Below are 72,089 nucleotides of genomic sequence, written 5' to 3'. Positions count from 1 at the left end.
CATTTCAGTCTTGAAGTTCTCTCAGAACATCAGCTCTAAGGGTCTTGAATATATTTAGATTTCTCTTGGGTACTCCATAGCTGTTTTATTAATAGTGTCTTTAAAAGTATGCTAATCCAAATGTCTAATATGTTTTAAGCCTATTGTGAGTGGAATTGTTTCCCTGATTTCTTTCTCAGTTTGTTTGTCATTGGTATACAGGAAGGCCACTGACTATTTTGCATTCTTCCACTTCTATGAATGTATTTATCAGCCTTAAGGGATTTCTAATAAATTATTAGTTTTATTTGTTTAGAATCCTATCATCTGCAATAAGGGCATTTTGAATTGCCTCTTTTCCATTGGTATCCTCTTTATCTACCTCAGTTGTCTTATTGCTCTAGCTAAGTGTTCAAGTACTGTATTGAATAGGGGTAGAAAGAGAGAATAACCATTTCTTGTTCCTGAATTTTTTGAAATTGTTTTGAGTTTTTTTCTATTTACCATGATGCTGCCATGGGCTTGTTGTACAATGACTTTTTTATGTTGAAATGTATTCTCTATATTCCTAGATTCTCCAGGACTTTCATCATGAATGGAGGTTGGACTTCTACAAAGGCCCCTTTTTTTAATACTCTGATGGTCATGTAGTTTCTGTCTTTTATTCCTTTTATGTGGTGGAATAAATATGTTGATTTATGTATGTTGAATTTTCCTTGCAGGTCTGGGGTGAAGATGATTTGATCATGATGGGTGATTATTCTTTGATGTGATCCTGAACTTGATTTGCAGGTATTCTATTGAGAATTTGTGTGTATTTGTTCATCATCATAATTGTTCTGTAATTCTATCTACCCATCCATCTGTCTATCCATTATCTATCTATCTATCTATCTATCTATCTATCTATCTATCTATCTATCATTCTACCTATCTATTTATTTACATTCTTACCTATCTATGTTTCTATCTGTCTCCTTCCCTCAACATCAGTGTGTTCCTGGCACAAAGAAGAATTTGGACGAGATCCTTCATTTTTTATTTTATTGGATAATTTGAGGAGTTTAAGTTGTGCTTTAAATGTCTGGTCAAATTCCACACTGATTTTGTCCTGCAATAGTCTTCTTTTAGTTAGGCAATTTTTAATTACTGTTTCTATATCATTAATTAGTAAGGGACTATTTAAATTATTCATGTTATCTTGATATAACTTTGGTGGATCACAGACATCTAGAAATTCATCAATATTTTAAAACGCTTTTTCCAATTTGGTAGAATGAATATTCTTAAGGATTGAATCCCCCTCCGTGTCTCCTTTTTCCTCCTGTGTTTTATTATTTTCATCCTCCTCTTCCTATTGGTTAATTTGGCTAAAGGTGTGCCCATCTTGTTAGTGTTTTCAAAGAATCGACTCTTTGTTTCACTGTATCTTTATATTTTTCTGTTTATTTCACTGGTTTCAGCCGTATTTAATGGGACATCTGTATCATACCCTTTCCACAAGGCTCAAAGACCATCATGAAAGATGAGGCAGAGAGATTGTAGGAGCCAGAGGTCATAGAAGACTAGAGCAAACAGTGTCTTCTGGCCATGACAGGACCACTGCACTCATGACCCACAGCACCTGTGGTCACTTATACAACATCAAGCCAGTCAACTTTCAAGCATAAAGTGGGAAGGGTGCTTGAACCCCTACTCCTGACTGATGACCTACAGATGAACAACTGCTTCTGGGAGAAGGAGAGTCAGATTTCTTCAATAGTCGGCCACTGGAGTTATTAAAACATAATTTAATAATAAAAACACAAAGTTGGGCATCACAGATGTGGGGGCAGATTTGAGGTGAATTACTTGGAGTTGGCGGGTGAATATGATCAAAATGCAGTCTATGCAATTCTCAAAGAATAAGTAAAAATACACTGAAGTATATTCATTAAATTATTAATGTAAAGAATGTATTATTATATAGGGATCTTTTATTAAATAACTGTAATGAATTCTGTGAACTCCATTGTGATTCTCCACTTGTGGGTTCACCCAGGGAGCATTATCTATTCTGCTACTAATAGTGTTTTATTCCAAATGGCAGCCTACAAAATTGATAAAGGATTTTTTGTTTTATTTTTATTTTATTTTATTTAATTTTTTTTTGGTTTTTCAAGACAGGGTTTCTCTGTGTAGCTTTGTGCCTTTCCTGGAACTCACTTGGTAGCCCATGCTGGCCTCGAACTCACAGAGATATTTTATTTTTTGAGACAGGGTTTCTCTGTGTAGTTTTGGAGCATGTCCTGGATCTTGCTCTGTAGACCAGGCTGGCCTCAAACTCACAGATTTCCGCCTAGCTCTGACTCACTAGTGCTGGGATTAAGGCATACACCACTATCACAAGGCTGGGAAAGGGATTTTTTTCAAATACATATATAATAGAAGGCTAATATCTAAAATATGTAAAGAGCTTAAAAAAAAAACCCGGAAATCAGGAAAATGAATGACACAATTAAACTTGAGTTACAGAAAAAACAGAGAATTTTCAGTAGAGGAAATTCTTGTGTCTGGGAAACAGTTTTAAAAAATGTTAAGTATCCTTAGTCATCAGGGCAACACAAATGAAAACTGTTGAGACTTCACATTACATGAGGCAGAAGAGAGGAGATTAATAAAATAAATGACATCTAATGTTGCCAGGATGTGGAGTATGGAAAACCCTCATCCATTGCCGGTGGAAATGCACACTTGGACAGCCACTATGGAAATAGGTGTAGCTGTTTCTTAGGAAGCTAGGAATCGATCAAGACCCAGCTCTGCCACTCTTGGTGTAAACCTAAAGGATGCTTCACCTACCACAGAGACACTTACTTGCTCAACCATGTTCATTGCTGCTGTATTTATAATAGCCAGAAAGTGGAGACATCCTAGGTGTCCCTCAACACATGAATGTCTAAAGAAAATGTGGTTCACTTACAGAGATGGGCTATTACTAAGCAGTTAAAAAGGAAGAAGAAAACCATGAAATTTGCAGGTAAATGGATGAAGCTAGAAAAAGTCATCCTGAGTGAGATAACCCAGACACAGAAAGACAAATAAGGTAGGTTTTCACTTAAATATGGATGTTAGCTGTTGAGTCAAAGATAAATAAGTTACAATCTGTATATGCCAGGTTAGGTATGTAATAAGGGACTTAGTGGGAGGGAAAGATCTCCACCTAGGGGAATAGAATAGATTGTTATAGATGGATGAAGGACAGAGTCTGGAACAGGATGGTCAAATGAGGGGGGAGAGGGAAGAGGGGGCTGTGAAGAAATATAAGGAGGGAGAGGTAAAATTAAGGGCCATGTGAGGGATCTTATGCAAGTCTAATAGAGTAGAACCACTCTAATATATATATATTAGATGTATATATATATGAGGAATGTAGATGGAACAGCCAAAAAGAAAAAAACAAAAAATCAGGAAGACAGAACCCCAAATGAATATGTCTTGTCACCAAATGAAGCTTCCAATATTGGCGCTGGGTTACATTTAGTCAATTTGTTGGCCTAATGAGACCAGTTGGACCTCATAAAACCCAAGGTATTGTAAGGCTATTGGTTGCTCTCCATAAACTGACAGGAAGGTGCTATTCTTGAAGATGACACCATCACAACTCATTGAACATAGATCAGTCAAGCTGATGCCTCCTTAAATCCCTCACCACATAAGGACTAGATTTCATGGCAGTGGAAGGGACTCTGCTCATGATCAAAGAGAAAAGTAACACCAACCCAGCTACAATGGTGACTGCATCCAAGATATGGTGGTGCTGTAGTAACAAACTAGTCTGAGAAAGCAACCAATATCTGACTTGAATAAGGCCCACTCCATGAGATGGACTCATACCAAGCACTGTGTGCATCAACAAGACCTGAGACTGGATAGGCCAGGATCCACAGGGAAAACCAAATACTACTGTTCTGCTTAAGGAACATAGCAATAAAATGACTCCTAACAATATTCTGCTATACTCATAGATAATGCCTTTCTCAGCTCTCATCAGAGCAGCTTCCTCCTACGGCAGATGGGAACAAATACAGAGACTCTCAGCTAGAGCATATGCAGAGAGAAAGAGATCTTGGAACACTAAACCCTAAACAGGACATCTCCACTCAATTCTTTCCCTCAGGACATAGGGAATCCTGTGGAAGAAAAGGTAGAAAGAGTGCCACAGAATACTGCAGATGGCAGGGCCATGGTCCATCTACTGAGGGTAAGCACAGATGTGGAGTGGAGCCAGACTAATCCTGAGAAGAGCTGCACTGCATGTGTTTCACAGGGCAGAGCTGGAGAGGGAGGAATGCCCCATCCATTTGGATTCCAGAAGATCACATGAGTACCAGATGCTGGACATTGGGCTGTAGGATTTGAATTAATAAGACGCATTTTGGTATTCTTCCCATCTGAAAATTTCTGTGCTCCAGCTCTTCTCTTGTGGAATAAGAAAATATCTAATTTTTTATTTTGTTTTACCAGATCCAACTAATAGACTTTTGTTTTGTTTTGTTTTTTAGAGAACTTGGACTTTTGAAGTGTTGTAATTTTAAAGATTGTGGAATTTTAAAAACTCACACTGTGTTTTATATTATGATATTAACATAAGAAATTGGGGAACAAGAAATAAATGGTTGTGGCATTCGGGTGATGTGTGTGTGTGTGTGTGTGTGTGTGTGTGTGTGTGTGTGTGTGTGTGTCATGCTGACAAGGAATAGAAACTACTAGCTAAGTTTATCTCTCAACTTGAAGCAGCATAGCAACAATGGAAATGAGAATCTCAGTATAGTACCTGCATGGATCAGAAGGCACATTAATCACAGAGAAATTTTCCTTCATAGTTTTACATTATTATACTGGGTCTTGGGTGAAACTGATTCTCAATTTTCTGAGAAAGCGCCATATTGATTTCCAAAGTGGTTGTCCAAGCTTGCATTCCCACCAGCAGTGGAGGAGAGTTCCCCTAGCTCCACATCCTCTACCAGCATAAGCTGTCTTCAGTGTTTTTGATCTTAACCATTCTGACAGGTGCAAGATGGTATCTCAGAGTCGTTTTGATTTACATTTCCCTGATGATTAGGGATGTTGAGCAATTCCTTAAATGTCTTTCAGCCATTTGAGCTTCCTCAGTTGAGAATTCTCTGTTTAGTTCTATAGCCCATTTCTTAATTGGAATGTTGGGCATTTTGATGTCTAATTTCTTGAGTTCTTTATATATTCTGGATATCAGCCCTCTGTCAGATGTGGGGTTGGTGAAGACCTTTTCCCATTCTGTAGGCTGTCGCTTTGCCTTGTTGACTGTATCCTTTGCTCTACAAAAGCTTCTCAGTTTCAAGAGGTCCGTCCCACTGATTGATTGTTTCTCTCAGTGTCTGAGCTACTGGTGTTATATTTAGGAAGTGATCTCCTATGCCAATGCGTTCAAGATTACTTCCTACTTTCTCTTCTATCAGGTTCAGAGTAGCTGGATTTATGTTGAGGTCTTTGATCCACTTGACTTAAGTTTTGTGCACTGTGACAGATATGGATCTATTTGCAGCATCTACATGTTGATATCCAGTTATGCCAGCACCATTTGTTGAAGATGCTTTATTTTTTCCATTGTTCATTTTTGGCTTCTTTGTCAAAAATGATATGTTCATAGGTGTGCGGATTAATGTCAGGGTCTTCAATTCGATTCCATTGATCCACATGTCAGTTTTTATGCCAGTACCAAGCTAGATTTTATTACTGTAACTCTATAGTAGAGCTTGAGGTCAGGGATTTTGATGCCTCCAGAGGTTGTTTTATTATACAGGATTCTTTTGGCTATCCTGGGTTTTTTGTTTTTCCATATGAAGTTGAGTATTATTCTTTCCAGGTCTGTGAAGAATTGTGTTGGTATTTTGATGGGGATTGCATTGAATCTGTAGATTGCTTTTGGTAAGATTGCCATTTTTACTATGTTAATCCTGCCTATCCATGAGCATGGGAGATCTTTCCATTTTCTGACATCTTCTTCAATTTCTTTTTTCAGGGACTTAAAGTTCTTGTCATATAGGTCCTTCACTTGCTTAGTTATTGTTACCCCAAGGTATTTTGTATCATTTGTGGCTATTGTAAAGGGTGATGTATCTCTGATTTCCTTCTCAGCCTGTTTGTCAATTGTATATTGGAGGGCTACTGGTTTTTTTTTGGTTGCTCTTGTACCCTGCTATGTTGCTGAAGATGTTTATAAGCTGTATCAGTTCCTTGGTTGAATCTTTGGGGTCACTCAAGTATACTATCATGTCATCTGCAAATAGGGAAAGCTTGACTTCTTCCTTTCCAAATCGTATCTCCTTAATCTCCTGATGTTGTCTTATTGCTCTGGCTAGAACTTCAAGTACTATTTGAATAAGTATGGGGAGAGTAGACAGCCTTGCCTCGTTCCTGATTTTAGTGGAATCGCTTTGAGTTTCTCTCCATTTAATTTGATGTTTGCTGTTGGCTTGCTGTAAATTGCCTTTATTATGTTTAGGTATGTTCCCTGTATTCCTGATTGCTCCAAGACCTTTATCATGAAGGGGTGTTGGATTTTGTCAAATGTCTTTTCTGCATGTAGTGAGATGATCATGTGGTTTTTTTTTCTTTGAGTTTGTTTATATGGTGTATTACATTGACGGACGTTCGTATGTTGAACCACACTTGCATCCCTGGAATGAAGCCTACTTGATCATGGTGGATAATTGTTTTGATGTGTTCTTGGAGTCTGTTTGCCAGTATTTTATTGAGTATTTTTGCATCAATGTTCATGAGGGAGATTGGTCTGTAGTTCTCTTTCTTTGTTGCATCTTTGTTTGGTTTAGGAATCAGGGTAATTGTAGCCTCATAGGAGTTTAGTAATGTTCCTTCTGTTTCTACTGTGTGGAACAATTTAAAAAGTATTGGCATTAACTCTTCTTTGAAGATCTGGTAGAATTCTGCGCTGAAACCATCTGGTCCTGTCCTTTTTTTGGTTGGAAGACTTTTAATAGAATCATTTATTCTGTTTCCTTAGGTGTTATTGGATTATTTAAATAGTTTACCTGGTCTTGATTTAACTTAGGTATGTGGTACCTATCCAGACAATTATCCATTTCTTTTAGATTTTCCAGTTTTGTGGAGCAGAGGTTTTTGAAGTATGACCTGATGATTCACTGGATTTCCTCATTGTCTCTTGTTATGTCCCCCTTTTCATTTCTGATTATGTTAATTTGGATGCTCTCTCTCTCTGCCTTTGGTTAGTTTCGATAAGGGCTTGTCTATCTTATTGATTTTCTCAAAGAACCAGCTCTTTGTTTCATTAATTTTTTTGTGTTATTCTCTTTGTTTCTATTTTATTGATTTCAGCTCTCAATTTGATAATTTCCTGGCATCTATTCTTCCTGGGTGACTTTGCTTCTTCTTGTTCTAGAGCTTTCAGGTGTGCTGTTAAGTTACTAGTGTGAGATTTCTCCAACTTCTTTATGTGGGCCTTTAGTGCTATGAATTTCCCTCTTAGCAGTGCTTTTATAGTGTCCCGTAAGTTTGGGTATGTGGTATCTTCATTTTCATTGATCTCTAGGAAGTCTTTAATTTCTTTCTTAATTTCTTCCTTAACCCATTGGTGATTTAGTTGAACATTATTCAGTTTCCATGGGTTTGTAGGTTTTCTGTAGTTTTTGTTGTTGTTGAAATCTACCTTTACACCATGGTGTTCTGATAGAATGCAGGAGGTTATTCCAATTGTGTTGTATCTGTTGAGATTTGCTTTATGGCCAATTATGTGGTCGATTTTAGAGAAGGTTCCATTGGTTGCTGAGAAGAAGGTATATTCTTTTTTGTTAGGATGGAATGTTCTGTAGATATCGATTAAGTCCATTTGAGTCATAACATCAGTGAAGTCTTTTATTTCTCTGTTAAGTTTCAATTTGGCTGATCTGTCCAGTGGTGAAAGTGGGGTGTTGAAGTCTCCCACTATTAATGTGTGGGGTTTTATATGTGGTTTAAGCTTTAGTAATGTTTCTTGTACATATGTGGGTACCCTTGTGTTTGGGGCATAAATGTTCAGAATTGAAACTTCATCTTGGTGGATCTTTCCTGTGATGAGTATGTAATGCCCTTCTGGATCTCTTTTGATTGATTTTAGTTTGAAGTCTATTTTGCTGCATATCAGGATGGCTACATCTGCTTGCTTCTTAAGATCATTTGATTAGAATGTCTTTTCCCAGCCTTTTATTCTGAGGCGGTGTCTGTCTTTGAATTTGAGGTGTGTTTCTTGTATGAAGCAGAAAGATGGGTCTTTAAAGCAAAATTAGTGTAACTCAAGGAGGTGGTCAGCTTCATTGACTGTCTCAATCCATTATCAAGGGTCAACTTCAGAAGTAAATCATTTATTTAAATTTAAACAGCATTAAATTAAGATTAATAATTAATGTGAAGTTAATTGTAGTCCATCGAAATTTGTCTTAGAATAACATGATATATGAAAATGAGCAAGGGAGAGGAAAGTTGTATACTTTCAAATGTTTGTTAATCTATCAATCCAGATAATTTATTACAATGATTGTTTGTTGTTATTGCATATCAAACAAGTTGGCTCTTTTGCTGTGGATGATGAGACTTCCTGACTAAGGGGAAAATATAACAAATAAATTTATTTTTGTATTTTCAAAGGAAAACATCTTGTGAATATAATGGTATATTATCGATTGTGGCAATTGTACATGAATTATTTCCAACGGTTTTAGAACAAATTATTGGCACAGGGTAGACCTTTTAACATTCCCGGTCAGAGATATCTTCTATTGATATCTCTTAAAAAGCTAAGAATTATTATAAGTACATACCATGGAGGCAAACTTTTCCCTATCCTTTTCTTGTAGAGGTATAGTGAAGGAACAGTTTTTTAAGACAATAGTATAACAGGCCATTCTTTAGGTAACAGAGAAGGCAAAGGCATTCCAGGCTGTAGAGAGCCCATTGATTGAATTATTTTATTTATGGCTCTCAGATGTGTCAGCATTCTCCATTTTCAATAACAAATACAGGAGAATTACAAGGACTGAATTCCCACACCACCTCACAGGTTACAGTCCATCATCAAAGGAAGCCACGGCAAGATCACAAGGCACGGGCTTGAAACCACAGAGGAACATTGCCCATTGCTCTGGTCAGCTACCTTTCCTCTATGGCCTAGGCTCTCTTGTCTAGGGATAGACCTACCCAGAGGGCTGAGCCTTCCAAAATCAAATAGCAATCAAGAAAATGTCAAAAAAGCATGCTGCAAGCCATTCTGATGCTGTAAGTTCCTGAACTACATGTCAAGTAGACTTCCAATAGTAGCCATCATAGCAAGCCATAAAGGAGAAAACATAAGCCTCAGTTTGCTGCAAAAAAACTTGATCATTGATGAATAAAATTCTATGTCCAAAGTTAAACTGCAATTGTAGAAAGAAAATTTAAAAGGATTTATGTCAGAAAATGAAATATTTAAAATATTGAGTGAACATAAGCCCGAGCCACAAAGGAAAAGTTGATAAATTTGACTATTGAAATCCCTTCTGGAGGCTGCAGGATGAACATGGGGAGGGGATGTTGGCTGACGAGACCTTTGTCCATCCTCACAGTGTTTTGATGGAAGATTGAGAAGCCCTAACCCTTACTGCAGAGACCAGGTCCCAAATACAAGCCCGAATCATCAACTGGATGCCAGAGCTTATGTTCTAGAGAAATGGAGGAGTCCATTCTGCTTGATGACTTGGGGAAGGCTGCATCTCATTTTCAGATCTGTAGATGTTGCAATCTTCTGAAGCAGCACAAGGAACATTGTCTAAAGCCAGTATTCTTGGGGACACACACTGCAGTGCCCTTGCTCAAAATGGCAGTGTCAATGGGAGCTCTGCAATAAGATTTAGCTCTGGACTATTATGTGGTTCCTGGTGCTGCTGCTTCCAGATCCTGCCTCTTTGATCACCAGTAAACTTCAAATCCTAATAAATCATTGTTTTCTTTGAAAGCAACTGGAGTCTTCTAGCTGTTGTATAGAATGAAGACTCCACAGAAGTCTTTTCTGGCCCTCTTGTGTTAAGAGGGAATTTTGGCTTTTTGTGGTTTTTTTTTTTCATTTCTCTTTCCTTTTCAGGATGAATGGAGTGAGCAAGAATGTGTCTGGAGGATTTAAAGTCCAAAACACGTGCCCTAGTAACCCCACTCTTTCTGAATGCTGCAGTGTGTTTGCTGTGTTGGGCCTTTCTTCCTCTTTCTAAAGAAGACACATTTCTCACTCCTAGGCCCCTTTCCACCACAGTTACTAAAAGGGACATCATACTTATTTCAATGTCTAATCTCCTATTGTATAGAAACTGGATTTCCAGCTGATCCCTTGTTCCCAAGTACTAGAGATGGGTGTTTAGTCCTATTTCAGCCATGCATGGCCATAAGGAGCCAATAAAGTCATCATGACCAAGGGATCTACAGCTGAACCAGATGTAACTTATGATTATTGTCACTCCTTCCTTTCACTCTCTAAGGGAGCCATTTGCTCAAGAATATTAGTGTAGAGGGAAATACAACCATGATGGCTATTCTTGGTTGTCCATGAGAATACATATGATAATAACCAAAATCAAAATATATAGAGCACATCTATTGGAGATTTCATTTGAAGTAGGAGGATCTGCTTCTAGTCCTGCTCTTTGAGATAGGAAGTCACACCTTTAATTCAGACTTTACCCCAGATGTAATCTGGACCACTCCTTCTGCTGGAAGGTTGTATAATGAAATGGAAGAAGGAAGATTTACTCTTTCTCTGCTTGCTCTTGCCTTGTGAGCACATCCATTCCTTCACTGGAGTTAGAACCTACTTCTTTAAGATTACATCATAGACTGCAGAAAACTAAGACTTCTTGTCTTGTGGATTGAGCAGCTACTGGATTCCTAGACTTTCCATCATAGCCATCCTTGTATAGTCTGGACCACAGCCTGGAAGTCATTCTAACATATTGCTTTTCTAGATATAGAGAGATTCAGTTTATAACTTCTATTACTCGAGAGAGCCCTGACTAATACACCAGGCATATAGAGAAGACATCCTAGAGCAGTTTGTGTCTCAGCGATGTCACAGATTCCCAATGGCCACCTTCCCTTAACCATTCTTCTGGTGATGCTTTGGTGTTGGCCTTCTTTTCTCCTATAACATCTCAGTAATGAGAGTAAAATAGCAAAAATTCCACTTCTCTCAAATGGAATGCAGAGTAATACAATTAAATGAGTGCCTCAGATGGAGAGATTCAAGGATAAGTGAGGAATGGACACAAATCCCCATGTCTTAGCTTTTGTGGGCCATGACCAGGCTCCCGACCCACATGAAGATCAGAGGACAATTTGTCAGAGGTTTGTTGTCTCCTTCAATCATGTGGGTCCCAGGGAAGGAACTGAGGCCCATAAGCCTGGCAGCAAGTGATTTTGCCCACTGAGCCAATTGTCCAGCTGAACACATCATCCATGGAATTGAATGAGCTTTATATATATATATATATATTGATGCTCTGTGTGTATATATGTTCTTTATTCATGAAGAGTAGATTATTTCTACCCTTGTTTGACAGCACCATTTTGGGACTCCACAGGATTATTTCCTCCACACATTAACTCTCTGATTCAGTCTCAAACGTCAGATAAGGTTCAGGGGAGCTTCACAAGAATACAGCACACATCTGGAAAAAACTCTTCATCAGTACACAGTGGGATCAGTTGTGGGAAAAGAGCAGCATCAAACATCCCTCTCCCTTCCTAGCCTTGCACAGGCGTGCTCTCCATCAGAGGCACATGGCTTTTCTGCAGGCTTCATCCCCTCTGGCTCTTCTGAAGCTTCCTCCCAACACTTAGCTGGAGTGTCAAGAGGGACTCCTAGCCACTCCTGCACCACCAGGATGTCTTCTCATTTCTGCATTTCATCAGATGACCCTAATCTTTATTGTCATCCAATGTGAGATGTGAGAGATCTGCTCCAACGCTGACAATAAGTGATGCTGGAGCAGGATCCTGAACCCATGAACACCTTGCATGGATGCATGGCATCCTAAGACAATTACCACCATGCCTACATCATATATTTGTCCCTACAGAACGCCTGAACTTTCTCTTTGGTTTGTGCTGATTCATTCCAACTAATACAGCACATGTGGCTAGAAAGAAAAAAGCCAAGTGTAGGAGCTGAAGAGATGGCTCCTTTACTTTGAGTAATTGTTTCTTTCCCAAAGAAAAAACAGAGCAGCTAAAAAGCATCCTCCAGTTTCAAAAGGAATTTGATGCCCTCTTCTGGTCTCTGGTGGAATTGCATGCATGTAGTGTACAGCCCTTCAGCAGGCATAAGGCCAATACATGTAAATAAAACAAAGAAATCTGAAAAAAAGATTGCAGTAATGCACCATTAAGGCCTACAGCAGCAAAAAAAGAAAAAGATCACTTATCTTTGTATTCAATATGTCTATTATTTGGTTATCACACAAGCTATATTTCAAGAAAATCAGAGGCAGATAGCTCTGGTTTTTTAATTTGTTATTTTTTAATGTTTTATTGATTCTCTCTTGGTTTCACATCATGCATCTCAATCCCACTCTTCCAACTACCTGTTCCCTTGCATCTGTGCTGTGCCCTTGGTATCTCCAATCTAAAATAAAATAATATAAAGAAAAATGCAAAATCCAAAACCAAAAGAAAACAAACAACAATCTTGCTGAGGAATATGTAGTGTGATCCAGTGAGTCACACAGTACATCTTTTAGTCTATACATCTTTTCTTGTAAGTGTTCTGGCCTCTGACTTCTCCTATACTGTCAATAATCCTCCCTCACTGGGACTCCTCTTTTATAGAATTGCTGTCTGTGTCATGGAGATCCTGCAGCTCTGATCTGCAGATCTGGGCCTTTCACATGCTCCTGCAGTTCATAGATGAAGAGGGTGTTAGGGTGGGATGACTTGTAGCCCTTGTTCTGAACCTGGGTGGTAGCTGGGTTAGTGATCCCACCGCTTTCCCTCATCTTCACCACCTGAGCAAGCTCTCCAACTCTGCCCCAGCTAATTCACCAAATGCAGCAGGCAGAAGGAACAGAGCCCAATTCTCCTCCTTTTATGCCCTCACATCTGGGTCACGCACACTCAGACCACAAAAACCAGCTCTGCTGTTTGAACTGGTAAGATGCTGGACCAATTTTCCCAATTGTTGCAGATGGTCAGGGACAGACCCAGCTCTTCTGTTCTCAGGCCCCAGAGGCCAACTCTCCCACCAGCTTCAGATAGCATGTGCTCAGGTGGGGCAGGCATCTTTCCCTCTCCCTTGATAACACAGGTCAGAAGAAGGGGAGCAGAGTCAGCTCTTCTGCTCTCACACCCTTAGGGCCAGCTCTCCTGCACCACTACTAACAAGGACAGCTCTACATGCTGCTCAGTCCAGGTGCAGGATCCACTCTCCAGTGCTGCAGTTGGTGAGGGGCAGATCCAGTTCTCCCTAGTTCTGCAGCCCGTGAGGGGCAGGGTTAACTCTTTGAATCCCTATCCTGTCTTCAGTGGTAACAGAGCCACTGACACCAACATAAACTGAAGCTGTGGCAGGGTACAGGTTCCAGACATGGCCCTTAGCAGCAGTCTAGGCCTAGAGGACACCATGGCCCCTGGTGGCAGCACAGGCCACTGAGAGCTCTATGGCCCTGGAAGAAGTACAGCCCTAGAACATTAACATGATCTTAAGTGGCTACTCACACACTAACTACTTCTGTGTATCTCTTGGTTGACAACACAGGCCATGGAAATGAACATAGAACCAGGTTGCATTTGCAACATGGACCTAGACATGATCCTAGGCTGCATCCTGAGTCTGCATGTCTCCATGGCCCTGGTTGGCAATGCAGGTCACTCAGAACAGCATGGACTGATCAGCAGGCCCCAGATATGACCATGTGGCTGCCAAGATTCCAGGAATTTGCAATGTCTTTGATGGCATTAGGAGCCTGGGACATCAATGCAGACCTGGTTTCAGCAGAGACAAGGACTCAGATGTGGCCCTTGGCAAGCTTCCTGGCACAGATGTCACTATGGTCCTGTGTGGCAGCACAGTCCTCTAAAACACGCACACTGCCCCTGTGGGATCATATCCTTTGACAGTACCATAGTCACAGGTGGTGCCCAGACTGAAGGTGGCTGCAGAGCCCTCAGTGGTAACAGGAGTCACAGATATCAACACAGAGGCTCACAGCTGTGTCAGGGCCATGGACAAAATATGGTCCTTGGATGCCCAGGCAGGGACATCACCATGGCCCGGATGGCAAGGAGGACTTGGAGTTTTTGCATACTCCCTTAGTAAATGTTTGGATTTCCTGAGAGGCATTAGAGCAGTATTGTTGTGTTTCTCAATAATATGGTTCACAGGATCATGTCATAAAATGTGTATACAGAATACTATAGTTTAGGGATAGCTAAAGTTATGTCCAGAAAGAACAGTATGGATACTTTTTCTATCACGCAATGGGTATACACAGAGTTGGAAACACCATCCACATCCAAAGCCCTGTGTATCCCTGGCTTGGCTGGGAACTCACTATGTAAGCCAAGCTGGGCACACTGAAGTTCTGAAGTTACAGATGGTTCTGGAGCTATAAGAGTGAAACATCACACATGACCTAGAAGCTGATATTAAGAGTGAAGAGTTGGAAACTGTGTGTTTAGAACAACTTGACATCAAGATAGTCTTCCGTGATGGATTTCCCACCACATGAGGAGGGCTAAGGACTCAGTGAGCTTGCCAAATCATGGACATTAAACTGACAGAAAAAGTCTTGCTCACCAACATCTCTACCCTTCACATTATTGTATCCTTTACAAGGAACACATTCTGTTGAATGTCAGGGTTCTCAGTAACTCTTGTCTCAGGTTTTCTGTGTCTCAAGCTCATTCATGATGCTTTCTTTTCTTCAGGAGTACTGAGTCAACAGACCATGGATGTGATGGGGCTGGACCACCTGGAGGTCAGCTGGTGTCTGTCTCACTGGTGAGATCACAGCTGAAAGGGGTGTCTTCATCTGAGGGGGCCTTGACCCTAGGGTGGAGAATGTTGCACAATCAAGCTGACTGCGGCTTCTATGGCTTCCTCTGTTGTCCCTCAAGAGCTGCTGTCAGTGTAGGAAAGGCTATCATACCTAAAGCAGTTTGGCTGGGACACAGCTAGATAAACTTTGAGCCCAGAGCAATACTGACCAGAGAAATCAGTCTTAAGAGTTCAGAATGGGAAATCACATTTTTATTTACAAAAAAAATTACAGTCATTTTACTCAATAGTGCCTTAAAAGGAGCACAATATAAACAGTAAACAGCCTTATCAAAATACCAAACAACAAGAACAAAAGAAAGAACAAATGAATTCAAAACCTCAAACCATAACAAAGAAAACCAAAAACCCAAACCAAACAAAACCCAAACAAAACAATCAAACAAAATAAGTTAAGCTATGCAGCTTGCTTAATTAAAATAATAAGATTAGGTTAATCATGCAACAGACTTTGAAGCACAGACCAACAGCCTGGGGCTGGCCTTGGAAACATGGTAGGAAGGCAGTCACAATTGTAAAAAGCATTTTCAAAGCAAATATAGCCATTCTTCCTTGGAATCTCATAGGATGTCTTCTTCTGAGGAGGCTTCGGTCCAAGGGTGGAGAACACCATGGGTTCAAGTTGTCTGTGCCTTCTTTGGCCTCCTCAGTTCTCTCATAGCTGCTGTGAGAGAAGGAAAGGCAATCAGTCCCAGAAGCAGCCTGCCTGGGCCACAGGCTAGACAAAATCAGGGTCTATTCACACTGGAAGCCAATGTCAAGAGCCCCCAGTCCCCATGAATGCCATGGTTGCAGGGGTTGGAATGCAGTGGTGGCTCACTTGCCTGTGATACTTCCTGCTCCTGCTCCAGCAGCTCTGTCTGCAGGAGGCTCTCATCCTGGGCTGTGACATGTTCCAGCTTGTGGTGCAGATTTTCTGACCTAGAGGAGGAAGGCAGTTAGGGACAGGCCTGGTGGGGACCTGTTATCTCAGCTGTTGAGCCTCTACCAGCTCTAGTCAGCTGGACCGTCCAGCATGATCTTTCAGCTGAGGGCATTCCCTGCATTTCCTAGCAGAGAAATGTCAGCTTATACCTGGGTCTGGGTTTTATTCTCAGCTAAAACCTACTAGAAAATGAACTGAGAACTACACTGTTCTGGGCAAGAAATTCAGCATGTTTTTCCAGTTCTCTAGATACATTGTTGTGAGAAAAAATACCAGTGTCTGATAAACAGTTCAGGGCAGATGTACATGGCCCTGATTAGATACCAGGTGAATGAGCAACCTGGGAAACTGAATGTAGACCCTCTAGAGAGCCTACAAAATAAAAGCAGTGAAGGTTCTGATAAATCCGACAGCACAGAAACCTGCCTGAGTTCAATACCTCAACCCCTAAATAATCTTATGTCCAGTAAAATCTTTTCACAGGAGACAGATGCACAGTGCAGAGAGCCTGTAATCAGCAAGAGTGTGCTGCATGCAGATCTGTCCAAAATAGGAACTTTTCTGTAAAGGTGATGTTCTAAAAGGAAAATAAAGTGACAGGAACACACCCTGTCCTCCAGAAGTATCCCGCCTCTTGCTAGACTGAGGACTACCATAGCGAGATTTATGTGGCGACACAGGGGACACTGAGAAGATACCAGAGAGCTCAGGAGGGAATAAGGGGTACACATTCCCCAGAAACATTAAAGATCAAACATAGTGTTTCCTGGAGAAGTTCTTGTGAACTGGGCTAGCACAATACCCTGAGGTGGTCTTTCCGTGGCTGTGGCTGAGAGCCATCCAGATGGGGAGAATCCCAAAAGGACAGAGATCCAGGGACAGGTGACCTACATCGTTCTAACCACTCCTCCCGGCCTGGACTCCCACCTCATCTCAGAGACACTGAAGTGATGTTGCAGCTTTTCTGCCAAGACCCTTTGCTGGGTGACCAGCTCCTTCTGCTTCAGCAGGTCCTTCAGTCTTTCCTCCAGGTTTTCCTGCTCCTGTGCATTAGAAGATTGTGTTCTCAGTGGACTTTTGCTCACTCACATGGACACATATAAAGTCATGAAAGCACACAAGTACATGTAAGCACACATACAAGCACACTGTAATGCACTAACATGTTTAGTTTCCCAGCTAATACTAATATAAAGAGCAATCACCAGAAATACTATTGAGAAGAAGATTAACTTTTGTTGGATGAGAAACAAACACAGTGAGTATGAGAGATAGGCAGTTCAGACACTGAATTGCCTGTCCTGTAACCTAATGCACAGGCAGGTAGACCTCCGGGGTCCTGGCCCATTAGCCAACCCTGCTTAGGAAGTTCCCCAAGCTGTACAGTATAGGAATTAACCCCAGCACAGAACCACTGCATGGTGGTGGACCAGACCACTGGTCTTGTTCAGTGCTTCCCAGTTGCCCTCAAGGTGAGCAAATTGCTCCAAGAGAAGCTCCCTTTACCACAGACTGCCTCACTTCAGACCCAAAGCAATGAGCTCAGGAAACTAGAAAATCTCCACAACCAGGATGCAAAAGGAACAGTTCCTCCCTGTAAGGTGATCATTTTAGAAGTTTGTATGAGTAACAAAAGGCTGACTAAATCAGAGTCAAATGATATTCCATGGAAGCGCTCAACCACACTGTACTACACTCTTCCAATAATGGACATCTAGATAGTTTCTACTAGAGGCTACTCTGAGGAACACTGCTAAAACTCTGCTGCCCTGTAGCTTCTCTAGAGACATCTACTTCATGTTCTGGATCACTGTGTCACCTGGGGATTGCAGTTCAACCTTCTGAAGAATTGTTTGTGGCTTCTCACTGCGCTATATCATTTTATATGACCAGCAATGTCTGAGGGTTCTCATTTCTCCCAGCCCTCATGAGGCGGATTTTAACTCAGAATGAAGAACTCTGAAGAAAAGCAGTTACTGAGTGCTGCAGGCACAGCACATGGTGACTGCTTCAGACCATCATGACGCTAAGTTGGGTGTGCTGAGACAGCCCCCTTCTCACACCTCAGCATGGCTAGGGGACTTCTGCTGGACTTGGATGCAGAAAGATGCACACTGCAAGTCAGACTCTCTCAACCAATAACATCCAGTCCAAGCTCCACAGCCAAGGTAAACTGAGCCAAGGTTAGGCAAAAGTGGAAAGAAAGTGGTAGCAGGCAATGTGGATGAGGACAAGACAGGGCACAGAGAAGACAAAGTAAGCCACAGACCATTGAGTATGCAGTCACCATTCACTCTGGGCAGAGAAGGGACACAAACTCCCAGCCAGCCAATCCTGCCTCAAAGACACAATGGCCTCAATTTCCTGTACCAAGTTCCTTTGGTTTGCTCCAAGGATTTCCTTGCAGATAAAAGTTTTTGACTCTACATATACTGAAAACCACTGAATTACAGCAGATTTTCTATCCTTTCATTCTAGAGAGCTAGGTGGACATGTAGAAAGATGGGCAAAAGAACACAGAATTTGATAGATGCCAAGTGTGTGGGCACAGTACATTCTCAATAATGTTGGGTCTCCATCATCATTAAAGATGCTTCATGAATAAGTTTGGAGAAATACACACACACACACACACACACACACACACACAAGTTTACACATTCACACACAGAAGCACATACTTGCACTCATAAGCACCCATACTCCCAACACACACAAGCACTTACCCCTACACATACAGGAAACATGGGCACAGAAACACCCATTAACCCACACAAGGTCATAAACACAAACATAAAGGAACACTACTGTAGAAAGAACAGCCAGAATTCACACACACACAGAGGTTCACCCTCTCAGTTGGACAGAAATGCAAACACAGATACACACACACACACACACACACACACACACACTTTCCTGAACATATGGCCAAGAGAGGACTGCTGCCTTGTAGCAGCTTTGCTGCTCTGGGGGAGGTCATGGGTCTTCCCTGCTGTGTACAAGGCTCTTAGATTCAGCCAGCCTCTGCTACCCTGGCCTGCACTCTTTTCCTTCCATAAACTTTATACATCCCAAGACTCATTGATCCAACAGGTTGCAAGTTAATCCATCATAATCTCTTCACTAAACTTACCCTAGCTCCTCCAAGAAGACCTGGATAGCTCAAGTGAAAGAGAGTGACCCATGGTCAACACCCAGGAGGTTGTCAACAGACGACAGTGCATATGATATGAATTCAGCCCAATATCAGTCAGAAAGAGGCCAGTGACATCACCTGCAGTACTTTTCAGGAACACAGCACTCCACACAGCAATGAGAGGGAATCTGTTCTAAGACACAGCCATGCACATGATATAGTCAGCAACACAATGTCAGCAAAGAGATGCACTGTGGGATGCCGTGGTGTGAAGTCAATGAGAGAATCCAGACATTTCCTGTTGTGTTAGGTTTGTGTAGTGACAAGGAAGAAGTCTAATTTTATATTTAAAATACCTGTATTGTTTGATTTTTTTATTTATTAAAAAACACATGTATACCAAAGCAATAAAAGTATATAAACACAACAGAAAGCAATTTAAACTTACTACAATTACATGAGACAAGACAAAAGGTCCCCCTAGGGAAGAAGGGAGACAGAGTGCTGGCCAGCCAGAATGGCCCAAACAGAAATTTTTAGGTTCATTGAATGACCTGGGCTCAAGGGAACAAGGGAGTGAGCAACAGATGACAACATAGGATTTCATTATGTAGCCTCTGAACACACACATATGCACACATTTACACATGCCTGCATAGATCACACACCGACCACAGAAATCAAAAGTGAGCAGAAAACGAGGAAGGGTACATAGTATTGAGTGAACAACTGAATTTAGACTATGCACATCACATGTTTCAGCAGAGACTTACAACACAGCTATCTGTCACTTGGGAACTAAAAATTCCTAGAGAGAGCACACAGCTTAGTCAAACTATGTTGAAGTGATTGGAGAAAATGTTCTCTTGAAGCCTCAAATCAGTCACTCCAACCCTCAGGCTGTCAAAGTCCTCCCACATCTATGGTCATTCAGTCAGCTCCAGACTGGAAACTCCAGGAGGGGAGAACTGTCCAGCAACACCCACAAAAAACAGGCTGACAAGCTGATACTCAGGCCTCTGACAGTATGAACCAAGAGTTAAGCTAAGGGAAGAGAGCACATTGGGATGTAGGAAGAAAGGAGAAGACCACATGCCACCCCAAAATTGACCCCAAAATGAGAACTACTCACTTTGCACTGGCCCTGGGCTCTAATTCTTACAAGCTGTTTCCTACCTGTGATCTCACATGACATCTGCAAAGCAAATGAGCCACAGGCCACTGACCTAATCAATGAGAGCTCTGTGATATTCTCCAAGTAGCTCTCTGCATAGCAGACTGGTAACATAATAACATGTAGGTGTGTTAGAGCTGACTGACCCATCTCTCTGAATGTACTGTAGGTTCTAGTAGAGCAGGAGGGTTTGTTTGCCAATCATCCAGTATCTTGAAAGAGGCTAACTCTACAGAGAGACTTGTGAATGATCACAGAAATGAACAATTGGATGGTATGGAGTTGGGATTCTGGATGGGTGGGTGGACGGTTACATGGGAGTCTCTATGTCTATGGTTGGACAGTTGGGCAGCCTGCCCCTAGTGCCTCAGCCTACCTGCTGCTGCTCAGCACAGGGGTCACAGATCTTCTCATGGGCCTCCTTCAAGAGCTTCTTCACCTCCTCACAGGTCTTTTGCAGTTCAATCTGCTCTTTCCACAGCTGTATGTTCTGGATCCTCAACACACGAACACTCTTCTTTAGGTGATTGCACTCTCGTAGGAACCGGCCATGCAGGTAACTGAACCACCAAAGAAAGAAATGCTGAGCTTCAGAGAGGCTGCATTTGCCATCTCTACTTCTAATGCCACTAACCCTGAAAAGTCGGAGGCCCCGGACAGCCCAAGAATGGAGCTCTCAGTAGCCAAGTCAGCCTTACTCAGAGGCAGGCCAAATCCAGAGAATAACCAAATTCCCGATAGATTCAAAGTACTTCTGAAAACCCTGGTACCAAAAGGGATCCTGTGCCTCTGAGAACAGGGTGCAGCCCACACCTGTGCTTAACTGTTCATGGTCTTGGGAAAGCATCAGCAGGTAGAGGGCAAACACTCTCTGAAGGAGGGCAGAAGTCCCAACCAGAATAAATTCTCTCTACAGAGCCCAGGCAAACCAGATCTGTGAAGCTCCAACTAGAGCCCTGGAGGCCCTGGGCTTCAGGACATCCCCTTCATGATGCAAAGGATATTCCTATCTAAGGGCTCCCAGGGCTGAACAATGATGGGAGGGCCTCAATGTTTTTCCACACTTAGCAAAACGGAGTCCAAGAGGCAGAAATCCAAGGGTCACAAAAAAGGATGCTGGCTAAGAGGCACACAGGCTAGAACCAGAGCCTTCACTTTGAGTCAAGGACCAAGAAAGGCAGAAACAGTCCCTCCCAAGCTAGTAGGCACTTACCTAAAGTATTCAGTCTCCTCAATCAGCCCCTTGCACTTGTTCAAGGCATCACTAATCTCCATGGGCAATTTCTGGAGAGCTGACATCACCTGCTTGTGTTCCATTTCAAGCATCTCGAGTTCAAAATTTAGCCTGTGGTAGGGCATGGACCCAGGAGGGAAAATCCCATGAACACAGGCCAAAAAGAACACATGAAAGAAGCTGTGCCATGGACTACCCCAGTCCAGTGAATGCCAAAGCTTGGCACTTAAACAGTGGGACCTCCTGGTGCTTATTAAACATCCTATCCTGTCCCCAGGACAGAACAGCCAGGAGGTCTAAGGGGAGGAATCCAATGATGCATGAGCACCCACAGTGGGCTTGGAACTATAGATAAGCGCTCTAAGACGTTCCCAGGAGTCTGTGTCACATATGTGGACTCACCAGAAACCTATGGAGACATTCTCCTGTCTTAAGAACAAGGATTCTCATTCCTGGGTGTCTATTGCTACATAGAGGACCAGAGCACACAATCAGTATTTCCAGGAGGGAGCCCCAACTTCAGGATGGTTTTGTAAACTTCACATGTGATTCGAATGTTCTACCAAGGTGAGCACAGAGCTCAAAGTGGGATTCCCTGGCCTCAGCAGTGTCATCATCTGGAAGCTATGTTAAATCTTCAGACCATGCCCTCAGACTCTCAGGAACACACACACACACACACACACACACACACACACACACACACACACACCCCACATGAAATCAGGATGCCCAAGAAATATTGGCATGTGGCATTGTCACAAAGTATAAGAAGACCAGAGGGGAGCAGTGATGAGCTCCAGGCCTTCCAGCCACACCCTGAGGTGGATGAATGGACCAGGCCCCTCCAGCTGCTGCCAGGAGCTTTCAGCACACGGTCATCTGCTGGTCAAGCACAGAGACTCAACACAAACTCACCACACCTAGCATCACCCACAAGCCACACCTGTCAAGACCTCTTGAAATGCATGATGAGAGCTCACACACTACTGTCCCTATCCTCAGATTGTGATTCAAGCCACAGGCTCTGCTTTTCATTTGGAGGAAGCAGACAAGCCTGCGTCCCCATCTCACTCCTACCCAGGCTCCAAGTTCTGCGTTTCAAAAAAACTCATGAAAATTAGTTTAGGCAACAGGACACCATGGTGTTTCACCCTCCTGTTCCTCAGGAATCCTGGGCTTGATACTGTGGTGTCATGATGGCCAGCAGAGAACTGGGAATAAAACTACCTGTTGTTCAAATCCTTGTTTGTGTAATTGGCCAGGATTCCACGCAGCTCATTTCTCTCACATTCCATATCATGTAGACGAATGGTGAGTTTCTCTAGTTTTTTCATTTCCTGCACCTGCTCCTGCTCCTGCTCAGTGAAGGTGGAGAGTTGGGATGGTGCTTCCCGAGTAGTCCCTGCAGGTAGACAAAGACAAATGAACTTGTATTCTAGAATGGCATAGGACCAGGAGAGTCCATGCTGAGTCCCAAGATGAAGCCTAAGGAAGAGAAAATGCAAGGAACCCAGTGAAGCTTCCAAACAGCAGGGCAGCTATCCTCAAACTGGAGCCCATGAGCTCTGTCTCTGTTCTCAAGCACTGTGGATAATCATGTGCCTCCCTCCTTATTGCAGCCCTCTCATCTTGGAAGGCCTAAGTAAGCCCAGCCAAGTAGAATTGGAGGACAGTGTCAGGTCATATCTGATGTGATGCAAGTAAGTCCTGTTGTCCCTAGAGCTTAGCAGCACCAAGTCCTGATCACATGAGTCCAGCACCAAAGCATCTGTATATCTGCTGTGTGTCCAGGGGAGTTTCTTCAATTCCTATAGGAATCATATTCCCATGGAAACTGAAGAAATCCACTGGGATGAAGTGCAGCCACACCCTACCCAGAGAGAGACATCTCAGCAGTCAATCTGCTCCTCCTGCCCTTCTTTGCCTCTAAGAATGTAATGAAAGAATTCCCAGCTGCAGCCTGGACAATTCATGGCTCTCCAGAAACTAACCATCAGAAACTCTTGACTCTGGGTCTGCTCTTTAGAAAGCCAGAGAAGCTGGATTGGCCCATTGTTACTCAGAAAACCCCTGCTGCTGAGCTCTACAACCAGAAATCTCAGTTCAAGTTCACTTCCTCCAGCACACTTCTCTAACTCTGCTCAGGAGTCACTGTGCCTTAGACAGAACCATCTATTTCTCCAGGTTTGACACTGAGGCCAGCTTCCTTCTTCCTCTCTTTGGTCTCTCCATGTTCTCCATTCTCTCTCCCAAGCAGCCTGCTCAGTCTTGCCAACATGTCTATGAGAACTGAATGAATAACCCACAGCCATTGGTGTTACCACAACATGAGTGACATCATAGAGATTACCAAGGACTCTCCAGGATAGAATAGAATCACCATAGAAGGGATGATTAGGGTCACCTCCAGCAGACCTCACTTATCCATTAACTAGCTCTTCTTCAGTTCACCAAAAGTCATGTTGCCATTCCCAGGAGCCTTCCCAGAAACACAAGGGAAGACCTTCAACACCTCCTCCTTACAAAGCCAGAGATCTCTTTCTGTTTCATTAGAGTATAATCACTACTTCATGTATGGGAAGATGAAGACTCACTTCAAAATACATCCCAGGAAATGACTGGCCCCTTGTTGAGATCCCCAAACAATAACATGAGAAATAAAGTTTGCTAAATAACACGAGAAGTAAAGGTCAGGATGGAGGAGAGGAAAGATCAGTCCCCTGATGTCAACAAGCACATTGTGCAGGATCCACCAGGCTGTTACTGTATGTGGGTGTGGTGGGAGCTTATGGGTGTCCTGTCAGAACAAAGAAATGTCCCTTAGTTAGTGAGAAAAATTTCCCTGAATCATCAGTACAATAAATTCCAGCCAACACAATATTAGCCAATGTGTGATCAACTAGTGACATGTCAGGCTGGAGATGCTAAGAACTGGGGTTCTCCAGGTGAGCCCTGAGACAAAAAGAGCAAACACTCCCATTAATTGTCCATTCCTGCACTCAAGTTTGAGGAAAGATGAATGGCTAGAGGCAGGCCAGACACAGATATGTAAGGGCAAATGTGTTACAGTCATGGGAGAGTATGTAGTGTGTCACTGCTATGTTGCTTCACCTAGAGCTACACAAAGACTAATTTCTTGATCTGGAGCCACCTGTGACAATGCACATGCCCTTAGGAAGGAAATGGGCACAGCCAGCTTAAAGAATACTCATCGGAGCATGTGAAGGGCAGGCAAAGAACACAGGAGACATATTATTAGGGTTCATTTGCTCTAGACCCTTCCCAGAGCCACAGTTCACACTTGTGAATTTCCTGGCAGTCCTGAAATGAGGAGCTAGCACCATGTTCAGCCTGGATTGCAAATTCTTCAGAAGACTGGACTCTGGATTCAGAAGTGTACTTGGTGGACCCCAGAACAAATGATTGATGTGGGGTAAACCATGTCCATTCAGATATTATATCACACTGACAAACAATTTAGACAAAGTTAAGTATCTCAGTAATTCCCTATTCTAGAAGTCAAAGCACAGTACCTGCCCTATGCACCACCTCATCTCAGTCAAACCTGACACACTGAAGGATGCTCAGGAAGTAACTGGAAGATGAGACTTTGCTCTAGCAGCTTCTCAAAGACAAGACTTGAGTCTCCCCCTCTGTGGATGTCAGTTCTCCCATCTCTCTATAGGGAGGAGGATGTCTCAGAAGTCAGAAGGTTTCCTCTGTCTCCCTAGACAATGTGACCCAGGGTGCATCCTCCTAGGGCTTATTCACGGCTACAGAGAATGCACTGTAGCTTCAGAGCCCTCAGCCAAGTGCTTTGAAAAACCAGGAGAAAATTGCTACTGTCACACTCAGGTAGTGTATGGATGCCTACCTCACTTACTATATGCTTCAGACTGTCATGATAATGGGGAAGCCATGAAGGGGCAGAACAAGGTCACCAGATTCACAAAGCAGTCCTTAATGATAGTCCAAGACACCCAGAGCTGGCAGGATGGAGACAGTATCCGTCCAGGTACACTAAATCTAACAGCTCTCAGGCTGAACTGCAGACCTGTGTGCCATCAACAATTGGTAACTCAGAAACCTCAGGGACCCTTGAAAGACAGCAGCACTTGGTGGCTCCTGCCCTGCTAGTGGCTGTGATTTCAAGTATGAGAACCTCAGGCTTTGCCAGGGTACTCTCCTTTCCCTATTATTACTGGCACATAACTACAGGACTCCAGTATGTGTGTAGCAGGGGTTGGGGGAGACACAGTTATGGTACAGAAATCTCATTAACTCCTCTGTGCCTCCTTCCCCACTCAGAGTGAAAGCAGATGGTACCCAGCAAAGCAGCTAAAGCCTTGTCAATTCCTAAATCTGTCAAACTAACCATCATGGATCCTTGATCTGGGTCTGCTCTGTAGGAACCCAGAACAGGATAGGCCTTTTCCTTCCCACAAGTTCCCAGCTCTTGAGCCCTAGCTCTGGAAAGCTCAAGACCATCACATCCAGAAAGCTGCCCAGCCCTACTGGACTCACCGTGTCTTTCCCAGCACCAGAGATTTCTCCATGTTTTCCAGTGAGACCTAGGGCCTGCTTCCTTCTTCCTTGCTCTGGTCTCTCCATGCTGTGTATTGTCTCTCTCAACTAGACGCCTCAGTCTTGACCACATCTCTGTAGGTGAAACTTACAGCACTGAACTAATGTCCTAAGCTCACGTGGTGTTGCTACAACACTAGTGACATCACGGTATTCCAAGAGCTCTCCAGGATACAGTAGAATTCCAGAGAAAAGACTGCTGATGTCATGGGGCACAGCGTTTGCTTCCTTGCTGATTCTTCCTCAAATGACCAGAAGCTGAGGTTTCTTTCCAGGAGTCTGTGCTGTGACACAGGGAAGGGAAGGGAAGGGAAGGGAATGGAAGGGAAGGGAAAGGGAAGGGAAAGGGAAAGGAAAGATAAGGGAAAGGGAAGGGGAAAAGGGAAGGGGAAAAGGGAAGGGGAAAGGGAAGGGGAAAAGGGAAGGGGAAAAGGGAAGGGGAAAAGGGAGGGAAGGGGAAAAGGGAGGGAAGGGAAAAAGGGGGAAGGGAAAAAGGAAGGGAAGGGAAAAAAGGAGGGAAGGGAAAAAGGGAAGGGAAAAAGGGAAGGGAATGGAAAGGGAAGGGAAAAGGGAAGGGGAAAAGGGAAGGGGAAAAGGGAAGGGAAAAAGGGAGAGAAGGGAAAAAGGGAGGGAAGGGGAAAAGGGAGGGAAGGGAAAAAGGGAAGGAAGGGAAAAAGGGAAGGGAAAAAGGGAAGGGAATGGAAAGGGAAAGGGAAGGGAAAGGGAAGGGAAAAAGGGAGGGAAGGGGAAAAGGGATGGAAGGGAAAAAGGGAGGGAAGGGAGAAAGGGAGGAAAGGGAAAAAGGGAGGGAATGGAAAAAGGGAGGGAAGGGAAAAAGGGAGGGAAGGGAAAAAGTGAAGGGAAAAAGGGAAGGGAAAAAAAGGGAAGGGAAAAAAGGGAAGGGAAAAAGGGAAGGGAAAAAGGGAGAGAAGGGAAAAAGGGAGGGAAGGGAAAAATGGAGGGAAGGGAAAAAGGGAAGGGAAAAAGGGAAGGGAAAAAGGGAAGGAAAAGAAAAAGGGAGGGAAGGGAAAAAGGGAGGGAAGGGAAAAAAAGGGACGGGAAAAAAAGGAAGGGAAAAAAGGGAAGGGAAAAAAGGGAAGGGAAAAAAGGGAAGGGAAAAGGGAAGGGAAAAATGGAAGGGAAAAAGGGAAGGGAAAAGGGAAGGGAAGGGAAGGGAAGGGAAGGGGAAGAGGGGACGGGGAAGGGGGATGGGGGATAAAGGGGAAGGGGTGAGGAAGGGGAAGGGGTGAAAAAGGGGAAGGGGAGAAAGGGGAAGGGGGAGGAAGCGGAAGGGGGAGAAAGGGGAAGCGGGGAGGAATGGGAAGGGGGAGGAAGGAAAAGGGGGAGGAAGGGGAAGGGGGAGGAAGGGGAAGGGGAAGAGGGGAAGAAGGGGAAGGGGGAAGAAGGGGAAGGGGGGAGGAAGGGGGAGGGGGGAAAAAGGGGGAGGGGGGAGGAAGGAGAAGGAGAGAGGAATGGGGAGGGTGGAGAAAGAGGAAGGGGGGAGGAAGGGGAAGGGGGAGGAAGAGGAAGGGGGAGGAAGGGGAAAGGGAAGGGGGTAGGAAGGGGAAGGGGAAGGGGGAAGAAGGGGAATGGGGGAAGAAGGGGAATGGGGGAAGAAGGGGAAGGGGGAGGAAGGGGAAGGGGGGAGGAAGGGAGAGGGGGACGAAGGGGGAGGGGGACGAAGTGGGAGGGGAGAGGAACGGGAAGGGGGAAGGGGGAGTAAGGGGAAGGGGGGCGGAAGGGGAAGAAGGAGGGAGGAAGGGAAAGAAGGAGGGAGGAAGGGAAAAGAGGGAAGAAGGGAAAGGAGGAAAGTGAAAGAAGGGAAGGGAAGGGAAGAAGGCAGGGAAGCTCCTCCTCCTTCCAAAGCTAGAGATTTCTCTCTGCTTCATTAGAATCTTTTCACTACTTCACCCATGAGAAGTTGAAAGCTCATTTATAAACACTGACAATAGTTGGCCCTTCCCATCCTATGGGGAGGCTACTCATTACCCCCGCATTTCCCCAGAATACTCTTGAGTAGGAGCAGTAGCAAATATTACTTAGAAGTATAGACATCGAAGAAACAGAAAGTAAATACAGAATAACCTCCAGGGGGCCTGGCTGTCTCTGCCCTAGGGTATTAAAGGAATGCCAAGGGGTGGAGCAAAAGACCTCCCTGCAGCACAGCCAAGTGCAGACCATCTCAGACACCTGCACTCAGGCCCGTGGTCCAATCATCCTCTCTATGCAGACCTGCTGGGTAAAGCCACTAGGAAACCTGTAAATGGACTCTAATACCATTCTAATATCCATACCCAATAATATGAGATATAAAGCATGCCAAGAATTGGTCAGGATTATGTAGAGGAGGAGAGTTGAGTCTCCTGAAGTAAACAAGTGCTTAGAGAAGGGTAAGGTTAAGGGAAGGTGGCCATTGGGAATTTGTAGGTGAACTGAGACGCTTATGAGACACAAATTGTTCTAGAATGTCCTCTCTACATGGTGTGTTAGTCAGGGCTCTGTAGCACAACAGAAGTTATAAAATGAATCTCTCTATTTTGAAAAGGGATTTGTTATAATGACTTACAGGCTGTACTCTGGCTAATCCAACAATGGCTGGCTATGAGTGGAAAGTCCAAGAATCCAGTAGTTGCTCAGTCTACAAGTCTGGATGTCTCAGCTGTCTGCAGTCTATGCTGTACTCTCAAAATGTATGCTCTAATGCCAGTGAAGGAATGGATGTGCTAAGAAGGTGGAGGAATCAGAGAAAGAGGAAAAGCTTCCTTCATCCAGGTCCTTCTATATGCATTCAGCAGAAAGCATGGTCCAGATTATATCGCAATTAAAGTTCTGAATTAAAGGTGTGACTTCCTACCTCAAAGATCTAGACTAGAAATAGATATTCCTACTTCAAATGAAGCAGAAATGGCCCACAGCTGTGCCCTCTATTTTCTGGGTGTTAGTTGACCTTAGATGTAGTCACACTGACAACCAAGAACAGCCATCACAGTTGTATTCTCCTGTTCACTGATACTCATGAGCAAATGACTTAGAGAGTGAAAGGAAGGACTGATGATGATCAAACATCACATCTGCATCACTTGTAGATCTCATGTCATCATGATGTTCAGTGGCCTTTTTATGACCATGGATGGCTAAAATAGGATGAAATGCCAGTCTGTGGTTTCTTGGGTAGGAGGGATCAACTAGAAAACCAGTTACAAAAGAATCTGGTCTAGCTCTACAATTGAAGATATGAAATCAAATAATTATGTTATGTCTGGTAGGAAGTGTGTTAGAAAAGGGTCCAAGAGGCAGAAAATGGGTACTCTTTAAAGAAATAGGAAGAAAGCAAACACACTGGACCTGTCAGAAAGAGTGGGCTGTCAGAAGGAGCCTGTGGATTTGGACTTGAACTCCTCCAGGCCACATCTTGCTTACTCCATGCATTCTGAGAAAGGAAAAAACTCCTACTGAAGAAAGGAGAACCCTGGGAAGACATCTGTGGGGTCTTCATTATAAATAACAGCTAGCAGCCTCCTACTGTTTTCTAAGCAAAAACGATTTATTAAGAATTGAAGTATCTCTGGTAGTCAAAGAGGCAGGATTTGGAGACAGCAGCAACAGGAAACAAATCATACCCCAGAGTTAAATCATGTTACAGAGCTCACCCCTGGCACTAGCATGATGAGCATGCAGTATGTGACACCAAGAATATTGTCTTTGTGCCTGGTGCTGGTTTAGAAGTTTTCAAAATCTATGGCTCCGAAAATGGGATACAGCCTTCCAGAAATCATCAAGCAGAATGGGCCCTTCCATTTCTTTGGAACATAAGCTTATAAGGGGCAGGAATTCTGATGGGAGCTCCTCCACCAAAACACTGCACGGATGGCCAAAAGTGCTGTCAACCATCAGCTACTCCCTATGTCTACGCTGCAGCCTCCAGAAGGGACTTCAATAGCCAAATTTATCAACTTTTCCTTTGTGGCTTGTGTGATTGTCACTCATTTTAAAGAGAGTTACATTTTCCAACATAAATTCTTTGTAATTATTCTTCACACATTAAAATTTCACTTTGGGCATAGAATTCTATTCATAGAGGATCAATTTTCTTTGCAGTAGGCTGAAGTTAATGTTTTCCCCTTTATGGCTTGCTATGATGGCTAATCTTGGCTGTCTACTTGACACGTAGTTCAAGATTTGACTTCTTCAGACTAGCTTGCAGGTATGCTTCTTGGGCATTTTCTTGATTGCTAATTGATGGAGCAGGGCTCAGTCCTATGTGGGTAGCAGCATCTCTGGTATGTGAACCTGGGCCATAGAGGAAAGGTAGCTGAGCAGAGCAGTGAGCCGCATTCTTCTGTGGTTTCAAGCCCCTGTTTTGGGATCATGCCTTGGCTTCCCTTGATGATGGACTGTAACCTGAGAGGTGAATAAACCCTTTACTTTCCCAGATTGGCTTCTGGATATTTATTAGAGCTTCAGAAAGCTAACTAGAACGTTTGACATATCCTTAGGGCATGCTCTGTTGGCCCATCCTTTTCATTGCGGCCTGTAGCCTCTTCTTTCACCAATTACAAAGTTTAGGGACACTGCATCTGTTGCAATACCCAGTCTACCAATCTCACCCACTGCTTACATAACTCTATAAAATATTTTTTTATTTTTTGTCACCGTATGACGTATTTCTCGCTAATATGGCATGCTCCCATACTTTTACCTATTAAAAAGTACCTCTGGATGTTCCTGCACTTTCTGCTCTATAAATTATCCCACTCCATGTGAGATGGAAATCATACCAAGCACTCTGCGTGTCAAGAAGACCTGAGACTGGATAGGCCAGGGTCCACAGGGAAAATCAAATACTACTGTTCTGCTTAAGGAACATAGCAATAAAATGACTCCTAACAATATTCTGCTGTACTCATAGATAATGCCTTTCTCAGCCCTCATCAGAGCAGCGCCCTCCTGCGGCAGATGGGAACAAATACAGAGACTCTCAGCTAGAGCATATGCAGAGAGGAAGAGATCCTGGAAACTCAACTCTAAACAGGACATCTCCACTCAAACTCCTCCCATCAGGACTTAGGGAACCCTGTGGAAGAGGAGGTGAAAAGAGTCCCACAGCATACTGCAGATGGTGAGACCATGGTCCATCAACTGAGGGGAAGCACAGATGTGGAGTGGGGCCAGACTAACCCTGAGAAGAGCTGCACTGCATGTGTTTCACAGGGCAGAGCTGGAGAGGGAGGAATGCCCCATCCATCTGGATTCCAGAAGATCACATGAGTACCAGATGCTGGACATTGGGCTGTAGGATTTGGATTATTATAGCTGGATTTTGGTATTGTTATCATCTTAAAATTTTTGTGCTCCAGCTCTTCTCTTGTGGAATAAGAAAATATCTAATTTTTTGTTTGTTTTACCAGACCCAATTAATAAACTTTTGTTTTATTTGTTTTTTAGAGACCTTGTACTTTTGAGTTGTTGTAATTTTTAAAGATTGTGGGATTTTTAAAACTTATACTGTGTTTTATATTATGATATTATCATAAGAATTTGGGGAACAAAAATAAATGGTTATGATGTTCAAGTGATGTGTGTATGTGTGTGTGTGTGTGTGTGTGTGTGTGTGTGTGTGTGTGTGTATGTGTGTTATGCTGACAAGGAATAGAAACTCCTAGCTAAGTTTATCTCTCAACTTGAAGCAGCATAGCAACAATGGAAATGAGAATTTCAGTATAGAACCTGCATGGATCAGAAGGCACATTAATCACAGAGAAATTTTCTTTCATAGTTTTACATTATTATACTGGATAAACATTTTCTGTATTACAATAAGTTTACATCATGTGTAATTTGTATTTGATAATAACTTTTATGGCCTGACCACTTAGGGTTGGATAACCTATGAAGGGATTTTTTGCTAGGAAAGGTTAATTTTCTCACCTAGATTTTTGAAATATTGTGGGCACCACTTCCCTGTCATATATAAAAGAAAGTACCTAGGAAATAAGATTAAGTTTAAAATTTTCGTTGAAACATATTTCATGCTATTATATAAAATAGTGGGTTTTTTAAATTTTATTGGATAATTTAATTTAATTTTACATATCAGCCCCGGATTACCCTGGCCCCCCTCCCATTCCAATCTCATCCAGGGCAAGTACTCCCCTGGGGATTGAGTTCAACCTGGTAGATTCAGTTCAAGCAGGTCCAATCCCCTCCTTCCAGGCTGAGCTAAGCGCCAGGTTCCAAACAGCCAACTCATGCACTGAGGACAGGTCCCAGTCCCAGTGCCTGGGTGTCCTCCCAAACAGTTCAAGTTAATCAACTGTCTCACTTATCTAGAGGGCTCCTCAGCTATTGGTTCATAGTTCATGTGTTTCCATTCGTTTGGCTATTTGTCCCTGTGCTTTTTCCAACCTTGGTCTCAGCAGTTCTCGCTAATACAAACCCTCCTCTTTCTCGCCAATTGGACTCCTGGAGCTCCTCCACCCGGGGCCTGGCCATGGATCTCTGCATCCGGTTCCTTCAGTCATTGGATGAGATTTCTAACATGACAATTAGGGTGTTTGGCCATCCTATCACCAGAGTAGGTCAGTTCGGGCTTTCTCTCACCCATTGACAGTAGTCTATTGTGGAGGTATCTTTGTGGATTTCTGTAGACCTCTCTAGCACTTTGCTTCTTCATACTCTCATGTGGTCTTCATTCATCATGATCTCTTATTTCTTGTTCTCCCTCTCTGTTCTTAATCCAGCTGAGATCTCCCACTCCCCAAAGTTCTCTTTCCCTAGAACCTTGCCCTTCATTACCCCCAATCACGTCCAGGTTGTTCATGTAGATCTCATCCATTTCTCTGTCATTGGGCGATCCCTCTGTCTTTCTTAGAGTCCTGTTTTCTAGGTAACCTCCCTGGAGTTGTGAGTAGCAGTCTAGTCACCTTTGTTTTACATCTAGTATACTCCTAGGAGTGAGTACATATCATGTTTGTCTTTCTGTGTCTGGGTTACCTCACTCAGGATGATTTTTTTCTACATCCATCCATTTAGCTGCAAACCTCATGATGTCATTGTTTTTCTCTGCTGAGTAGTATTCCATTGTATATATGTACCACATTTTATTTATCCATTCTTCAGTTGAAGGGCATCTAGGTTGTCTCCAGGTTCTGGCTATTACAAACAAGGCTGATACGAACAAAGCTGAGCAAGTGCCCTTGTGGTATAATTGAGCATTCCTTGGGTATATGCCCAAGAGTGGTATTGCTGGGTCTTGGGGAAGACTGAGTCTCAATTTTCTGAGAAAGCACCATATTGATTTCCAAAGTGGTTGTCCAAGCTTGCATTCCCACCAGCAGTGGAGGAGAGTTCCCCTAGCTCCACATCCTCTCCAGCATAAGCTGTCTTCAGTGTTTTTGATCTTAACCATTCTGACAGGTGCAAGATGGTATCTCAGAGTCGTTTTGATTTACATTTCCCTGATAATTAGGGATGTTGAGCAATTCCTTAAATGTCTTTCAGTCATTTGAGCTTCCTCTGTTGAGAATTCTCTGTTTAGTTCTATAGCCCATTTCTTAATTGGAATGTTGGGCATTTTGATGTCTAATTTCTTGAGTTCTTTATATATTCTGGATATCAGCCCTCTGTCAGATGTGGGGTTGGTGAAGACCTTTTCCCATTCTGTAGGCTGTCGCTTTGCCTTGTTGACTGTATCCTTTGCTCTACAAAACCTTCTCAGTTTCAAGAGGTCCGTCCCATTGATTGATTGTTTCTCTCAGTGTCTGAGCTACTGGTGTTCTATTTAGGAAGTGATCTCCTATGCCAATGCGTTCAAGACTACTTCCTACTTTCTCTTCTATCAGGTTCAGAGTAGCTGGATTTATGTTGAGGTCTTTGATCCACTTGACTTAAGTTTTGTGCACTGTGACAGATATGGATCTATTTGCAGCCTCTACATGTTGATATCCAGTTATGCCAGCACCATTTGTTGAAGATGCTTTATTTTTTCCATTGTTCATTTTTGGCTTCTTTGTCAAAAATTATATGTTCATAGGTGTGCGAATTAATGTCAGGGTCTTCAATGCGATTCCATTCATCCACATGTCAGTTTTTATGCCAGTACCAAGCTAGTTTTTATTACTGTAACTCTATAGTAGACTTTGAGGTCAGGGATTTTGATGCCTCCAGAGGTTGTTTTATTGCACAGGATTCTTTTGGCTATCCTGGGTTTTTTGTTTTTCCATATGAAGTTGAGTATTATTCTTTCCAGGTCTGTGAAGAATTGTGTTGGTATTTTGATGGGGATTGCATTGAATCTGTAGATTGCTTTTGGTAAGATTGCCATTTTTACTATGTTAATCCTGCCTATCCATATGCATGGGAGATCTTTCCATTTTCTGACATCTTCTTCAATTTCTTTTTTCAGGGACTTAAAGTTCTTGTCATATATGTCCTTCACTTGCTTAGTTATTGTTACCCCAAGGTATTTTGTATCATTTGTGGCTATTGTAAAGGGTGACGTATCTCTGATTTCCTTCTCAGCCTGTTTGTCAATTGTATATAGGAGGGCTACTGATTTTTTTGAGTTGATCTTGTACCCTGCTATGTTGCTGAAGATGTTTATAAGCTGTATCAGTTCCTTGGTTGAATATTTGGGGTCACTCAAGTATACTATCATGTCATCTGCAAATAGGGAAAGCTTGACTTCTTCCTTTCCAATTTGTATCCCCTTAATCTCCTGATGTTGTCTTATTGCTCTGGCTATAACTTCAAGGACTATATTGAATAAGTATGGGGAGAGTGGACAGACTTGCCTTGTTCCTGATTTTAGTGGAATCGCTTTAAGTTTCTCTCCATTTAATTTGATGTTTGCTGTTGGCTTGCTGTAAATTGCCTTTATTATGTTTAGTTATGTTCCCTGTATTCCTGATCACTCCAAGACCTTTATCATGAAGGGGTGTTGGATTTTGTCAAATATCTTTTCTGCATGTAGTGAGATGATCATGTGGGGTTTTTTTCTTTGAGTTTGTTTATATGGTGTATTACATTGACGGATGTTCGTATGTTGAACCACACTTGCATCCCTGGAATGAAGCCTACTTGATTATGGTGGATAATTGTTTTGATGTGTTCTTGGAGTCTGTTTGCCAGTATTTTATTGAGTATTTTTGCATCAATGTTCATGAGGAAGATTGGTCTGTAGTTCTCTTTCTTTGTTGCATCTTTGTTTGGTTTAGGAATCAGGATAATTGTAGCCTCATAGAAGGAGTTTAGTAATGTTCCTTCTGTTTCTCTTGTGTGGAACAATTTAAAGAGTATTGGCATTAACTCTTCTTTGAAGATCTAGTAGAATTCTGCACTGAAACCATCTGGTCCTGTCCTTTTATTGCTTGGGAGACTTTTAATAGAATCACTTATTCTGTTTCCTTAGGGGTTATTGGACTATTTAAATAGTTTACCTGGTCTTGATTTAACTTAGGTATGTGGTACCTATCCAGACAATTATCCATTTTTTTTAGATTTTCCAGTTTTGTGGAGTAGAGGTTTTTGAAGTATGACCTGATGATTCACTGGATTTCCTCATTGTCTCTTGTTATGTCCCCCTTTTCATTTCTGATTATGTTCATTTGGATGCTCTCTCTCTCTGCCTTTGGTTAGTTTCGATAAGGGCTTGTCTATCTTGTTGATTTTCTCAAAGAACCAGCTCTTTGTTTCATTAATTTTTTGTGTTGTTCTCTTTGTTTCTATTTTATTGATTTCAGCTCTCAATTTGATAATTTCCTAGCATCTATTCTTCCTGGGTGACTTTGCTTCTTCTTGTTCTAGAGCTTTCAGGTGTGCTGTTAAGTTACTAGTGTGAGATTTCTCCAACTTCTTTATGTGGGCCTTTAGTGCTATGAATTTCCCTCTTAGCAGTGCTTTTATAGTGTCCCGTAAGTTTGGGTATGTGGTATCTTCATTTTCATTGATCTCTAGGAAGTCTTTAATTTCTTTCTTAATTTCTTCCTTAACCCATTGGTGATTTAGTTGAGCATTATTCAGTTTCCATGGGTTTGTAGGTTTTCTGTAGTTTTTGTTGTTATTGAAATCTACCTTTACACCATGGTGTTCTGATAGAATGCAGGAGGTTATTCCAATTGTGTTGTATCTGTTGAGATTTGCTTTATGGCCAATTATGTGGTCGATTTTAGAGAAAGTTCCATGGGGTGCTGAGAAGAAGGTATATTCTTTTTTGTTAGGATGGAATGTTCTGTAGACATCGATTAAGTCCATTTGAGTCATAACATCAGTGAAGTCTTTTATTTCTCTGTTAAGTTTCAATTTGGCTGATCTGTCCAGTGGTGAAAGTGGGGTGTTGAAGTCTCCCACTATTAATGTGTGGGGTTTTATATGTGGTTTAAGCTTTAGTAATGTTTCTTGTACATATGTGGGTGCCCTTGTGTTTGGGGCATAAATGTTCAGAATTGAAACTTCATCTTGGTGGATCTTTCCTGTGATGAGTATGTAATGCCCTTCTTGATCTCTTTTGATTGATTTTAGTTTGAAGTCTATTTTGCTGCATATCAGGATGGCTACACCCGCTTGCTTCTTAAGATCATTTGATTGGAATGTCTTTTCCCAGCCTTTTATTCTGAGGCGGTGTCTGTCTTTGAATTTGAGGTGTGTTTCTTGTATGCAGCAGAAAGATGGGTCTTTCAAGCAAAATTAGTGTAACTCAAGGAGGTGGTCAGCTTCATTGACTGTCTCAATCCATTATCAAGGATCAACTTCAGAAGTAAATCATTTATTTAAATTTAAACAGCATTAAATTAAGATTAACAATTAATATGTAGTGAATTGTAGTCTATCAGAAGTTGTCTTAGAATAACATGATATATGAAAATGAGCAAGGGAGAGGAAAGTTGTATACTTTCAAATGTTTGTTAATCTATCAATCCAGATAATTTATTACAATGATTGTTTGTTGTTATTGCATATCAAACAAGTTGGCTCTTTTGCTGTGGATGATGAGACTTACTAAGGGGAAAGTATAACAAATAAATTTATGTTTGTATTTTCAAAGGAAAACATCTTGTCAATATAATGGTATATTATAGATTGTGGAAATTGTACATGAATTATTTCCAACGGTTTTAGAACAAATTATTGGCACAGAGTAGACCTTTTAACATTCCCGGTCGGAGATATCTTCTATTGCTATCTCTTAAAAACCTAAGAAGAATTATAAGTACATACCATGGAGGCAAACTTTTCCCTATCCTTTTCTTGTAGAGGTATAGTGAAGGAACAGTTTTTTTAAGACAATAGTATAACAGGCCATTCTTTAGGTAACAGAGAAGGCAAAGGCATTCCAGGCTGTAGAGAGCCCATTGATTGAATTATTTTATTTATGGCTCTCAGATGTGTCAGCATTCTCCATTTTCAATAACAAATACAGGAGAATTACAAGGACTGAAGTCCCACACCACCTCACAGGTTACAGTCCATCCTCAAAGAAAGCCACGGCAAGATCACAAGGCAGGGGCTTGAAACCACAGAGGAACATTGCCCATTGCTCTGGTCAGCTACCTTTCCTCTATGGCCTAGGCTCTCTTGTCTAGGGATAGACCTACCCAGAGGGCTGAGCCTTCCAAAATCAAATAACAATCAAGAAAATGTCAAAAAAGCATGCTGCAAGCCATTCTGATGGTGTAAGTTCCTCAACTACATGTCAAGTAGACTTCCAATAGTAGCCATCATAGCAAGCCATAAAGGAGAAAACATAAGCCTCAGTTTGCTGCAAAAAAACTTGATCATTGATGAATAAAATTCTATGTCCAAAGTTAAACTGCAATTGTAGAAAGAAAATTTAAAAGGATTTATGTCAGAAAATGAAATATTTAAGATATTGAGTGAACATAAGCCCGAGCCACAAAGGAAAAGTTGATAAATTTGACTATTGAAATCCCTTCTGGAGGCTGCAGGATGAACATGGGGAGAGGATGTTGGCTGACAACACCTTTGTCCATCCTCACAGTGTTTTGATGGAAGATTGAGAAGCCCTAACCCTTACTGCAGAGACCAGGTCCCAAATACAAGCCTGAATCATCAACTGGATGCCAGAGCTTATGTTCTAGAGAAATGGAGGAGTCCATTCTGCTTGATGACTTGGGGAAGGCTGCATCTCATTTTCAGATCTGTAGATGTTGCAATCTTCTGAAGCAGCACAAGGAACATTGTCTAAAGCCAGTATTCTTGGGGACACACACTGCAGTGCCCTTGCTCATCATGGTAGTGTCAATGGGAGCTCTGTAATAAGATTTAGCTCTGGACTATTATGTGGTTCCTGGTGCTGCTGCTTCCAGATCCTGCCTCTTTGATCACCAGTAAACTTCAAATCCTAATAAATCATTGTTTTCTTTGAAAGCAACTGGAGTCTTCTAGCTGTTGTATAGAATGAAGACTCCACAGAAGTCTTTTCTGGCCCTCTTGTGTTAAGAGGGAATTTTGGCTTTTTGTGGTCTTTTTTCATTTGTCTTTCCTTTTCAGGATGAATGGAGTGAGCAAGAATGTGTCTGGAGGATTTAAAGTCCAAAACACGTGCCCTAGTAACCCCACTCTTTCTGAATGCTGCAGTGTGTTTGCTGTGTTGGGCCTTTCTTCCTCTTTCTAAAGAAGACACATTTCTCACTCCTGGGCCCCTTTCCACCACAGTTACTAAAAGGGACATCATACTTATTTCAATGTCTAATCTCCTATTGTATAGAAACTGGATTTCCAGCTGATCCCTTGTTCCCAAGTACCAGAGATGGGTGTTTAGTCCTGTTTCAGCCATGCATGGCCATAAGGAGCCAATAAAGTCATCATGACCATGGGATCTACAGCTGAACCAGATGTAACTTATGATTATTGTCACTCCTTCCTTTCACTCTCTAAGGGAGCCATTTGTTCAAGAATATTAGTGTAGAGGGAAATACAACCATGATGGCTATTCTTGGTTGTCCATGAGAGTACATATGATAATAACCAAAATCAAAATATATAGAGCACATCTATGGGAGATTTCATTTGAAGTAGGAGGATCTACTTCTAATCCTGCTCTTTGGGGTAGGAAGTCACACCTTTAATTCAGACTTTAGCCCAGATGTAATCTGGACCACTCCTTCTGCTGGAAGGTTGTATAATGAAATGGAAGAAGGAAGATTTACTCTTACTCTGCTTGCTCTTGCCTTGTGAGCACATCCATTCCTTCACTGGAGTTAGAACCTACTTCTTTAAGATTACATCATAGACTGCAGAAAACTAAGACTTCTTGTCTTGTGGACTGAGCAGCTACTGGATTCCTAGACTTTCCATCATAGCCATCCTTGTATAGTCTGGACCACAGCCTGGAAGTCATTCTAACATATTGCTTTTCTAGATATAGAGAGATTCAGTTTATAACTTCTATTACTCGAGAGAGCCCTGACTAATACACCAGGCATATAGAGAAGACATCCTAGAGCAGTTTGTGTCTCAGCGATGTCACAGATTCCCAATGGCCACCTTCCCTTAACCATTCTTCTGGTGATGCTTTGGTGTTGGCCTTCTTTTCTCCTATAACATCTCAGTAATGAGAGTAAAATAGCAAAAATTCCACTTCTCTCAAATGGAATGCAGAGTAATACAATTAAATGAGTGCCTCAGATGGAGAGATTCAAGGATAAGTGAGGAATGGACACAAATCCCCATGTCTTAGCTTTTGTGGGCCATGACCAGGCTCCCGACCCACATGAAGATCAGAGGACAATTTGTCAGAGGTTTGTTGTCTCCTTCAATCATGTGGGTCCCAGGGAAGGAACTAAGGCCCATAAGCCTGGCAGCAAGTGATTTTGCCCACTGAGCCAATTGTCCAGCTGAACACATCATCCATGGAATTGAATGAGCTTTATATATATATATATGTGTGTATATATATATATATATATATATACACATACACATATATATGTATATATATGTTCTGTGTGTATATATGTTCTTTATTCATGAAGAGTAGATTATTTCTACCCTTGTTTGACAGCACCATTTTGGGACTCCACAGGATTATTTCCTCCACACATTAACTCTCTGATTCAGTCTCAGACGTCAGATCAGGTTCAGGGGAGCTTCACAAGAATACAGAACTCATCTGGAAAAACCCTCTTCATCAGTACACAGTGGGATCAGTTGTGGGAAAAGAGCAGCATCAACCATCCATCTCCCTTCCTAGCCTTCCACAGGCGTGCTCTCCATCAGAGGCACATGGCTTTTCTGCAGGCTTCATCCCCTCTGGCTCTTCTGAAGCTTCCTCCCAACACTTAGCTGGAGTGTCAAGAGGGACTCCTAACCACACCTACACCACCAGGATGTCTTCTCATTTCTGCATTTCATCAGATGACCCTAATCTTTATTGTCATCCAATGTGAGATGTGAGAGATCTGCTCCAACGCTGATAATAAGTGATGCTGGAGCAGGATCCTGAACCCATGAACACCTTGCATGGATGCATGGCATCCTAAGACAATTACCACCATGCCTACATCATATATTTGTCCCTACAGAACTCCTGAACTTTCTCTTTGGTTTGTGCTGATTCATTCCAACTAATACAGCACACGTGGCTAGAAAGAAAAAAGCCAAGTGTAGGAACTGAAGAGATGGCTCCTTTACTTTGAGTAATTGTTTCTTCCCCAAAGAAAAAACAGAGCAGCTAAAAAGCATCCTCCAGTTTCAAGAGGAATTTGATGCCCTCTTCTGGTCTCTGGTGGAATTGCATGCATGTAGAGTACAGCCCTTCAGCAGGCATAAAGCCAATACATGTAAATAAAACAAAGAAATCTGAAAAAAAGATTGCAGTAATGCACCATTAAGGCCTACAGCAGCAAAAAAAGAAAAAGATCACTTATCTTTGTATTCAATATGTCTATTATTTGGTTATCACACAAGCTATATTTCAAGAAAATCAGAGGCAGATAGCTCTGGTTTTTTAATTTGTGATTTTTTAATGTTTTATTGATTCTCTCTTGGTTTCACATCATGCATCTCAATCCCACTCTTCCAACTACCTGTTCCCTTGCATCTGTGCTGTGCCCTTGGTATCTCCAATCTAAAATAAAATAATATAAAGAAAAATGCAAAATCCAAAACCAAAAGAAAACAAACAACAATCTTGCTGAGGAATATGTAGTGTGATCCATTGAGTCACACAGTACATCTTTTAGTCTATACATCTTTTCTTGTAAGTGTTCTGGCCTCTGACTTCTCCTATACTGTCAATAATCCACCCTCACTGGGACTCCTCTTTTATAGAATTGATGTCTGTGTCATGGAGATCCTGCAGCTCTGATCTGCAGATCTGGGCTTTTCACGTGCTCCTGCAGTTCGTAGATGAAGAGGGTGTTAGGGTGGGATGACTTGTAGCCGTTGTTCTGAACCTGGGTGGTAGCTGGGTTAGTGATCCCACCGCTTTCCCTCATCTTCACCACCTGAGCAAGCTCTCCAATCTGCCCCAGCTAATTCACCAAATGCAGCAGGCAGAAGGAACAGAGCCCAATTCTCCTCCTTTTATGCCCTCACATCTGGGTCACGCACACTCAGACCACAAGAACCAGCTCTGCTGTTTGAACTGGTAAGATGCTGGGCCAATTTTCCCAATTGTTGCAGATGGTCAGGGACAGACCCAGCTCTTCTGTTCTCAGGCCCCAGAGGCCAACTCTCCCACCAGCTTCAGATAGCATGTGCTCAGGTGGGGCAGGCATCTTTCCCTCACCCTTGACAACACAGGTCAGAAAGAGGGGAGCAGAGTCAGCTCTTCTGCTCTCACACCCTCAGGGCCAGCTCTCCTGCATCACCACTAACAAGGACAGCTCTACATGCTGCTCAGTCCAGGTGCAGGACCCACTCTCCAAGTGCTGCCGTTAATGAGGGGCAGATCCATTTCTCTCTAGTGCTGCAGCCTATGAGGGGTAGGGTTAACTTTTTGAATCCCTATCCTGTCTTCAATGGCAACAGGAGCCACTGACACCAACATAAACTGAAGCTGTGGCAGGGTACAGGTTCCAGACATGGCCCTTAGCAGCAGTCTAGGCCTAGAGGACACCATGGCCCCTGGTGGCAGCACAGGCCACTGAGAGCTGTATGGCCCTGGAAGAAGTACAGCCCTAGAACATTAACATGATCTTAAGTGGCTACTCAAACACTAACTACTTCTGTGTATCTCTTGGTTGACAACACAGGCCATGGAAATGAACATAGAACCAGGTTGCATTTGCAACATGGACCTAGACATGATCCTAGGCTGCATCCTGAGTCTGCATGTCTCCATGGCCCTGGTTGGCAATGCAGGTCACTCAGAACAGCATGGACTGATCAGCAGGCCCCAGATATGACCATGTGGCTGCCAAGATCCCAGGAATTTGCAATGTCTTTGATGGCATTAGGAGCCTGGGACATCAATGCAGACCTGGTTTCAGCAGAGACAAGGACTCAGATGTGGCCCTTGCAAGCTTCCTGGCACAGATGTCACTATGGTCCTGTGTGGCAGCACAGTCCTCTAAAACACGCACACTGCCCCTGTGGGATCATATCCTTTGACAGTACCATAGTCACAGGTGGTGCCCAGACTGAAGGTGGCTGCAGAGCCCTCAGTGGTAACAGGAGTCACAGATATCAACACAGAGGCTCACAGCTGTGTCAGGGCCATGGACAAAATATGGTCCTTGGATGCCCAGGCAGAGACATCACCATGGCCCGGATGGCAAGCAGGACTTGGAGTTTTTGCATACTCCCTTAGTAAATGTTTGGATTTCCTGAGAGGCATTAGAGCAGTACTGGTGTGTTTCTCATTAATAGGGTTCACAGGATCATTTCATAAAATGTGTATACAGAATACTATAGTTTAGGGATAGCTAAAGTTATGTCCAGAAAGAACAGTATGGATACTTTTTCTATCATGCAATGGGTATACACAGAGTTGGAAACACCATCCACATCCAAAGCCCTGTGTATCCCTGGCCTGGCTGGGAACTCACTATGTAAGCCAAGCTGGGCACACTGAAGTTCTGAAGTTACACATGGTTCTGGAGCTATAAGAGTGAAACATCACACATGACCTAGAAGCTGATATTAAGAGTGAAGAGTTGGAAACTGTGTGTTTAGAACAACTTGACATCAAGATAGTCTTCCGTGATGGATTTCCCACCACATGAGGAGGGCTAAGGACTCAGTGAGCTTGCCAAATCATGGACATTAAACTGACAGAAAAAGTCTTGCTCACCAACATCTCTACCCTTCACATTATTGGATCCTTCACAAGGAACACATTCTGTTGAATGTCAGGGTTCGCAGTAACTCTTCTCTCAGGTTTTCTGTGTCTCAAGCTCATTTGTGATGCTTTCTTTTCTTCAGGAGTACTGAGTCAACAGACCATGGATGTGATGGGGCTGGACCACCTGGAGGTCAGCTGGTGTCTGTCTCACTGGTGAGATCACAGCTGAAAGGGGTGTCTTCCTCTGAGGGGGCCTTGACCCTAGGGTGGAGAATGTTGCACGATCAAGCTGACTGCGGCTTCTATGGCTTCCTCTGTTGTCCCTCAAGAGCTGCTGTCAGTGTAGGAAAGGCTATCATACCTAAAGCAGTTTGGCTGGGACACAGCTAGATAAACTTTGAGCCCAGAGCAATACTGACCAGAGAAATCAGTCTTAAGAGTTCAGAATGGGAAATCACATTTTTATTTACATAAAAAATACAGTCATTTTACTCAATAGTGCCTTAAAAGGAGCACAATATAAACAGTAAACAGCCTTATCAAAATACCAAACAACAAGAACAAAAGAAAGAACAAATGAATTCAAAACCTCAAACCATAACAAAGAAAACCAAAAAACCCAAGCCAAACAAAACCCAACAAAACAATCAAACAAAAAAAGTTAAGCTAAGCAGCTTGCTTAATTAAAATAATAAGATTAGGTTAATCATGCAACAGACTTTGAAGCACAGACCAACAGCCTGGGGCTGGCCTTGGAAACATGGTAGGAAGGCAGTCACAATTGTAAAAAGCATTTTCAAAGCAAGTATAGCCATGCTTCCTTGGAATCTCATAGGATGTCTTCTTCTGAGGAGGCTTCGGTCCAAGGGTGGAGAACACGATGGGTTCATGATGTCTGTGGCTTCTTTGGCCTCCTCAGTTCTCTCATAGCTGCTGTGAGAGAAGGAAAGGCAATCAGGCCCAGAAGCAGCCTGCCTGGGCCACAGGCTAGACAAAATCAGGGTCTATTCACACTGGAAGCCAATGTCAAGAGCCCCCAGTCCCCATGAATGCCATGGTTGCAGGGGTTGGAATGCAGTGGTGGCTCACTTGCCTGTGATACTTCCTGCTCCTGCTGCAGCAGCTCTGTCTGCAGGAGGCTCTCATCCTGGGCTGTGACATGTTCCAGCTTGTGGTGCAGATTTTCTGACCTAGAGGAGGAAGGCAGTTAGGGACAGGCCTGGTGGGGACCTGTTATTTCAGCTGTTGAGCCTGAACCAGCTCTAGTCAGCTGGACAGTCCAGTGTGACCTTTCAGCTGAGGTCATTCCCTGCATTTCCTAGCAGAGAAATGTCAGCTTATACCTGGGTCTGGGTTTTATTCTCAGCTAAAATCTACTAGAAAATGAACTGAGAACTACACTGTGCTGGGCAAGAAATTCAGCATGTTTTTCCAGTTCTCTAGATACATTGTTGTGAGAAAAAATAACAGTGTCTGATAAACAGTTCAGGGCAGATGTACATGGCCCTGATTAGATACCAGGTGAATGAGCAACCTGGGAAACGGAATGTAGACCCTCTAGAAGCCTACAAAATAAAAGTAGTGAAGGTTCTGATTATTCCTACTGCACAGAAACCTGCCTGAGTTCAACACCTCAACCCCTAAATAATCTTATGTCCAGTAAAATCTTTTCACAGGAGACAGATGCATACTGCAGAGAGCCTGTAATCAGCAAGAGTGTGCTGCATGCAGATCTGTCCAAAATAGAAACTTTTCTGTAAAGGTGATGTTCTAAAAGGAAAATAAAGTGACAGGAACACACCCTGTCCTCCAGAAGTATCCCGCCTCCTGCTAGACTGAGGACTACCATAGCGAGATTTATGTGGCGACACAGGGGACACTGAGAAGATACCAGAGAGCTCAGGAGGGAATAAGGGGTACACATTCCCCAGAAACATTAAAGATCAAACATAGTGTTTCCTGGAGTAGTTCTTGTGAACTGGGCTAGCACAATACCCTGAGGTGGTCTTTCCGTGGCTGTGGCTGAGAGCCATCCAGATGGGGAGAATCCCAAAAGGACAGAGATCCAGGGCAGGTGACCTACAACGTTCTAACCACTCCTCCCAGCCTGGGCTCTCACCTCATCTCAGAGACACTGAAGTGATGTTGCAGCTTTTCTGCCAAGTCCCTTTGCTGGGTGACCAGCTCCTTCTGCTTCAGCAGGTCCTTCAGTCTTTCCTCCAGGTTTTCCTGCTCCTGTGCATTAGAAGATTGTGTTCTCAGTGGACTTTTGCTCACTCACATGGACACACATAAAGTCATGAAAGCACACACGTACATGTATGCACACATATAAGCACACTGTAATGAACTAACATGTTCATTTTCCCAGCTAATGCTAATATAAAGAGCAATCTCCAGAAATACTATTGAGAAGAAGATTAACTTTTGTTGGATGAGAAACAAACACAGTGAGTATGAGAGATAGGCAGTTCAGACACTGAATTGCCTGTCCTGTAACCTAATGCACAGGCAGGTAGACCTCTGTGGTCCTGGCCCATTAGCCAACCTTGCTTAGGAAGTTCCCCAAGGTGTACAGTATAGGAATTAACCCCAGCAGAGGACCACTGCATGGTGGTGGACCAGACCACTGGTCTTGTTCAGTGCTTCCCAGTTGCCCTCAAGGTGAGCAAATTCCTCTAAGAGAATCTCCCTTTACCACAGGCTGCCTCACTTCAGACCCAAAGCAATGAGCTCAGGAAACTAGAAAATCTCCACAACCAGGATGCAAAAGGAACAGTTCCTCCCTGTAAGGTGATCATTTCAGAAGTTTGTATGAGTAACAAAAGGCTGACTAAATCAGAGTCAAATGATATTCCATGGAAGCGCTCAACCACACTGTACTACACTCTTCCAATAATGGACGTCTAGATAGTTTCTACTAGAGGCTACTCTGAGGAACACTGCTAAAACTCTGCTGCCCTCTAGCTTCTCTAGGGACATCTACTTCATGTTCTAGATCAGTGTGTCACCTGGGGATTGCAGTTCAACCTTCTGAAGAATTGTTTGTGGCTTCTCACTGCGCTATATCATTTTATATGACCAGCAATGTCTGAGGGTCCTCATTTCTCCCAGCCCTCATGAGGCAGTTTTTAACTCAGAATGAACAACTCTGAAGAAAAGCAGTTACTGAGTGCTGCAGGCACAGCACATGGTGACTGCTTCAGACCATCATGAGCCTAAGTTGGGTGTGCTGAGACAGCCCCCTTCTCACACCTCAGCGTGGCTAGGGGACTTCTGCTGGACTTGGATGCAGAAAGATGCACACTGCAAGTCAGACTCTCTCAACCAATAACATCCAGTCCAAGCTCCACAGCCAAGGTAAACTGAGCCAAGGTTAGGCAAAAGTGGAAAGAAAGTGGTAGCAGGCAATGTAGATGAGGACAAGACAGGGCACAGAGAAGACAAAGTAAGCCACAGACCATTGAGTATGCAGTCACCATTCACCCCGGGCAGAGAAGGGACACAAACTCTCAGCCAGCCAATCCTGCCTCAAAGACACAATGGCCTCAATTTCCTGTACCAAGTTCCTTTGGTTTGCTCCAAGGATTTCCTTGCAGATAAAAGTTTTTGACTCTACATATACTGAATACCACTGAATTACAGCAGTTTTTCTATCCTTTCATTCTAGAGAGCAACGTGGACATGTAGAAAGATGGGCAAAAGAATACAGAATTTGATAGATGCCAAGTGTGTGGGCACAGTACATTCTCAATAATGTTGGGTCTCCATCATCATTAAAGATGCTTCATGAATAAGTTTGGAGAAATACACACACACACACACACACACACACACAAGTTTACACATTCACACACAGAAGCACATACTTGCACTCATAAGCACCCATACTCCCAACACACACAAGCACTTACCCCTACACATACAGGAAACATGGGCACAGAAACACCCATTAACCCACACAAGGTCATAAACACAAACATAAAGGAACACTACTGTAGAAAGAACAGCCAGAATTCACACACACACAGAGGTTCACCCTCACAGTTGGACAGAAATGCAAACACAGATACACACACACACACACACACACACACACACACACACACACACACACTCCTGAACATATGGCCAAGAGAGGACTGCTGCCTTGTAGCAGCTTTTCTGCTCTGGGGGAGGTCATGGGTCTTCCCTGCTGTGTACAAGGCTCTTAGATTCAGCTAGCCTCTGCTACCCTGCCCTGCACTCTTTTCCTTCCATGAACTTTATACATGCCAAGACTCATTGATCCCACAGGTTGCAACTTAATCCATCATAATCTCTTCACTAAACTTACCCTAGCTCCTCCAAGAAGACCTGGATAGCTCAAGTGAAAGAGAGTGACCCATGGTCAACACCCAGGAAGTTGTCAACAGATTACAGTGCATATGATACAAATTCACCCCACTGTCACTCAGAAGGAGGCCAGTGACATCACCTGCAGTGCTTTTCAGGAACACAGCACTCCACACAGCTATGAGAGGGAATCTGTTCTAAGACACAGCCATGCACATGATATAGTCAGCAACACAATGTCAGTAAAGAGATGCACTGTGGGATTCCGTGTTGTGAAGCCAATGAGACAAAGCAGACACTTCCTGTTGTGTTAGCTTTGTGTAGTGAAAAGGAAGAAGTCTAAATTTATGTTTAAAATAGCTGTATTGTTTGATTTTTGTTATTTATTAAAAACACATGTATATCAAAGCAATAAAAGTGTATAAACACAACAGAAAGCAATTTAAACTTACTACAATTACATGACACAAGACAAAAGGTCCCCCTGGGGAAGAGGGGAGCCAGAGTGCTGGCCAGCCAGAATGGCCCAAACAGAAATTTTTAGGTTCATTGAATGACCTGGGCTCAATGGAACAAGAGTGAGCAACAGATGACAACATAGGATTTCATTATGTAGCCTCTGAACACACACATATGCACACATTTACACATGCCTGCATAGATCACACACCAACCACAGAAATCAAAAGTGAGCAGAAAACAAGGAAGGGTACATCGTATTGAGTGAACAATTGAATTTAGACTATGCACATCACATGTTTCAGCAGAGACTTACAACACAGCTATCCGTCACTTGGGAACTAAAAATGCCTAGAGGAGAGCACACAGCTTAGTCAAACAATGTTGAAGTGATTGGAGAAAATGTTCTCTTGAAGCCTCAAATCAGTCACTCCAACCCTCAGGCTGTCAAAGTCCTCCCACATCTATGGTCATCCAGTCAGCTCCAGACTGGAAACTCCAGGAGGGGAGAACTGTCCAGCACCACCCACAGAAAACAGGCTGACAAGCTGATACTCAGGCCTCTGACAGTATGAACCAAGAGTTAAGCTAAGGGAAGAGAGCACATTGGGATGTAGGAAGAAAGGAGAAGACCACATGCCACCCCAAAATTGACCCCAAAATGAGAACTACTCACTTTGCACTGGCCCTGGGCTCTAATTCTTACAAACTGTTTCCTACCTGTGATCTCACATGACATCTGCAAAGCAAATGAGCCACAGGCCACTGACCTAACCAATGAGAGCTCTGTGATATTCTCCAAGTAGCTGTCTGCCTAACAGATTCTAATATAATATCATGTAGATGTGTTATAGCTGACTGACCCATCTCTCTGAATGTACTGCAGCTTCTAGCAGAGCAGGAGGGTTTGTTTGCCAATCTTCCAGTATCTTGAAAGAGACTAACTCTACAGAGAGACTTGTGAATGATCACAGAAACAAACAATTGGATGGTATGGAGTTGGGATTCTGGATGGATGGTGGATGGTTACATGGGAGTCTCTATGTTTATGGTTGGACAGTTGGGCAGCCTGCCCCTACTGCCTCAGCCTACCTGCTGCTGCTCAGCACAGGGGTCACAGATCTTCTCATGGGCCTCCTTCAAGAGCTTCTTCACCTCCTCACAGGTCTTTTGCAGTTCAATCTGCTCTTTCCACAGCTGTGTGTTCTGGATCCTCAACACACGTACACTCTTCTTTAGGGGATTGCACTCTCGTAGGAACCGGCCATGGAGGTAACTGAACCACCAAAGAAAGAAATGCTGAGCCTCAGAGAGGCTGCATTTGCCATCTCTACTTCTAATGCCACTAACCCTGAAAAGTCGGAGGCCCCCAGACAGCCCAAGAATGGAGCTCTCAGTAGCCAAGCCAGCATCACTCAAACGCAGGCCAAATCCAGAGAAAAACCAAATTCCCTAGAGATTCAAACTACTTCTGAAAACCCTGGTACCAAAAGGGATCCTGTGCCTCTGAGAACAGGGTGCAGCCCACACCTGTGCTTAACTGTTCATGGTCTTGGGAAAGCATCAGCAGGTAGAGGGCAAATACTCTCTGAAGGAGGGCAGAAGTCTTAACCAGAATAAATTCTCTCTACAGATCCCAGGCAAACCAGATCTGTGAAGCTCCAACCAGAGCCCTGGAGGCCCTGGGCTTCAGGACATCCCCTTCATGATGCAAAGGATATTCCTATCTAAGGGCTCCCACGGCTGGACAACGATGGGAGGGCCTCAGTGTTTTTCCACACTTAGCAAAACTGAGTCCAAGAGGCCCAAACCCAAGGGTCACAAGGGAGGATGCTGGCTAAGAGGCACACAGGCTAGAACCAGAGCCTTCACTTTGAGTCAAGGACCAAGAAAGGCAGAAACAGTCCCTCCCAAGCTAGTAGGCACTTACCTAAAGTATTCAGTCTCCTCAATCAGCCCCTTGCACTTGTCCAAGGCATCACTAATCTCCATGGGCAATTTCTGGAGAGCTGACATCACCTGCTTGTGTTCCATTTCAAGCATCTCGAGTTCAAAATTTAGCCTGTGGTAGGGCATGGACCCAGGAGGGAAAAAACCCATGAACACAGGCCAAAAAGAACACATGAAAGAAGCTGTGCCATGGACTACCCCAGTCCAGTGGATGCCAAAGCTTGGCACTTAAACAGTGGGACCTCCTGGTGCTTATTAAACATCCTATCCTGTCTCCAGGACAGAACAGCCAGGAGGTCTAAGGGGAGGAATCCAATGATGCATGAGCAACCACAGTGGGCTTGGAGCTATAGATAAGCGCTCTAAGAAGTTCCCAGGAGTCTGTGTCACATATGTGGACTCACTAGAAACCTATGGGGACATTCTCCTGTCTTCAGAACAGGGATTCTCATTCCTGGGTGTCTATTGCTACATGGAGGACCAGAGCACACAATCAGTATTTCCAGGAGGGAGCCCCAACTTCAGGATGGTTTTGTAAACTTCACATGTGATTCGAATGTTCTACCAAGGTGAGCACAGAGCTCAAAGTGGGGTTCCCTGGCCTCAGCAGTGCCATTATCTGGAAACTATGTTAAATCCTCAGACCATGCCCTCAGACTCTCAGGAACACAAACACACACACACACACACACACACACACACACACACACACACACATACACACCCCCCACATGAAATCAGGATGCCCAAGAAATATTGGCATGTGGCATTGTCAGAGAGTATAAGAAGACCAGAGGGGAGCTGTGATGAGCTCCAGGCTTTCCAGCCAACCCTGAGACGGATGAGTGGACCAGGCCCCTCCAGCTGCTGCCAGGAGCTTTCAGCACACGGTCATCTGCTGGTCAAGCACAAAGACTCAACACAAACTCACCGCACCTAGCATCTTTCACAAGCCACACCTGTCAAGACCTCTTGAAATGCATATTGAGAGCTCACATACTACTGTCCCTATCCCCAGACTGTGATTCAAGCTTAGGCTCTGCTTTTCATTTGGAGGAAGCAGACAAGCCTGTGTCCCCATCTCACTCCTACCCAGGCTTCAAGTTCTGCATTTCAAAAAAAACTCATGAAATTTAGTTTAGGCAGCAGGACACCATGGTGTTTCACCCTCCTGTTCCTCAGGAAACCTGGGCTTGATTCTGTGGTGTCATGATGGCCAGCAGAGAACTGGGAATAAAGACTACCTGTTGTTCAAATCCTTGTTTGTGTAATTGGCCAGGATTCCACGCAGCTCATTTCTCTCACATTCCATATCATGTAGACGAATGGTGAGTTTCTCTAGTTTTTTCATTTCCTGCACCTGCTCCTGCTCCTGCTCAGTGAAGGTGGAGAGTTGGGATGGTGCTTCCCGAGTAGTCCCTGCAGGTAGACAAAGACAAATGGACTTGTATTCTAGAGTGGCATAGGACCAGGAGAGTCCATGCTCAGTCCCAAGATGAAGCCTAAGGAAGAGAAAATGCAAGGAACCCAGTGAAGCTTTGGAACAGCAGGGCAGCTATCCTCAAACTGGGGCCCCTGAGCTCTGTCTCTGTCCTCAAGCACTGTGGATAATCATGTGCCTCCCTCCTTATTGCAGCCCTCTGGTCCTGGAAGGCCTAAGCAAGCCCAGCCAAGTAGAATTGGAGGACAGTGTCAGGTCATATCTGATGTGATGCAAGTAAGTCCTGTTGTCCCTAGAGCTTAGCAGCACCAAGTCCTGATCACATGTGTTCAGCACCAAAGCATCTGAAGATCTGCTGTGTGTCCAGGGGAGTTTCTTCACTTCCTATAGGCATCATATTCCCATGGAAACTGAAGAAATCCACTGGAATGAGGCGCAGCCACACCCTACCCAGAGAGAGACATCTCAGCAGTCAATCTGCTCCTCCTGCCCTTCTTTGCCTCTAAGAATGTAATGAAAGAATTCCCAGCTGCAGCCTGGACAGTTCATAGCTCTCCAGAAACTAACCATCAGAAACTCTTGACTCTGGGTCTGCTCTTTAGAAAGCCAGAGAAGCTGGATTGGCCCATTGTTACTCAGAAAACCCCTGCTGCTGAGCTCTACAACCAGAAATCTCAGTTCAAGTTCACTTCCTCCAGCACACTTCTCTAACTCTGCTCAGGAGTCACTGTGCCTTAGACAGAACCATCTATTTCTCCAGGTTTGACACTGAGGCCAGCTTCCTTCTTCCTCTCTTTGGTCTCTCCATGTTCTCCATTCTCTCTCCCAAGCAGCCTGCTCAGTCTTGCCAACATGTCTATGAGAACTGAATGAATAACCCACAGGCATTGGTGTTACCACAACACGAGTGACATCATAGAGATTACCAAGGACTCTCCAGGATAGAATAGAATCACCATAGAAGGGATGATTAGGGTCACCTCCAGCAGACCTCAATTATCCACTAACTAGCTCTTCTCCACTTCACCAGAACCATGTTGCCATTCCCAGGAGCCTTCCCAGAAACACAAGGGAAGACCTTCAACACCTCCTCCTTACAAAGCCAGAGATCTCTTTCTGTTTCATTAGAGTATAATCACTACTTCATGTATGGGAAGATGAAGACTCACTTCAAAACACATCCCAGGAAATGACTGGCCCCTTGTTGAGATCCCCAAACAATAACATGAGAAATAAAGTTTGCTAAATAACATGAGAAATAAAGGTCAGGATGGAGGAGAGGAAAGATCAGTCCCCTGATGTCAACAAGCACATTGTGGAGGATCCACAAGGCTGTTACTGTATGTAGGTGTGGTGGGAGCTTATGGGTGTCCTGTCAGAACAAAGAAATGTCCCTTAGTTAGTGAGAAAAATTTCCCTGAATCATCAGTACAATAAATTCCAGCCAACACAGTATTAGCCAATGTGTGATCAACTAGTGACATGTCAGGCTGGAGATGCTAAGAACTGGGGTTCTCCAGGTGAGCCCTGAGACAAAAAGAGCAAACACTCCTATTAATCGTCCATTCCTGCACTCAAGTTTGAGGAAAGATGCATGGCTAGAGGCAGGCCAGACACAGATATGTAAGGGCAAATGTGTCACAGTCATGGGAGAATATGTAGTGTGTCACTGCTATGTTGCTTCACCTAGAGCTACACAAAGACTAATTTCTTGATCTGGAGCCACCTGTGACAATGCACATGCCCTTAGGAACAAAATGGGCACAGCCAGCTTAAAGAATACTCATCGGAGCATGTGAAGGGCAGGCAAAGGACACAGGAGACATATTATTAGGGTTCATTTGCCCTAGACCCTTCCCAGAGCCGCAGTTCACACTTGTGAATTTCCTGGCAGTCCTGAAATGAGTAGCTAGCACCATGTTTAGCCTGGATTGCAAATTCTTCAGAAGTCTGGACTGTGGATTCAGAAGTGTACTTGGTGGACCCCAGAACAAATGAACCATTTCCATTCAGATGTTATATCACACTGATAACCAATTTAGACAAAGTTAAGCATCTCAGTAATTCCCTATTCTAGAAGTCAAGGGACAGTGCCTGCTCTACACACTACCTCATCTCAGTCAAACCTGACACACTGAAGCAGTCTCATGAAGTGACTGACAGATGAGACTTTGCTCTAGCAGCTTCTCAAAGACAAGACTTGAGTCTCCCTCTCTGTGGATGTCAGTTCTCCCATCTCTCTATAGCGAGGTGGATGTCTCAGAAGTCAGCAGGTTTCCTCTGTCTCCCTAGACAATGTGACCCAGCGGACATCCTCCTAAGGCTTATTCACAGCTACAGAGAATGCACTGTAGCTTCAGAGCCCTCAGCCAAGTGCTTTGAAAAACCAGGAGAAAATTGCTACTGTCACACTCAGGTAGTGTATGCATGCCTACCTCACTTTACTCTATGTTTCAGACTGTCATGATAATGGGGAAGCCATGAAGGGGCAGAACAATGTCACCAGATTCACAAAGCAGTCCTTAATGATAGTCCAAGACACCCAGAGCTGGCAGGATGGAGACAGTATCCGTCCAGGTCCACTGAATCTAACAGCTCTCAGGCTGAACTGCAGACCTGTGAGCCATCAACAATTGGTAACTCAGAAACCTCAGGGGCCCTTGAAAGACAGCAGCACTTGGTGGCTCCTGCCCTGCTAGTGGCTGTGATGTCAAGTATGAGAACCTCAGGCTTTGCCAGGGTACTCTCCTTTCCCTATTATTACTGGCACATAACTACAGGACTCCAGTATGTGTGTAGCAGGGGTTGGGGGAGACACAGTTATGGTACAGAAATCTCATTAACTACTCTGTACCCGCTTCCCCACTCAGAGTGAAAGCAGATAGTACCCAGCAAAGAAGCTAAAGCCTTGTCAATTCCTAAATCTGTCAAACTAACAATCATGGATCCTTGATCTGGGTCTGCTCTGTAAGAACCCAGAACAGGATAGGCCTTTTCCTTCCCACAAGTTCCCAGCTCTTGAGCCCTAGCTCTGGAAAGCTCAAGACCATCACATCCAGAAAGCTGCCCAGCCCTACTGGACTCACCGTGTCTTTCCCAGCACCAGAGATTTCTCCATGTTTTCCAGTGAGACCTAGGGCCTGCTTCCTTCTTCCTTGCTCTGGTCTCTCCATGCTGTGTATTGTCTCTCTCAACTAGACGCCTCAGTCTTGACCACATCTCTGTAGGTGAAACTTACAGCACTGAACTAATGTCCTAAGCTCACGTGGTGTTGCTACAACACTAGTGACATCACGGTATTCCAAGAGCTCTCCAGGATACAGTAGAATTCCAGAGAAGAGACTGCTGATGTCATGGGGCACAACGTTTGCTTCCTTGCTGATTCTTCCTCAACTGACCAGAAGCTGAGGTTTCTTTCCAGGAATCTCTGCTGTGACACAGGGAAGAGAAGTGAAGTGAAGGGAAGGGAAGGGAAGGGAAGGGAAGGGAAGGGAAGGGAAGGGAAGGGAAGGGAAGGGAAGGGAAGGGAAGGGAAGGGAAGGGCAGTTAGTGTTTTCAAAGAATCGACTCTTTGTTTCACTGTATCTTTATATTTTTCTGTTTATTTCACTGATTTCAGCCGTATTTAATGGGACATCTGTATCATACCCTTTCCACAAGGCTCAAAGACCATCATGAAAGATGAGACAGAAAGATTGTAGGAGCCAGAGGTCATGGAAGACTAGAGCAAACAGTGTCTTCTGGCCATGACAGGACCACTGCACTCATGACCCACAGCACCTGTGGTCACTTATACAACATCAAGACAGTCAACTTTGCAGCATAGAGTGGGAAGGGTGCTTGAACCCCTACTCCTGACTGATGACCTATGGATGAACAATGGCTTCTGGGAGAAGGAGAGTCAGCTTTCTTCAAGAGTCTGCCACTGGAGTTATTAAAACATAATTTAATAATAAAGATACAAAGTTGGGCATCACAGATGTGGGGGCAGATTTGAGGTGAATTACTTGGAGTTGGGGGGTGAATATGATCAAAATGCAGTCTATGCAATTCTCAAAGAATAAGTAAAAATACATTGAAGTATACTCATTAAATTATTAATGTAAAGAATGTATTATTATATAGGGATCTTTTATTAAATAACTTTAATGAATTCTGTGAACTCCATTGTGTTTCTCCACTTGTGGGTTCACCCAGGGAGCATTATCTATTCTGCTACTAACAGTGTTTTATTCCAAATGGCAGCCTACAAAATTGATAAAGGATTTTTTGTTTTATTTTTTATTATTATTATTATTATTATTATTATTATTATTATTGGTTTTTCAAGACAGGGTTTCTCTGTGTAGCTTTGCGCCTTTCCTGGAACTCACTTGGTAGCCCAGGCTGGCCCCGAACTCACAGAGATGTTTTATTTTTTGAGACAGGGTTTCTCTGTGTAGTTTTGGTGCATGTCCTGGATCTTGCTCTGTCGACCAGGCTGGCCTCAAATTCACAGAGATCCGCCTAGCTCTGACTCACTAGTGCTGGGATTAAGGCATACACCACTATCACAAGGCTGGGAAAGGGATTTTTATCAACTACATACACAATAGAAGGCTAATATCTAAAATATGTAAGGAGCTAAAAAAAAAAAACCCTGGATATCAGGAAAATGAATGACACAATTAAACTTTATTTACAGAAAAAACAGAGAATTTTCAGTAGAGGAAATTCTTGTGTCTTGGAAACAGTTTTAAAAAATGTTAAGTATCCTTAGTCATCAGGGCAATGCAAATCAAAACTATTGAGACTTCACATTTCATGAGGCAGAAGAGAGGAGATTAATAAAATAAACAACATCTAATGTTGGCCAGGATATGGAGTATGGAAAACCCTCATCCATTGCTGGTAGGAATGCACACTTGTACAGCCACTATGGAAATAGGTGTAGCTGTTTCTTGGGAAGGTAAGAATCGATTAAGACCCAGCTCTGCCACTCTTGGTGTAAACCTAAAGGATGCTTCACCTACCACAGAGACACTTGCTCAACCATGTTCATTGCTGCTGTATTTATAATAGCCAGAAATTGGAGACATCCTAGGTGTCCCTCAACACATGAATGTCTAAAGAAAATGTGGTTCACTTACAGAGATGGGCTATTATTAAGCAGTTAAAAAGGAAAAAGAAAACCATGAAATCTGCAGGTAAATGGATGAAGCTAGAAAAAGTTATCCTGAGTGAGATAACCCAGACACAGAAAGACAAATAAGGTATGTTTTCACTTATATATGGATGTTAGCTGTTGAATCAAAGATAAATAAGTTACAATCTGTATATGCCAGGTTAGGTATGTAATAAGGGACTTAGTGGGAGGGACAGATCTCCACCTAGGGGGAATAGAATAGATTGTTATAGATGGATGAAGGACAGAGTCTGGAACAGGATGGTCAAATGAGGGGGGAGAGGGAAGAGGGGGCTGTGAAGAAATATAAGGAGGGAGAAGTAAAATTAAGGGCCATGTGAGGGATCTTATGCAAGTCTAATACAGTAGAACCACTCTAATAAATATATATATGAGGGATGTAGATGGAACAGCCAAAAAGAAAAAAACAAAAAATCAGGAAGACAGAACCCTAAATGAATATCTCTTGTCACCAAATGAAGCTTCCAATATTGGCGCTGGGTTACGTTTAGTCCATTTGTTGGCCTAATGAGACCAATTGGACCCCATAAAACCCAAGGTATTGTAAGGCTATTGGTTGCTCTCCATAAACTGACAGGAAGGTGCTATTCTTGAAGATGACACCATCACAACTCATTGAACATAGATCAGTCAAGCTGATGCCTCCTTAAATCCCTCACCACATAAGGACTAGATTTCATGGCAGTGGAAGGGACTCTGCTCATGATCAAAGAGAAAAGTAACACCAACCCAGCTACAATGGTGACTGCATCCAAGATATGATGGTGCCATGGTAACAAACTAGTCTGAGAAACCAACCAGTATCTGTCTTGAATAAAGCCCACTCCATGTGAGATGGAAATCATACCAAGCACTGTGTGCATCAACAAGACCTGAGACTGGATAGGCCAGGGTCCACAGGGAAAATCAAATACTACTGTTCTGCTTAAGGAACATAGCAATAAAATGACTCCTAACAATATTCTGCTGTACTCATAGATAATGCATTTCTCAGCCCTCATCAGAGCAGCGCCCTCCTGCGGCAGATGGGAACAAATACAGAGACTCTCAGCTAGAGCATATGCAGAGAGGAAGAGATCCTGGAAACTCAACTCTAAACAGGACATCTCCACTCAAACTCCTTCCATCAGGACTTAGGGAACCCTGTGGAAGAGGAGATGAAAAGAGTCCCACAGCATACTGCAGATGGTGAGACCACGGTCCATCTACTGAGGGGAAGCACAGATGTGGAGTGGGGCCAGACTAACCCTGAGAAGAGCTGCACTGCATGTGTTTCACAGGGCAGAGCTGGAGAGGGAGGAATGCCCCATCCATCTGGATTCCAGAAGATCACATGAGTACCAGATGCTGGACATTGGGCTGTAGGATTTGGATTATTATAGCTGGATTTTGGTATTATTATCATCTTAAAATTTTTGTGCTCCAGCTCTTCTCTTGTGGAATAAGAAAATATCTAATTTTTTGTTTGTTTTACCAGACCCAATTAATAAACTTTTGTTTTATTTGTTTTTTAGAGACCTTGTACTTTTGAGTTGTTGTAATTTTTAAAGATTGTGGGATTTTTAAAACTTATACTGTGTTTTATATTATGATATTACCATAAGAATTTGGGGAACAAAAATAAATGGTTATGATGTTCAAGTGATGTGTGTGTGTGTGTGTGTGTGTGTGTGTGTGTGTGTTATGCTGACAAGGAATAGAAACTGCTAGCTAAGTTTATCTCTCAACTTGAAGCAGCATAGCAACAATGGAAATGAGAATTTCAGTATAGAACCTGCATGGATCAGAAGGCACATTAATCACAGAGAAATTTTCTTTCATAGTTTTACATTATTATACTGGATAAACATTCTCTGTATTACAATAAGTTTACAGCATGTGTAATTTGTATTTGATAATAACTTTTATGGCCTGACCACTTAGGGTTGGATAACCTATGAAGGGATTTTTTCCTAGGAAAGGTTAATTTTCTCACCTAGATTTTTGAAATATTGTGGGCACCACTTCCCTGTCATATATAAAAGAAAGTACCTAGGAAATAAGATTAAGTTTAAAATTTTCGTTGAAACATAGTTCATGTTATTATGTAAAATAGTGGGGTTTTTTAATTTTATTGGATAATTTAATTTAATTTTACATATCAGCCCCGGATTACCCTGGCCCCCCCTCCTATTCCAATCTCATCCAGGGCAAGTACTCCCCTGGGGATTGAGTTCAACCTGGTAGATTCAGTTCAGGCAGGTCCAGTCCCCTCCTTCCAGGCTGAGCTAAGCGCCAGGTTCCAAACAGCCAACTCATGCACTGAGGACAGGTCCCAGTCCCAGTGCCTGGGTATCCTCCCAAACAGTTCAAGTTAATCAACTGTCTCACTTATCCAGAGGGCTCCTCAGCTATTGGTTCATAGTTCATGTGTTTCCATTCGTTTGGCTATTTGTCCCTGTGCTTTTTCCAACCTTGGTCTCAGCAGTTCTCGCTAATACAAACCCTCCTCTTTCTCGCCAATTGGACTCCTGGAGCTCCTCCACCCGGGGCCTGGCCATGGATCTCTGCATCCGGTTCCTTCAGTCATTGGATGAGATTTCTAACAAGACAATTAGGGTGTTTGGCCATCCTATCACCAGAGTAGGTCAGTTCGGGCTTTCTCTCACCCATTGACAGTAGTCTATTGTGGAGGTATCTTTGTGGATTTCTGTAGACCTCTCTAGCACTTTGCTTCTTCCTACTCTCATGTGGTCTTCATTCATCATGATCTCTTATTTCTTGTTCTCCCTCTCTGTTCTTGATCCAGCTGAGATCTCCCACTCCCCAAAGTTCTCTTTCCCTAGAACCTTGCCCTTCATTACCCCCAATCACGTCCAGGTTGTTCATGTAGATCTCATCCATTTCTCTGTCATTGGGCGATCCCTCTGTCTTTCTTAGAGTCCTGTTTTCTAGGTAACCTCCCTGGAGTTGTGAGTAGCAGTCTAGTCACCTTTGTTTTACATCTAGTATACTCCTAGGAGTGAGTACATATCATGTTTGTCTTTCTGTGTCTGGGTTACCTCACTCAGGATGATTTTTTTTCTACATCCATCCATTTAGCTGCAAACCTCATGATGTCATTGTTTTTCTCTGCTGAGTAGTATTCCATTGTGTCTATGTACCACATTTTATTTATCCATTCTTCAGTTGAAGGGCATCTAGGTTGTTTCCAAGTTCTGGCTATTACAAACAAGGCTGATATGAACAAAGCTGAGCAAGTGCCCTTGTGGTATAATTGAGCATTCCTTGGGTATATGCCCAAGAGTGGTATTGCTGGGTCTTGGGGAAGACTGATTCTCAATTTTCTGAAAAAGCACCATATTGATTTCCAAAGTGGTTGTCCAAGCTTGCATTCCCACCAGCAGTGGAGGAGAGTTCCCCTAGCTCCACATCCTCTCCAGCATAAGCTGTCTTCAGTGTTTTTGATCTTAACCATTCTGACAGGTGCAAGATGGTATCTCAGAGTCGTTTTGATTTACATTTCCCTGATAATTAGGGATGTTGAGCAATTCCTTAAATGTCTTTCAGTCATTTGAGCTTCCTCTGTTGAGAATTCTCTGTTTAGTTCTATAGCCCATTTCTTAATTGGAATGTTGGGCATTTTGATGTCTAATTTCTTGAGTTCTTTATATATTCTGGATATCAGCCCTCTGTCAGATGTGGGGTTGGTGAAGACCTTTTCCCATTCTGTAGGCTGTCGCTTTGCCTTGTTGACTGTATCCTTTGCTCTACAAAACCTTCTCAGTTTCAAGAGGTCCGTCCCATTGATTGATTGTTTCTCTCAGTGTCTGAGCTACTCGTGTTATATTTAGAAAGTGATCTCCTATGCCAATGCGTTCAAGACTACTTCCTACTTTCTCTTCTATCAGGTTCAGAGTAGCTGGATTTATGTTGAGGTCTTTGATCCACTTGACTTAAGTTTTGTGCACTGTGACAGATATGGACCTATTTGCAGACTCTACATGTTGATATCCAGTTATGCCAGCACCATTTGTTGAAGATGCTTTATTTTTTCCATTGTTCATTTTTGGCTTCTTTGTCAAAAATTATATGTTCATAGGTGTGCGGATTAATGTCAGGGTCTTCAATTCGATTCCATTGATCCACATGTCAGTTTTTATGCCAGTACCAAGCTGTTTTTATTACTGTAACTCTATAGTAGAGTTTGAGGTCAGGAATTTTGATGCCTCCAGAGGTTGTTTTATTGCACAGGATTCTTTTGGCTATCCTGGGTTTTTTGTTTTTCCATATGAAGTTGAGTACTATTCTTTCCAGGTCTGTGAAGAATTGTGTTGGTATTTTGATGGGGATTGCATTGAATCTGTAGATTGCTTTTGGTAAGATTGCCATTTTTACTATGTTAATCCTGCCTATCCATGAGCATGGGAGATCTTTCCATTTTCTGACATCTTCTTCAATTTCTTTTTTCAGGGACTTGAAGTTCTTGTCATATATGTCCTTCACTTGCTTAGTTATTGTTACCCCAAGGTATTTTGTATCATTTGTGGCTATTGTAAAGGGTAATGTATCTCTGATTTCCTTCTCAGCCTGTTTGTCAATTGTATATAGGAGGGCTACTGATTTTTTTGAGTTGATCTTGTACCCTGCTATGTTGCTGAAGATGTTTATAAGCTGTATCAGTTCCTTGGTTGAATATTTGGGGCCACTCAAGTATACTATCATGTCATCTGCAAATAGGGAAAGCTTGACTTCTTCCTTTCCAATTTGTATCCCCTTAATCTCCTGATGTTGTCTTATTGCTCTGGCTATAACTTCAAGTACTATATTGAATAAGTATGGGGAGAGTGGACAGACTTGCCTTGTTCCTGATTTTAGTGGAATCGCTTTGAGTTTCTCTCCATTTAATTTGATGTTTGCTGTTGGCTTGCTGTAAATTGCCTTTATTATGTTTAGTTATGTTCCCTGTATTCCTGATCACTCCAAGACCTTTATCATGAAGGGGTGTTGGATTTTGTCAAATGTCTTTTCTGCATGTAGTGAGATGATCATGTGGGGTTTTTTTCTTTGAGTTTGTTTATATGGTGTATTACATTGACGGACATTCGTATGTTGAACCACACTTGCATCCCTGGAATGAAGCCTACTTGATCATGGTGGATAATTGTTTTGATGTGTTCTTGGAGTCTGTTTGCCAGTATTTTATTGAGTATTTTTGCATCAATGTTCATGAGGGAGATTGGTCTGTAGTTCTCTTTCTTTGTTGCATCTTTGTTTGGTTTAGGAATCAGGGTAATTGTAGCTTCATAGAAGGAGTTTAGTAATGTTCCTTCTGTTTCTCTTGTGTGGAACAATTTAAAGAGTATTGGCATTAACTCTTCTTTGAAGATCTGGTAGAATTCTGCACTGAAACCATCTGGTCCTGTCCTTTTTTTGCTTGGGAGACTTTTAATAGAATCACTTATTCTGTTTCCCTAGGGGTTATTGGACTATTTAAATAGTTTACCTGGTCTTGATTTAACTTAGGTATGTGGTACCTATCCAGACAATTATCCATTTCTTTTAGATTTTCCAGTTTTGTGGAGTAGAGGTTTTTGAAGTATGACCTGATGATTCACTGGATTTCCTCATTGTCTCTTGTTATGTCCCCCTTTTCATTTCTGATTATGTTCATTTGGATGCTCTCTCTCTCTGCCTTTGGTTAGTTTTGATAAGGGCTTGTCTATCTTGTTGATTTTCTCAAAGAACCAGCTCTTTGTTTCATTAATTTTTTGTGTTGTTCTCTTTGTTTCTATTTTATTGATTTCAGCTCTCAATTTGATAATTTCCTGGCATCTATTCTTCCTGGGTGACTTTGCTTCTTCTTGTTCTAGAGCTTTCAGGTGTGCTGTTAAGTTACTAGTGTGAGATTTCTCCAACTTCTTTATGTGGGCCTTTAGTGCTATGAATTTCCCTCTTAGCAGTGCTTTTATAGTGTCCCGTAAGTTTGGGTATGTGGTATCTTCATTTTCATTGATCTCTAGGAAGTCTTTAATTTCTCTCTTAATTTCTTCCTTAACCCATTGGTGATTTAGTTGAGCATTATTCAGTTTCCATGGGTTTGTAGGTTTTCTGTAGTTTTTGTTGTTGTTGAAATCTACCTTTACACCATGGTGTTCTGATAGAATGCAGGAGGTTATTCCAATTGTGTTGTATCTGTTGAGATTTGCTTTATGGCCAATTATGTGGTCGATTTTAGAGAAAGTTCCATGGGGTGCTGAGAAGAAGGTATATTCTTTTTTGTTAGAATGGAATGTTCTGTAGACATCGATTAAGTCCATTTGAGTCATAACATCAGTTAAGTCTTTTATTTCTCTGTTAAGTTTCAATTTGGCTGATCTATCCAGTGGTGAAAGTGGGGTGTTGAAGTCTCCCACTATTAATGTGTGGGGTTTTATATGTGGTTTAAGCTTTAGTAACGTTTCTTGTACATATGTGGGTGCCCTTGTGTTTGGGGCATAAATGTTCAGAATTGAAACTTCATCTTGGTGGATCTTTCCTGTGATGAGTATGTAATGCCCTTCTTGATCTCTTTTGATTGATTTTAGTTTGAAGTCTATTTTGCTGCATATCAGGATGGCTATGCCCGCTTGCTTCTTAAGATCATTTGATTGGAATGTCTTTTCCCAGCCTTTTATTCTGAGGCGGTGTCTGTCTTTGAATTTGAGGTGTGTTTCTTGCATGCAGCAGAAAGATGGGTCTTTCAGGCAAAATTAGTGTAACTCATGGAGGTGGTCAGCTTCATTGACTGTCTCAATCCATTATCAAGGATCAACTTCAGAAGTAAATCATTTATTTAAATTTAAACAGCATTAAATTAAGATTAATAATTAATATGAAGTGAATTGTAGTCTATCAGAAGTTGTCTTAGAATAACATGATATATGAAAATGAGCAAGGAAGAGGAAAGTTGTATACTTTCAAATGTTTGTTAATCTATCAATCCAGATAATTTATTACAATGATTGTTTGTTGTTATTGCATATCAAACAAGTTGGCTCTTTTGCTGTGGATGATGAGACTTCCTGACTAAGGGGAAAATATAACAAATGAATTTATTTTTGTATTTTCAAAGGAAAACATCTTGTCAATATAATGGTATATTATAGATTGTGGAAACTGTACATGAATTATTTCCAATGGTTTTAGAACAAATTATTGGCACAGGGTAGACCTTTTAACATTCCCGGTCGGAGATATCTTCTATTGCTATCTCTTAAAAACCTAAGAAGAATTATAAGTACATACCATGGAGGCAAACTTTTCCCTATCCTTTTCTTGTAGAGGTATAGTGAAGGAACAGTTTTTTTAAGACAATAGTATAACAGGCCATTCTTTAGGTAACAGAGAAGGCAAAGGCATTCCAGGCTGTAGAGAGCCCATTGATTGCATTATTTCATTTATGGCTCTCAGATGTGTCAGCATTCTCCATTTTCAATAACAAATACAGGAGAATTACAAGGACTGAAGTCCCACACCACCTCACAGGTTACAGTCCATCATCAAAGGAAGCCACGGCAAGATCACAAGGCACGGGCTTGAAACCACAGAAGAACATTGCCCATTGCTCTGGTCAGCTACCTTTCCTCTATGGCCTAGGCTCTCTTGTCTAGGGATAGACCTACCCAGAGGGCTGAGCCTTCCAAAATCAAATAGCAATCAAGAAAATGTCAAAAAAGCATGCTGCAAGCCATTCTGATGGTGTAAGTTCCTCAACTACATGTCAAGTAGACTTCCAATAGTAGCCATCATAGCAAGCCATAAAGGAGAAAACATAAGCCTCAGTTTGCTGCAAAAAAACTTGATCATTGATGAATAAAATTCTATGTCCAAAGTTAAACTGCAATTGTAGAAAGAAAATTTAAAAGGATTTATGTCAGAAAATGAAATATTTAAAATATTGAGTGAACATAAGCCCGAGCGAGCCACAAAGGAAAAGTTGATAAATTTGACTATTGAAATCCCTTCTGGAGGCTGCAGGATGAACATGGGGAGGGGATGTTGGCTGACGACACTTTGTCCATCCTCACAGTGTTTTGATGGAAGATTGAGAAGCCCTAACCCTTACTGCAGAGACCAGGTCCCAAATACAAGCCTGAATCATCAACTGGATGCCAGAGCTTATGTTCTAGAGAAATGGAGGAGTCCATTCTGCTTGATGACTTGGGGAAGGCTGCATCTCATTTTCAGATCTGTAGATGTTGCAATCTTCTGAAGCAGCACAAGGAACATTGTCTAAAGCCAGTATTCTTGGGGACACACACTGCAGTGCCCTTGCTCATCATGGTAGTGTCAATGGGAGCTCTGCAATAACATTTAGCTCTGGACTATTATGTGGTTCCTGGTGCTGCTGCTTCCAGATCCTGCCTCTTTGATCACCAGTAAACTTCAAATCCTAATAAATCATTGTTTTCTTTGAAAGCAACTGGAGTCTTCTAGCTGTTGTATAGAATGAAGACTCCACAGAAGTCTTTTCTGGCCCTCTTGTGTTAAGAGGGAATTTTGGCTTTTTGTGGTTTTTTTTTCATTTGTCTTTCCTTTTCAGGATGAATGGAGTGAGCAAGAATGTGTCTGGAGGATTTAAAGTCCGAAACACGTGCCCTAGTAACCCCACTCTTTCTGAATGCTGCAGTGTGTTTGCTGTGTTGGGCCTTTCTTCCTCTTTCTAAAGAAGACACATTTCTCACTCCTGGGCCCCTTTCCAACACAGTTACTAAAAGGGACATCATACTTATTTCAATGTCTAATCTCCTATTGTATAGAAACTGGATTTCCAGCTGATCCCTTGTTCCCAAGTACTAGAGATGGGTGTTTAGTCCTATTTCAGCCATGCATGGCCATAAGGAGGCCAATAAAGTCATCATGACCATGGGATCTACAGCTGACCCAGATGTAACTTATGATTATTGTCACTCCTTCCTTTCACTCTCTAAGGGAGCCATTTGCTCAAGAATATTAGTGTAGAGGGAAATACAACCATGATGGCTATTCTTGGCTGTCCATGAGAATACATATGATAATAACCAAAATCAAAATATATAGAGCACATCTATGGGAGATTTCATTTGAAGTAGGAGGATCTGCTTCTAGTCCTGCTCTTTGAGATAGGAAGTCACACCTTTAATTCAGACTTTAACCCAGATGTAATCTGGACCACTCCTTCTGCTGGAAGGTTGTATAATGAAATGGAAGAAGGAAGATTTACTCTTTCTCTGCTTGCTCTTGCCTTGTGAGCACATCCATTCCTTCACTGGAGTTAGAACCTACTTCTTTAAGATTACATCATAGACTGCAGAAAATTAAGACTTCTTGTCTTGTGGACTGAGCAACTACTGGATTCTTGGTCTTTCCATCATAGCCATCCTTGTATAGTCTGGACCACAGCCTTGAAGTCATTCTACCAAATCCTTTTCTAGATATAGAGAGATTCAGGTTATAACTTCTGTTACTCTAGAGACCCCTGACTAATACACTAGGCATGTAGAGAAGACATTCTAGAGCAGTTTGTGTCTCAGCGATGTCACAGATCCCCAGTGGCCACCTTCCTTAACCATTCTTCTGGTGATGCTTTGGTGTTGGCCTTCTTGACTCCTATAACATCTCAGTAATGACAGTAAAATAGCGAAAATTCCACTTCTCTCAAATGGAATGCAGAGTAATACAATTAAATGAGTGCCTCAGATGGAGAGATTCTAGGATAAGTGAGGAATGAACACAAATCCCCATGTCTTAGCTTTTGTGGGCCATGACCAGGCTGCCGACCCACATGAAGATCAGAGGACAATTTGTCAGAGGTTTGTTGTCTCCTTCAATCATGTGGGTCTCAGGGAAGGAACTAAGGCCTATAGGCCTGGCAGCAGGTACCTTTTTCCACTGAGCCAATTGTCCAGCTGAACACATCATCCATGGAATTGAATGAGCTTTGTATATGTATATATATAATATATATATATATATATATATATATGTATATATGTGTGTATATATATGTATATATGTGTATATATATGTATATATATGTATATATATTGATGTTCTGTGTGTAAATATGTTCTTTATTCATGAAGAGTAGATTATTTCTACCCTTGTTTGATAGCACCATTTTGGGACTCCACAGGATTATTTCCTCCACACTTTAACTCTCTGATTCAGTCTCAGACGTCAGATCAGGTTCAGGGGAGCTTCACAAGAATACAGAACTCATCTGGAAAAACCCTCTTCATCAGTACACAATGGGATCAGTTGTGGGAAAAGAGCACCATCAACCATCCCTCTCCCTTCCTAGCCTTGCACAGGCGTGCTCTCCATCAGAGGCACATGGCTTTTCTGCAGGCTTCATCCCCTCTGGCTCTTCTGAAGCTTCCTCCCAACACTTAGCTGGAGTGTCAAGAGGGACTCCTAACCACACCTACATCACCAGGATGTCTTCTCATTTCTGCATTTCATCAGATGACCCTAATCTTTATTGTCATCCAATGTGAGATGTGAGAGATCTGCTCCAACGCTGACAATAAGTGATGCTGGAGCAGGATCCTGAACCCATGAACACCTTGCATGGATGCATGGCATCCTAAGACAATTACCACCATGCCTACATCATATATTTGTCCCTACAGAACGCCTGAACTTTCTCTTTGGTTTGTGCTGATTCATTCCAACTAATACAGCACATGTGGCTAGAAAGAAAAAAGCCAAGCACAAGAGCTGAAGAGATGGCTCCTTTACTTTGAGTAATTGTTTCTCTCCCAATGAAAAAACAGAGCAGCTAAAAAGCATCCTCCAGTTTCAAGAGGAATTTGATGCCCTCTTCTGGCCTCTGGTGGAATTGCATGCATGTAGTGTACAGCTCTTCAGCAGGCATTAAGGCCAATACATGTAAATAAAACAAAGAAATCTTAAAAAAAGATTGCACTAATGCATCATTAAGGCCTACATCTGCAAAAAAAAATATGGCCACTTATCTTTGAATTCAATATGTCTATTATTTGGTTATCACACAAGCTATATTTCAAGAAAATCAGAGGCAGATAGCTCTGTTTTTTAAATTTTTTTAAATGTTTTATTGATTCTCTCTTGGTTTCACATCATGCATCTCAATCCCACTCTTCCAACTACCTGTTCCCTTGCATCTGTGCTGTGCCCTTGATACCTCCAGTCTAAAATAAAACAATATAAAGAAAAATGCAAAATCCAAAACCAAAAGAAAACAAACAACAATCTTGCTGAGGAATATGTAGTGTGGCCCAGTGAGTCATACAGTACATCTTTTAGTCTATACATCTTTTCTTGTAAGTGTTCTGGCCTCTGACTTCTCCTACACTGTCAATAATCCACCCTCACTGGGACTCCTCTTTTATAGAATTGATGTCTGTGTCATGGAGATCCTGCAGCTCTGATCTGCAGATCTGGGCCCTTCACGTGCTCCTGCAGTTCATAGATGAAGAGGGTGTTAGGGTGGGATAACTTATACCAATGGTTATGAACCTGGGTGGTAGCTGGGTTAGTGAGCCCACCGCTTTCCCTCATCTTCACCACCTGAGTAAGCTCTCCAACTCTGCCCCAGCTAATTCACCAAATGCAGCAGGTAGAATGAACAGAGGCCAATTCTCCTCCTTTTATGCCCTCACATCTGGGTCACCCACACTCAGACCACAAGAACCAGCTCTGCTGTTTGAACTGGCAAGGTGCTGGGCCAATTTTCCCAATTGTTGCAGATGGTCAGGGGCAGATCCAGCTCTTGTATACTCAAGCCCCAGGGGCCAATTCTCCTGTCAGCTTCAGATAGCATATGCTCAGGTGGGGCAGGCATCTTTCCCTCACCCTTGCCAACACAGGTCAGAAGAAGGAGAGCAGAGTCAGCTCTTCTGCTCTCACACCCTCAGGGCCAGCTCCCCTGCACCACCACTAACAAGGACAGCTCTACATGCTGCTCAGTCCAGGTGCAGGATCCACTCTCCAAGTGCTGCAGTTGGTGAGGGGCAGATCCAGTTCTCCCTAGTGCTGCAGCCTGTGAGAGGCAGGGTTAACTCTTTGAATCCCTATCCTGTCTTCAGTGGTAACAGGAGCCACCGACACCAACATAAACTGAGGATGTGGCAGGGCAAATGTTCCAGACATGGCCCTTAGCAACAGCCTAGACCAGGAGGCCACCATGGCCCCTGGTGGCAGCACAGGCCACTGAGAGCTGTATGGCCCTGGAAGAAGTACAGCCCTAGAACATTAACATGATCTTAAGTGGCTAACCACACACTAACTATTTCTGTATATCTCTTGGTTGACAACACAGGCCATGGACATGAACATAGAACCAGGCTGCATTTGCAACATGGACCTAGACATGATCCTTAGGCTGCATCCTGAGTCTGGATATCTCCATGGCCCTGTTTGGCAATACAGGTCACTCAGAACAGCATGGACTGAGCAGCAGGCCCCAGATATGACCATGTGGCTGCCAAGATCCCAGGAATTTGCAATTTCTTTGATGGCATTAGGAGCCTGGGATATCAATGCAGACCCTGGTTTCAGCAAAGACATGGACCCAGATGTGGCCCTTGGCAAGCTTCCCGGCACATATTTCACTATGATCCTGTGTGGCAGCATAGTCCTCTAAAACACACACACTGCCCCTGTGGGATCATATCTTTTGAGAGTACCATAGTCACAGGTGGTGCCCAGACTGAAGGTGGCTGCAGAGCCCTCAGTGGTAACAGGAGTCACAGATATCAGCACAGATGCCCACATCTGTGTCAGGGCCATGGACAAGATATGGTCCTTGGATGCCCAGACAGGGACATCACAAAGGCCTGGATGGCAAGCAGGTCTTAGAGGTTTTGCATACTCCCTTAGTAAATGTTTGGATTTCCTGAGAGGCATTAGAGAAGTATTGTTGTGTTTCATTATTATGGTTCACATGATCATTTCATAAAATGTGTATACAGAATACTATGGTTTAGGGATAGCTAAAGTTATGTCCAGAAACAACAGTATGGATACTTTTTCTATCATGAAATGGGTATACACAGATTTGCCCACACCATCCACATCCAAAGCCCCATGTATCCCTGGCTTGGCTGGGAACTCACTATGTAAGCCAAGCTGGGCACACTGAAGTTCTGAAGTTACAGATGGTTCTGGAGCTATAGGAGTGAAACACCACAAATGACCTAGAAATTGATATTAAGAGGGAAGAGTTGGAAACTGCCTATCTAGAACAACTTGACATCAAGATAGTCTTCCATGATGGATTTCCCACCAATGAGGAGAGCTAAGGACTCAGTGAGCTTGCCAAATCATGGACATTAAACTGACAGAAAAAGTCTTGCTTATCAACATCTTTACCCTTCACATTGTTGTATCCTTCACAAGGAATACATTCTGTTGAATGTCAGGGTTCTCAGTAACTCTTCTCTCAGGTTTTCAGTGTCTCAAGCTCATTCATGATGCTTTCTTTTCTTCAGGAGTACTGAGTCAACAGACCATGTATCTGATTGGGCTGGACCACCTGGAGGTCAGCTGGTGTTTGTCTCACTGGTGAGATCACAGCTGAAAGGGGTGTCTTCCTCTGAGGAGCCTTGACACTAGGGTGGAGAATGTTGCACGATCAAGCTGACTGCGGCTTCTATGGCTTCCTCAGTTGTCCCTCAAGAGCTGCTGTCAGTGTAGGAAAGGCTATCATACCTAAAGCAGTTTGGCTGGGACACAGCTAGATAAACTTTGAGCCCAGAGCAATACTGACCAGAGAAATCAGTCTTAAGAGTTCAGAATGGGAAATCACATTTTTATTTACAAAAAAAAAATACAGTCATTTTACTCAATAGTGCCTTAAAAGGAGCACAATATAAACAGTAAACAGCCTTATCAAAATACCAAACATAAGAACAAAAGAAAAACAAATGAATTCAAAACCTCAAACCATAACAAAGAAAACCAAAAAAACCCAAACCAAACAAAACCCAACAAAACAATCAAACAAAAAAAGTTAAACTAAGCAGCTTGCTTAATTAAAATAATAAGATTAGGTTAATCATGCAACAGACTTTGAAGCACAGACCAACAGCCTGTGGCTGGCCTTGGAAACATGGTAGGAAGGCAGTCACAATTGTAAAAAGCATTTTCAAAGCAAATATAGCCATGCTTCTTGGAGTCTCATAGGATGTCTTCTGAGGAGGCTTCGGTCCTAGGGTGGAGAACACCATGTGTTCATGTTGTCTGTGGCTTCTTGGGCCTCCTCAGTTCTCTCATAGCTGCTGTGTGAGAAGGAAAGGCAATCAGTCCCAGAAGCAGCCTGCCTGGGCCACAGGCTAGACAAAATTAGGTCTATTCACATCGGAAGCCAATGTCAAGAGCCCCCAGTCCCCATGAATGCCATGGTTGCAGGGGTTGGAATGCAGTGGTGGCTCACTTGCCTGTGATACTTCCTGCTCCTGCTGCAGCAGCTCTGTCTGCAGGAGGCTCTCATCCTGGGCTGTGACATGTTCCAGCTTGTGGTGCAGATTTTCTGACCTAGAGGAGGAAGGCAGTTAGGGACAGGCCTGGTGGGGACCTGTTATCTCAGCACTTGAGCCTGAACCAGCTCTAGTCAGCTGGACCGTCCAGCATGATCTTTCAGCTGAGGTCATTCCCTGCATTTCCTAGCAGAGAAATGTCAGCTTATACCTGGGTCTGGGTTTTATTCTCAGCTAAATTCTACTAGCAAATGAACTGAGAACTACACTGTGCTGGGCAAGAAATTCAGCATGTTTTTCCAGTTCTCTAGATACATTGTTGTGAGAAAAAATAACAGTGTTTGATAAACAGTTCAGGGCAGATGTACATGGCCCTGATTAGATACCAGGTGAATGAGCAACCTGGGAAACTGAATGTAGACCCTCTAGAGAGCCTACAAAATAAAAGCAGTGAAGGTTCTGATTATTCCTACAGCACAGAAACCTGCCTGAGTTCAACACCTCAACCCCTAAATAATCTTATGTCCAGTAAAATCTTTTCACAGGAGACAGATGCACAGTGCAGAGAGCCTGTAATCAGCAAGAGTGTGCTGCATGCAGATCTGTCCAAAATAGGAACTTTTCTGTAAAGGTGATGTTCTAAAAGGAAAATAAAGTGACAGGAACACACCCTGTCCTCCAGAAGTATCCCGCATCTTGCTAGACTGAGGACTACCATAGCAAGATTTATGTGGCAACACAGGGGACACTGAGAAGATACCAGAGAGCTCAGGAGGGAATAAGGGGTACACATTCCCCAGAAACATTAAAGATCAAAAATAGTGTTTCCTGGAGAAGTTCTTGTGAACTGGGCTAGCACAATACCCTG

General features: G+C 42.8%; 2 protein-coding genes across 2 annotated transcripts; both read right to left on the bottom strand.

Moving 5' to 3' along the window:
* Positions 1–15,304: 15,304 nt before the first annotated feature.
* On the bottom strand, positions 15,305–26,288 carry LOC131919054 (uncharacterized). The gene is made up of 7 exons (XM_059273112.1): positions 26,085–26,288; positions 22,788–22,962; positions 21,537–21,668; positions 20,700–20,883; positions 16,938–17,053; positions 15,906–16,006; positions 15,305–15,318 (listed from the first exon to the last, which is right to left on the bottom strand). Exons 1-7 carry the CDS (start codon positions 26,215–26,217, stop codon positions 15,305–15,307), a joined length of 855 nt encoding a protein of 284 aa, XP_059129095.1. The 5' UTR covers positions 26,218–26,288.
* A 15,158-nt stretch (positions 26,289–41,446) lies between these two features.
* LOC131919053 (disks large homolog 5-like) lies at positions 41,447–54,859 on the bottom strand. Its single transcript, XM_059273111.1, has 7 exons — positions 54,661–54,859; positions 51,378–51,552; positions 50,114–50,245; positions 49,276–49,459; positions 45,509–45,624; positions 44,402–44,579; positions 41,447–41,635 (listed from the first exon to the last, which is right to left on the bottom strand). The coding sequence occupies exons 1-7, from the start codon at positions 54,791–54,793 to the stop codon at positions 41,447–41,449; spliced, it is 1,107 nt and encodes a 368-aa protein (XP_059129094.1). The 5' UTR covers positions 54,794–54,859.
* Positions 54,860–72,089: the final 17,230 nt, after the last annotated feature.

Source organism: Peromyscus eremicus, chromosome 9 (assembly GCF_949786415.1).
Source record: "Peromyscus eremicus chromosome 9, PerEre_H2_v1, whole genome shotgun sequence".
NCBI lineage: Eukaryota > Metazoa > Chordata > Mammalia > Rodentia > Cricetidae > Peromyscus > Peromyscus eremicus.
This window is presented reverse-complemented; position numbering and strand designations above follow the sequence as displayed.

What these genes read in the sequence shown, in the direction of transcription:
- LOC131919054 (XM_059273112.1), bottom strand. Translation starts at nt 26,217, where the DNA reads ATGTGGTCAAGACTGAGGCGTCTAGTTGAGAGAGACAATACACAGCAT. An exon ending in CTGGTGCTGGGAAAGACACG is followed by an intron (nt 22,963 to 26,084) that starts GTGAGTCCAGTA and finishes GTCTACCTGCAG; the next exon opens with GGACTACTCGGGAAGCACCA. An exon ending in CCTGTGCTGAGCAGCAGCAG is followed by an intron (nt 17,054 to 20,699) that starts GTAGGCTGAGGC and finishes TCTAATGCACAG; the next exon opens with GAGCAGGAAAACCTGGAGGA.
- LOC131919053 (XM_059273111.1), bottom strand. Translation starts at nt 54,793, where the DNA reads ATGTGGTCAAGACTGAGGCGTCTAGTTGAGAGAGACAATACACAGCAT. An exon ending in CTGGTGCTGGGAAAGACACG is followed by an intron (nt 51,553 to 54,660) that starts GTGAGTCCAGTA and finishes GTCTACCTGCAG; the next exon opens with GGACTACTCGGGAAGCACCA. An exon ending in AACAAGGATTTGAACAACAG is followed by an intron (nt 50,246 to 51,377) that starts GTAGTCTTTATT and finishes GCCCTACCACAG; the next exon opens with GCTAAATTTTGAACTCGAGA.